At 43.7% G+C, this 70639-nt stretch overlaps 3 protein-coding genes across 22 annotated transcripts; 1 reads left to right on the top strand and 2 right to left on the bottom strand.

Annotated features, from left to right (window-relative positions):
* The first annotated feature begins 15129 nt into the window (after positions 1–15129).
* Positions 15130–54567, top strand: TARDBP (TAR DNA binding protein). Of its 20 annotated transcripts, XR_014567025.1 has the most exons (11): positions 15130–15673; positions 18170–18423; positions 19107–19270; positions 20982–21122; positions 22484–22654; positions 23677–24954; positions 26589–26688; positions 49838–49878; positions 50588–50650; positions 53448–53526; positions 54184–54567. XR_014567025.1 is itself a non-coding variant. In XM_083750277.1 (8 exons), the coding sequence occupies exons 2-8, from the start codon at positions 18186–18188 to the stop codon at positions 54347–54349; spliced, it is 1062 nt and encodes a 353-aa protein (XP_083606403.1). In that variant the 5' UTR covers positions 15130–15673; positions 18170–18185; the 3' UTR covers positions 54350–54567. The 20 variants fall into 20 exon arrangements, 9 of the variants coding, with proteins under 9 accessions (XP_083606403.1, XP_083606402.1, XP_083606398.1 ...); XR_014567018.1 differs by lacking the exons at positions 26589–26688; positions 49838–49878 and adding an exon at positions 49929–50044 and having other exon boundaries at positions 23677–23779; XR_014567021.1 differs by lacking the exons at positions 49838–49878; positions 50588–50650 and having other exon boundaries at positions 23677–23794; positions 24717–24954.
* Positions 28268–49929, bottom strand: MASP2 (MBL associated serine protease 2). The gene is made up of 11 exons (XM_083750215.1): positions 49664–49929; positions 48284–48506; positions 47359–47536; positions 46526–46657; positions 39869–40065; positions 38636–38783; positions 37229–37347; positions 35510–35588; positions 32835–32972; positions 31928–32002; positions 28268–29144 (listed from the first exon to the last, which is right to left on the bottom strand). The coding sequence occupies exons 1-11, from the start codon at positions 49666–49668 to the stop codon at positions 28369–28371; spliced, it is 2070 nt and encodes a 689-aa protein (XP_083606341.1). The 5' UTR covers positions 49669–49929; the 3' UTR covers positions 28268–28368.
* A 10927-nt stretch (positions 54568–65494) lies between the features above and the next one.
* On the bottom strand, positions 65495–69036 carry LOC310850998 (somatostatin-2-like). Its single transcript, XM_083753019.1, has 2 exons — positions 68574–69036; positions 65495–66089 (listed from the first exon to the last, which is right to left on the bottom strand). Exons 1-2 carry the CDS (start codon positions 68673–68675, stop codon positions 65865–65867), a joined length of 327 nt encoding a protein of 108 aa, XP_083609145.1. The 5' UTR covers positions 68676–69036; the 3' UTR covers positions 65495–65864.
* Positions 69037–70639: the final 1603 nt, after the last annotated feature.

Genomic DNA, 70639 nt, shown 5'->3' with positions numbered 1-70639 from the left:
CTGAACTATTCTCTAGTCCTTCTTGTGGGCTCTCCACAGGCATCTACTTGACCACTGTGAGAATAAAATGTGGAATAGATGGGTCTTTGGCTTGATCCAGAAGCCAGGTTCATATGTTCTTAGAACTACAGTACAGTAGTACCTCGGGTTAAGAACTTACTGTAATTCGTTCTGGAGGTCCGTTCTTAACCTGAGGTACCACTTTAGTTAATGGGGCCTCCTGCTGCTGCTGTGCCGCCACCACACGATTTCTGTTCTCATCCTGAAGCAAAGTTCTTAACCCGAGGTACTATTTCTGGGTTAGCAGAGTCTGTAACCTGAAGCATCTGTAACTTGAAGTTTCTGTAACCTGAGGTACCACTGTATGTCAAACTATGGATCCTTTTAGCTCCATGCTGTCGACGCTGCCTGGCAGTGGTTTTCCAGAGTTTCAGACAGGAGTCTTTCTCAGCCTTACTCGGGGATGCTAGAGCAGTGTTTCCCAACCTTGTGCCTCCAGATGTTTTTGGCCTACAACTCCCATCATCCCTAGCTAGCAAGACCAGTGGTCAGGGATGATGGGAGTTGTAGGCCAAAAACATCTGGAGGCACAAGGTTGGGAAACACTGTGCTAGAGATTGAACATTGCAGGCAAAACTTGTTCTCTATTATCAATGTGCTACAGCCCATATGGAGGGGCAATCAATTATGCAGGCCTCTGAATCTGAAATCTGGCTGTTATTGGCAGCTCCCCCCACCCCCAAATAAGTGTGCCTCCGATTGCAGCCCAAGAATGAACAGGGGACCTTTTGCAAAAACCTATGTTAGTTTCCCCTTTCCTATCTCGTCACTGAGGCAGGACCTGGACGCCACATTTTAGCTCATTCCCTTTCCACATGTCACATCTGGCGAATGTAAAAAAGGAGAGGGGGAACCCAGTCCCACATGTTTTGATTGAAGCCTTTTTTCTTCAAAAATGCCAACATTAAAGGAAGGTTTTTGCTTTGTAAAACTGAAACTGTAAAATGGCTCCGTAACCCAATCTGGGGGATTAAAGGAACCACATGAAAAAGGGGCTAAATAGCTGGACATTTACTTCCGACACAGAACTTTGAAAGGAACATGTGCCTCCCAGGAGCCTGCTCTTGAGAAAGGGGACCTTTCACGAACATCTCCATCTCTTGTTTTTTTTGTGGAACTAAGGAAATATATTTGGGATCCATCTATGTATTTCTATATATAGATGTATATGCCTTTGTTCATGCTTGTCCCAAGGAGACTTTCAGACAACCTAGGCCACAGACACCAGATGAAATGATCAAATTAGGCCTACGGCATTCTAGCTATATGAGAAGATGACTGCCTTGGGATATGTGTTTAGAAAAGTGCCACAGAAATATAACTGCTCATCATTATGACAGATAATGGGTGCTGGACAAAGGGCCTGTGTACTGCAAAGACCCAGGGGTCATAGAGCAACATGTCTGCCCACACCCCCACACTTATGTCCTGATACATCCCTGCCTGTATCTGGGACTAGTGCATGGCTTCCCTCAAAGAATTCTTGAACAGTGACTTACCCCTCAGAGCTACAGTTCCCAGAATTCTTCAAGGGGACCAATGTGCTTTCAACATATGGCATGGATGTAACCCAAGAGTTATGCTGGATCAGACCAAATGTCCATCTATGGCAGCACTGTTCCAGCACTGTTCCAGGGCAGCCCCAAGACATTTTGGTACCTGAGGTAAACCGCAAAATGATGCTCCCATCCCACCAGAGAAGAAGTGATGAGTGAAGATCTATGTTAGGAACAAGTGGGGAATAAAGATCTACCGGTACATTGAGATCTGATGCTCCTCTGGATCCTGCTGCCTGAGGCAGTCACCTCATCTTGCCTCATGGGTAGGCTGTCCCTGTTCTGATTTCAACAGTGCCCAGACAGATGGAAGCCCACAAGCAGGATATGAGTGACTGGCATGCTTGGAACAGCCTCACAGAACAGCTGTGTGATGTCACTCTCTTGCATCCTACAGGTCCCCCCTCAAAACCCACCTTTTCCATGAAATGAAGCAAAGTGAGCAAATGAAACCACCAGGTATCCTCTGCTTACTCCTCCCTTCACTTTTCTCTCCTGTTGTTTCTCATGAACCTAATGTTAAATTGTAAGCTTCTCAAGATAGGGCCCTGTCTTCTTGAATTCTGTAAATGCCATTGCACATAGATGGCACTGAGGCGGTCACATCCAAACAACATGTATCAAGCATTCTTATATGGAGAATCCTTGGAGGAACTGTAGTTTTTTAAGAATGCTGGGAATTGTAGCTCTGTGCGGTCAGACCCTTAACAAACTACAGTTCCCAGGCTTCTTTTAGAAGAAACCATAACTGATAAAGTGGTATGTGAGTGCATTATATGCATGGTGTGGATCTGTCCAGACTGTCACTATTCTGCAGGAGGGATTTAAGCAAAGTGAAGTGGATTCGAGTGCTTAAAAAACAACAACCAGCCACTAGGTTTTTTTACAATAGGGAAAGTGTTGGGGAGATGCACTTAAAAGTGTGGGATGAACGAATGATTAATGAACAAATGAAGATGTGTAAACATGGCACAAGCAAATCAAGATGATGAATGCTCTTTGTCATATAACTGCCCTGTAAACAAATCAGAATGAATGCTCAATAAAGCTCAGACATAATCTAACAACTGTGTAAGCTTTGTGCAAACAAATCAGGATGTATGCTGAATAAGCAGGCCCACTATATTCATAATATCTCAGGCAAAAGTAGGCTTAGCCATCCAGTATCAGGCAACAATATTCATTCATGCCAGCAGCCTATACAAGAGGAAAAGAAGTAGCAGTATCTAGTGACAGAAACAGTTGGAAGATAAACCAGTCATATTGGAACCAGTTTCCCAGTGTGAAATTAACTGGCTACAGTATAACAAGAAATTGCTTTGGAACAGTAGCTAATGTTAAGGAGCTATTAGCGGACCCAGTTGGGAAGCTGGCAGCTTTGGGGAAATCTATGTGCGGAGGCTCTCCAGCCCATGTATATGCTGCCCCCACACATAGGATTCAGCTCTCAGCATATGTTGGGAAGTGGCTAGCAAATGGTGCTTTCCAATGCAGGTTGAAAGCAGAATCCTATATGCTTGGTGGTAGATGCACGTACATTACCAGCTTGCTTGTGGGGTGGGGGGGAGACACTAAAGGGAGGCATTCCAGGTCCCCAGTCCCCTTGGCCAACAGATGCCAGCCTTCAAATAAATCCACAAATACTTTTGCTATCCTACCTGGGCATATGCAGTGATGCAACTTATTTGAAACTAAATTATGTTACCATGTTCTGGCACCCATCTGCCTGAAACAAACAAAGTCCCTTCCACTTTACAAAACTCTCCTGTTGTTCAGCTGCTGGAAAGAACTAACATTCTTAGTTGTTACTAGTGGCTATCTGCAAGCCTGGAATAAACCCTTAATGTCTTTCCATGCCGGAAAACGAGGCAATTCCAAATATGGGGGAAGGAAGCCATTTTCTGTGTTAGAGAGTGTCCATTTTCTGAGTCAGAGATGTGAGTTGGATTAGGTGTGTTAGTGCTTGAGTCAGCTCTTGGAGGAATACTTGGGTCTTGATCCAAGCTGCAAAGTATCACTATTGCATAAATAGTTTGGCACTGGGTTTTTTGCCACTAAAGCTTCATTACAGTGCTCTCTTTCTCACCCTCATAAATTTCAGTGTCCTCTAGTGTCTCCCAGCAATCACTTGATCTAATATTAGGACATAAAAGAAATGCAGAGTGATTTTAAGAGACTTATTAAAATACAATTAGCTGTGTGCATGACTTAAGCAGCAAAATCATTTTCGCTTTTGAAAAAGGAAAAAAAAAAGAATAAGTAAAAAAAACAAAAACAAAACCCACAAGCTGATTGTGCTGAAAGCCATGCACCTTTCAGAGATAATAAAACTGCCAATCAAGGACATTTTCAAATATGGAAATGTTCATCCTTATGTTTTATGGCCCCCTCAGTGAACATTAAAACTTATTATGAAGCTCTCAAAGCAGCAGCAGCAACCCCCTAAATCTGCATTCATAACTACCACAATAATATTCATTTTCTACGAGAGCCAACAGCGTCCCGGTTTCGACTGATATTACCCCATGATCCTTCCAAAGGACAGTCCTCTGAGATTTGACCCTGTTGGCATGAAAAGCATGTGTGGCGGGTGCTATTTTGGAAAAGAAAATGGCATTCTATGTTTTGCCATATAAAAACTTTGGATTAGTAAAAGATAACAAACTACTCCTTCCTCAATATCAGTATTAAAAGGAATTTCCTCCAGCAGTGGAGTCATACAACAGTTAACACTGCCCCCTCATGTCCAAAGTGAGAATCCCACAGATTTGTGAGGGGATCAAAGGACCAAGAGAGACTTGGAGCACAATCCTATGCATACATACTCAAAAGTAAGTCTCATTGAACTCAGTGAGGTTTACGTAGCTGTAGGCAGATAAAGCTATCAGTAGTTAGTAGTCATTATGGCTAAATGTCCTGCCTCTAAGAGCAGAGGCAGCTTGCCTCTGAATCAGAAGAGTCATTTTCTCTTTTTAAAATAATATTTTAATTAAATTTTCAACAGAAATAACAAAAACAAACAACCACAACCACAACAACCACAAACAAAGAAAAATATACACAAAAGCGATATCAAATCCATAAAATGGGATTCTCCGAATCCCTTGACTTCCCTCACTCCCCCTCCCCTGGTTCCTTAAATTTCTTTTTCAACTGCATATCATTTCTACTACAAATTATTTTTCTACCTCAACTTTCCTGTATTATTTCCAAAATCCTTAAAATTCTGCCAATTTATTAACCTGTTTACAATACTTTTGTAAATACATAATAAACATTTCCCATTCTTAAGAGGAGCCCTCTTCCCAAGATGATTGAGGGGGCCTGATTCAACGTCCCCACATTGTGCAGTGTCCTGATGCCACAAGGAGCCAAGAGGTGGAGCCGATCACCCTCTGAACATTGAGGGGCCCAGCCTCCTAAAAAAGGGGGATGTCAAGAGTGGCTTGGCCCCTAGGAGCTGGTGCGTATGCTCTAAATAACACAGATTGAGAAACAGCGAGAAAGGGCTATTGTCCTCATGTTGACTATGGGGTCAACTTGGTCGGTAGGCATGAGAGACAAGCTCTTTCCTGTGGTGGCCCCCACAATATACAATTCTTTCCCCTTGCAGTGCTCAAGAGCTCTATGTTGTGCATTTTTACATGGGTTTCAAAATCCCAACTATTTAGGACAGCTATTTCTAACTAAGGCTTAAAGGTAAAGGGACCCCTGACCGTTAGGTCCAGTCGCGGACGACTCTGGGGTTGCGGCGCTCATCTTGCTTTATTGGCCGAGGGAGCCGGTGTACAGCTTCCTGGTCATGTGGCTTTAAAAGAGGATTACACAAAACCATGGAGGACATGGCTATCAATGGCCACTAGTCACAATGGCTGCATTCCATCTCCACTGTCACAGGCATCATGCCTCTGAAGACCAGTTGCTGAGAAGTGTAGTTGGACAGAGTGCTGTTGCGCTCATGCCCAGCTTGCAGGCTTCGCATAGGTATCTGGTTGGCCACCATGGGAACAGGATGCTCAACTAGATGGGCCACTGGCCTGATCCTGCAGGTTCATCTTAAGTTCTTATGCCTCTTAGAGACCTCATCATTTACAGTTTGTGCAGAGAGGTGAGCTATCCAGGAACTACCAATAAATCTCCTCAGACAACTCAAGGACTGAAGCATGAAACAACGCAGTACAGGGTGATATCACCTGGTCCCTTTTTACAAGTATATCCCCCCCACCCCCCGCTCCATGCTGAGTCAAATGCCAGGAATTAGCAACTTTACTGGAATGCATTATAAACAAAACATGCATTGGGTAAAGCCAAAGACGATATGTTCATTTTTAATGAGGGATGGTATATCATAATGGCTAAGAAGTTGGGCTATGACTCCAGAAGTTATTGGTTCAAATGTTGTCTCTGCCGCCAACTTGCTAGGGAACCATGGGCAAGTCATTCCCATCTCAGCCTCAGCTTACCCTCCACTGTATGGGTTTTCACTGAGTAGGCTTTCCTCCTGTCCTACTCCCCAGGGCTTGCCATTTTGGGATGCAATAAGGCACCATTTTCTGTTCTGCCCTGTAATGATCACATGCAGCACTGTTTCCATTCTGCTGCAGTTCATCTTCCACCCAAAACGTCATTTGTTTCACTGTCTCCAACATCCTGATTGCCATGGGGCTATATCCAACGAAATCTTCCTCAGAGTAGACCGATTGTAATTAATGAACTTAAGTTAGACATACCCATTAATTTCAACGACTCTACTCTGAGTAGGTCTAACATTGGATACCACCCATTGGTCCTATACTTTTGCCCCTTTCACTTTTTTGCCTCCTATGCTTCTCCTCCACATCCAATTCAGGGGTGGTGATGGGATTGACCAAAATGCACTTGGTAGGCCCACCTCTTTGCCACTGTCACCACTGCCCATTCATTTGCCCTCTCCCTCTGGGCTGATTCTAAATCAGCACCACTGCCCTAAAAAGAGGCCAAAACAAGAACTGCTTTCTAGATGCTTTTGCTTGCATATTTGGAGAGGGCAGCAAACACAGAGAAAGGTAGATCGGGGGTCAGCAGTAGGGCCACTTGGTTGGGTATGGGCTTCAACAGGTACTCAACAATGTCAACCTCTGAGGCTAGTGCTGCCTGCTATGATAGCCAAATGAAACATCCATCTTCAGAGCCGGTATATCTCAGACCTACAAGCTGCAAAGAGATAGAAGGCCGCCAGCAGTTGCCTTGTGCTGACAGTCATCCTGAATGAAGTCCCCCAAATGCTGATTCCTCTTTCTGCATTGAGGAAACATTTCTCTTACTGTGTGAATAGCTTATCTGAAGTCCTGGCAAATCATATTATCGACAATTGCCCTGCAGGGGTCAGGCTTGCTCTTTGTATGCATGCTGTCTCCTTACAGCTCTTTTATGCTTGGCTTGGGGAGAGATGGGGGTTAGAAGCAACAACTCTGCTCCTCAAAGAGACTGTGGACCATCATCCCACATAAAAAAGAGAAGGTAATGGCTTCTGTAATTTGATTCTAAGGAAGAAGCTGAAATTACCTCCTCACAATAGGTGCATGGGGAATGGTGGGGAACATAACTGTTTACTATCCAGGACTATCTAACTTGGGAAGAATTATAGACAAGGTTCTCAGGCAAAATGACTTTATAGCAGCAATGAACACTCTCCATGGCTGTTGGGCATTTTTAAAAAGATGTAGCTCTCATGGCTATCGTGTACTTTGGTTTTATTTTTAAACTCAGTGGTCTTGAGTGTCTGCTAGGGATGAGGTGCACATGCTAACTCATTTCTAAAAAGAAGAGATGATAGGGGTCATTCTTTGGCTACCTGGTCACCTCCTCTGGAAGTTCTACCCTTGTAGCCCCCAGATGTGGAGCGCGCTGAGAGGAGAGTGAAAGATACTCTGTATGTGTTCAGAAGAACTCTATAACTTGTCATTTCAAAGGAGATGTTTAATTCTGGAAGTATCATACTGGGGCTATGTCAATCTTTATGAACACAATGAGTGTAAACATTTCTGTGTGACCCTTGTTTGATCTCCTGATGTTGAGCTGATGATGTTTCCAGACATTTCAGGGTTTGCATAGACTTGCCAGTGTGGGGCTTGTGTACTGACAGCTGTGTTGTGCTTGGTGACACAAAGACTCTTCACCCAAGCCAGATTTTGTCCATGGCCTGTACTATAGGACTGTTACGGGACAGTCTTCATCCATATACAATCACTCCCCACCTACTGACTATGCTCAGGGCCACTGTCATGAACTGACAGGACACTGAGGAAGGGGAAGAGGATCCTGGCGAAGGGTGTAGCCATGATTGGTACATCTTGAGACAAGCTAAAGATGTGGAAGGGCAGGTTGGGGACTTAGGAGGTACTCACAGGACATCAGAAGATGTTGCAGCAGCAACAACAACAACAACTGACAGTTCAGGGGAGAGAGGAACATCACCAGAAGCAGAGGTGCTCCCAACTCTGGAATCATAGGGGTCTCTGAGACATCAGGAACAGTGGAAATGCACTCCAGGAGATTGATGCAGGCAAGAGAACACAGTCCAGCTCACAAGTGGACCAAGTAGAGATCATGGGGCCTGTTAGGTCTGAAGAAGTTTTGTGGTCACTCAGCTGGATTAAGCTCAGGGCAGGTGAGGATCACATGCTTCATCAAGTGGCAAGGCAGAGTTGCTCAGCTGGAGCAAACTCATTTGCAGCAATCAAGATTGGAAGCAAGCCAGAGACTCTGTGTCTGCTCACCTTTCTCCGTTGATGTACCACAGCTTGGCTGTTTTGGGAACTCCACTGGACTTCAGGACTGACCCCAGGTGTTCTAACCCTGGATCTTCTGTAGAGGTGGAAATCTGACGCTGCGGATTGACTTTGAACCTTGCTCATTGTATTGGACCTGGACTGGTATTTTATCATTTGGACAGTCTGATTACTCTCTAGTGTTGCCCTTGGGACTGTGTGCACTATCAGGACTTACCATAACTCTGGATATGTTGGGGCTCAGGACATCCACCTGATGAACTGCTTCTGGGCATTTCTGGTTGGCAGTTGAAGTTGAAGGGAGAAAGAAGATGCTGCCACAAACCCTTGCTGTCTGGGTAACTTATGGAACTCACCCCACTGCAGATTCCAGCCAAGCCTTCACTGCAGGGTTGTTCTTGGATAGGTAGTGAGGATTAGGACTGAACACCCACAGTAATGTCTATAACAAAGTTGGGAAACTAGTATAACAGGGTGGGGAACATCTGGCTTGTGGGCTTAACTAGGTCCACAAGGTCTCCTCGTTTGACCCACCAAGGCCATTTTGGTCAAGCCACACCCACCTACCCTACACCTGATATCATACATGACATCTGGGGTGGGGCAGGTAAAGGTATGGATAGGTCAAAAGGGGGATTACAGGCATTGCCATTCACCTGCAAACATTTTACAATGTTGTGTGGACAAGGAACCAAGGTTCCTTGGTGGCTCATCAGTGTTCCTGCGCAAAGAACAGCCTCTTGTATGAGAAAAAAACCAACAACAACACAGGGCTCCATCCAGACCATTTAAAAAGTCTCTAATAATCATTGTTTACCACTTGGACATCGCTCACCCTTCCCCCTTTACAGGGAAAACTAAGAGACATTTATTCCTGGCCTCTTTGTTGATGGTGCTGCTGCTGTGAGTCCCTGAGTGCAAATGACTTTCTGCTTTTAATGAGAAAACAGCTGCGCTGGAGCAGCTCTGCTGTTGCTCTCCTGCTGTGGTAATTGCCAGCTCTTATATGTTATTTAGACTGGGATCTTTTAGCTGCTTATATCTTGCTGTGCTGTGGGAGCTAATGGCTGAAGAAGAGTGTGTGCTTGCAGCAGTTCTAGTGAGGACTGTTTTCTGCCTCCACACCTCATGTACACCGACCCCTGCACCGCCTGAGTCATTCACTTAGTCTGCAGTAGGTAATCTTAATGTTTACCTAAAATTTTAGGTAAACTGCTTTAACTAACTAACTAGAGAAAGGAGGAGGAACTTTGAATGTTGGTAGTTCCTTTTTGGATTTTGGGTAGGTCAGCCACAGAAAAGAGTGCAGCGCAGGAGAGGCTAGATGTTAAAAGTGAGCAGAGCTACATCCTAGAAGCCCCAAGGGTATGACCTTTTTCATCTCCACATTCCACAGGCTATAATCATTTTATTAGTGAACCCTTGGAAAGGTGTTATCTCTACTTCATATGTGAGAAAAACTAACAGTGAACTGAAGAGTCAAATATGCCACGCTAGGAAGTTACCTGTAGCTAACCTCTTTAGCGCAAAGCTATATTAAGATGCCCATTAGAGCTCCTTCGCCACTCCAATGTAACCTTTATGAGGGCTGGTGGCTAATCATTACACTGTGCTTGCTTGCCCACACGGGCACATTTACCCTGGGGCAACAAATCATTATTGAAGTGTGTTATGTACTGTGCTGACAGGTGTACTTAGCTGAGCACACTTGGCGGCTACAAGTGCTGCTTTTGTTTATACCCAGGGGACACTCTCTGAACTCTCTCCATGGCATGAGGGTAAGCTGGCAAAGCACATATTTGTGTGCCCAGCAGTGCTGTTAGGCCGAGAGAATTAGTTTGTCTTAATTGCTCAGCTTAAAATGGTAGGTTGAGGATATGGCGAAGAAGAAAGCAATGCTAATGCGTAACAATTGTTAAAAGAACTCAAAAGTCGAGCTCAGTGTGGACTTGTGAAAAAGTGCCAGTTTTAGATTGTAGCTTTTGCAGAAATTATTAAAATGACTTGACAGCAGCAATTGGAATCTCGAGGAATGCAGAAAACATTTCTCAAAAGAACAGTGGGGGTTTGCATTTCAAACCTTTAACAACTGATCCTCTTGAAGCTGCCCAGCTAGTTGTTGCTCAATATTGGAAGGACCTAAAGAGTGCTATGCTAGTTTTGCAAGTGGCTTTCGTGGAAAAATTAACATATAAACTATGCCTGGCTAAGGAACAAAATATAAAGATTCTTTCGTAGCAGACTGATACTCTTTTATTGTTTATGCAAGCAAGCAAACACGAAAACAACTAGCAATATGCACAACTTTCTGGCTGTGTTAAACATTGTGGACTTGAATATTGATACTTTCTGATGGGCTGTGCTGACAGATTCATGTTTTTGGTTTGTCTTTTATTTTACTTTAGACTCCCCCTTTGTCTCCTCTTTGAGATGAGGAGGGGATTGTTTTGTAGTATTAAAACTGTTAATAAAACCCCCCTCTAAAGTTTAAAATCAGTACAAAACATGAAATGCCATGCAGTGTGTGTGCACATTTGAAGCCAAACTATTGTTGAGCGCCCCCGCCGCTTTCTGTTGTTATTATTTAAGTACAGACTAGAAGAAGCTGAAATGCACAGAGTGCCTGCTACCTTTTGGCAAGAAGTGTGACCTGTGTGAAATCTTTTCTTCTGAAGTGTTGTTATTTGGCTCTCTCACTACCATCTTCCTTAGACTGAGGTTGCTTCTGTCACATGCTGTGGAAAAAGGGGAGAGGAAATCTTTTAAGAACAAGATTTGATGTGCATGTGTGAAACTCGCCCACAGTGGAAACAAAGTTTTGCAAAAATTTACAATTTGAGCTTCTACATGGACAGCTCACCCCCTCCCCTTCCCCCTTTTCAAAGCAAAGACTTCAGAGCTTTGGAACTCAATTATAAAGAAAGGGGCTCCTTTGAGCATATTATTATTGCTTTCCATTCACCTCTGAGTAACACCTCATATTTCAAAGAGGAAGAAGGGCTTTTGGGCACGCTGGGACCCTCGGGTCTCCTCTTCATAGGAATATAGTTAGAGAGGATCCCAATTTTGCTAGCACTGAAAACGCACATTTCATATGAGCAAACATCAATGAACTGAAGTGACTTTGTAAAGAAGAGTGGGCCAAAATACCTCCACACAACGAGGTGAAAGTCTGACAAAAGCCATACCATGTGTGAAGCACAAAGTTAATGTTACAGATAGGTAGCCGTGTTGGTCTGCCATAGTCAAAACAAAAAAATTTCCTTCCAGTAGCACATTAAAGACCAACTAAGTCAGTTCTTGGTATGAGCTTTCGTGTGCATGCACACTTCTTCAGGTATCTGAAGAAGTGTGCATGCACACGAAAGCTCATACCAAGAACTGACTTAGTTGGTCTTTAAGGTGCTACTGGAAGGAATTTTTTTTGCACAAAGTTAATGTTATAGGTAAAAAAAACCGCTCCTTTTCCCTTATGGGGTACCCAAGAGCCCATATGGAGTCGTTTTGTAGGTTCTCTATCAGTAGGAGAAAACAACCAGAGACCAACCAGATAATATTGAGAAGCAAAGCAGCTAGTAAGCCTGATCTTCATTAACTGTTGCAACAGGGTGCTCCCCCAGATGCAGGAGAGGAGGAGGACCAAACCATGAGACCAGGGCCCTGCAGGATTTAACCTCCTTCCGCAGGGCCTGTAAGACAGAGCTATTCCGCCTGGCTTTCAATTTGAATTTAGCCTGATCTTTTATTCCCCTTCCTTCCCTCTCCCTCTCCGTTTTATGAAGATTAACCGCTCTGGGATCCCACAGCTAATTCTCCCCTGGCCTCCTTGCTGGCCCAAATAGGACTAATTTAGCCAGCTAGCCCTAGTGATCATCTAATGTTTATTGGATGGATTTCGCCCTAAATTGATTTTTGAACTTTGAATTTATTTTATTCACGCTTTTATGCTGTATTTTATGCTGTTTTTTGTTGTATCACAATTAAGTGTTTTAAATTTGTTGTTAGCCGCACTGAGCCCGGTTTTCTGGAGATGGGGGGAATAAATAAAAAATTATTATTATTATGTGTGCTTGCCCTTAAATAGCCATTTTGAAATTCCCTGCCCTGGAGCTCTAGACCACTCCTCCATACATCATACATGTATCATGGAAGGGGTGTAGCCCAATACCACCCCCCAGACACATCATACCTACATCACAGCAAAGGCGGTCTACAACAGAAATCTGAGTGCATTGTTTTTACCCTGTCTGCCAGGTTATCTGTCACTTGACTGGATTACCTGGGGAGTCTGGCCATTCTTTTGTAATGATACTTAATTCCTGAGCCAGGTCACAGGCTCACCCTATTCACACCTTAAATGTGCCCTTAAGACAGAATTTGTGAAGACAGAGACAATGGGGGAGGTTTCTCATTTCCTTGCAGAGAAATATTTGAGGTCATTTTGGGAGAGAGAAAACGGTTTCAAGACTTTTCTGTGGGTTTCAGACATGTGGTTTACATATTTGTATGTGTTTGCTTGGTACATTTATGAACATTTATTATATATCTAAAAATTCTTATAACATTACATTCAGTAGCTTGTATAACCACCTTTAGCAGTGATAATTTGAAGTAATTGTTTTCTGTATGACTTTTTTAAAAAAAATTAAATATTTTCTTAAGTAAATAATATATATATATATATTTAAAGTCACACAGAAAACAGTTGCTTCGTTATTGCTGCTAAAGGCGGTTCTGCAAGCTACTGAATATAACTTAGTTCTTCACACATGACTTCTCCATTTTGGCTTTTTTTTGTTAAATACATCATGACCCAGTGTAATAGTGAGGCATCTAATCATAAGCCTGCATTTTTTATCAGAGCTTCTATATTTTATCAAGGCTTGTATTTAAAAATGAGCTTAAAAAAGGATTTTCAAATGTTTCATGCCAGGCAGAAAGAACCTTGGCAAGAGGTTTTTCTCCTAAGACAAGGGGGCCCCATTGATTTATAGTAGAAAAACAATTCTCAAAGTCATAAAAAAGGGAGAATTACATATGCTGCCCCAAGGCTGAAAAAACACAATTAAAGGCAAGGGTAAATAGTAAAATAATACCAATGTGCCTCTCAGTAAAATGAGCCAGATCTTCTTTCCAAGGTTGAAAGGCCAAGAGCAGTGAAAAAGGCAACTGGCTTGGCTAGAAGAAAAGAGAGCATTTTTGGGAAATTTTCTAAAGCTGTTGGGAAGAGCTAATGGGAGAAGCATCTAGCTGGCTGGGAAAGGAGGGGGAAAGGGGGGAGGTGTAAACTGAAGAGGCTTCTTTTTAAAAGCTGTTTTTTACTGAGTTCCTTTTTACTTTACAAAGGCTTTATTCTTTTAAAAGGCTACCTATGATAAGTGAATGAAATATATTAGCTTAAATATATTGGCTTAAATGTAATTATGCAAAGGATTTAAGGAATGCTAGATTCTTATTTCATATGGTTGTAAGAGTTGTATTTATCCTGAAATTAAGTCAGCCACCAGCCTAGCCCCCCTGCTAGACAGAAGACGCCATCCAAGCACTCTTGATATATATGGTTGTCAGGCATTTGTTTAGAAACTTTCAAATGAAGGAAATCTTTCAATATTGATGTGAAACTCAAGATCCTTGACATCTGTTGAACATAAAAATGTAAGATTAAACATTTGTTTTAGAAGGCAATAGGGCAAGGAGGGCAAGAGGTGAGCTGGTAATTAAGATTCCATGTAAGATATATTATTACTTATTTGTCATTTATATATAGCTCTTTGTCTCCCTTATAAGGGCAAGGAAGTGGGTGTATCTTTTGTGGGTGTATCTTTTGTGATTGGTTCTACCAAACAGCCAATAGGAATTTCAACCAGGCTGATTGGACAGAGGCAGCCACAGGAGGAGCAAAGGGGGCTGGATTAAGGGAATATAAGTGCTGGCCAGGATGGCAAGAGGCCAGGCCAGAGCTTGGTAACCATATACCACTGAGCCTCTCATTTATTTGTCTGACAAATAAATTATTATTTTAATTTCTCTATTGCTGCGTTGAATATTTCATTCCAGCTAAGCGTTAACCACAAGCAGGGTGCTACAATAGGTCATGTGGTGTTGTTTACTTGAGGTTGTATTTACCTATTTTAAGAGCTGCTAAGGAACAGGTGGTTGATATTATGTCCCAATATGTAAAACCATAGAATCCAGAGGGTGCACTCCCCCCCCAAAAAAAAATGTATAGCAGACAGGATGCATTAGAATCCATTGTTGTTGGGTGAAAAATGCTTTCTGGGATTTTTGTTCTGAAAGACTACCCAACAGTACCGTCCCTGCCAGATATAACTAAAGGAGCTGTTTTAATTGATGGATCACTGGAGAAGGAGGTTTATTATTTGCTGCTTTGGAAGAATAAAAAAATAAATGGAAATGCAGTTATTTTAAAGGTTGTATGTTATTGTATCAATTACGTCTGAATCTGTTAATTGCCTGTATCAAGTTTATGAGGCAACTAATATAAGCAACGTCTCCACATGTGTAAACTCCTCAAGGGTTTTGAAAGAGGTTTCCTGGCCTGTCTGGTGCTGAGGAGAAACAGAACAAAATACCTCAAAATCAAGTTTGGACAACAAAAATTAACATTTTTTTGTTAATTACCTCACAGAAACGCTTCGGCTATTGCGCATGCGCTTCAATGGAACTTTTCCCTCCACCCCCCCTCGTCCCCGCCATATTGTGCAACGGTTTTCTCTCACGCTTCACCAACAAATTGCTGCGCACGCACACTACCAACCACCGCTACCCAGCGAGCTTTGCTCGGGTCTCCTTTTTCCTCCTCCCCTTCCTTAGCTCACCATTTCTGCGAGCGCAAGCGCAGTACGCAGCCGAGTGGACCATACCATTCTCGGTTTATGGCTAGAGGAAGGGGAGTGCCATCAACTTTCCTCTCAAACAAATTATTTAAACGGGGCCACCCCCGATAAGCACGGGCTGGGAAAGCAACACCAAACCGGAAGCCCTATTTGCAGTCTACGGAGTTCTCTTCGGAGCGGATAACTCATCAGCGTCTCGAAAAGACCCCTGTCGCCTCCCCGCGCGGTCAGGATGGACTGTTCCGAGAACTCGCCTTCGAGCCTCTTGCTTTTGAGGGGAAAGAGGGCGCCGCCATTTTGTCGGCAGGGAGGGAAAAACCGCGGAGGCCCGAGAGTCCCCCTCCTCTTCCTCGCGCGGCACACGCAGGGGCTGGAACTCACCATCGTCGTCGTTCTTTGGTCGGTTGTTCCCACAGGCCTCGCGCCGACGGTAAGCGAGCGGGATCCGAGGCTGAGAGGAAACCTGGGCCCCGCTCCTGAGCTGGCTTGGGGGTGGGCCGAGGCGGCCTAGCGGAGGCCTCAGTGGCTTTCGGGCCTAGCGCGGGAAGGCCGGGAAAGTGAGCGGTGAAACGTGGAGGGCCGTCGTCGCACACGGTGTATCTTTTGTGGCATAAACTAGGCTCAGGACGTCCGATTCGAAGCACATATATAAGTATACTGTGTGTGTGTGTGTGTGTGTGTGTGTGTACGTACGTGTGTGTACACAGTATAAAGGCCGTTGGCCGCAGCGCAGCTTACCTCAGAGTAAACGAGCGCAGAGGGTTGACCCGTTAAACGCGCTGGGGCGGGGGGGAGGGGAGTCGATCCTTTATTACTTATTCTACAGTATTAATAATAGCAAACGTAATTTTTATTATTGGTAGTGGTAAGCATTAAAATTGTTGGTAAGATTTATATTTAGTATTAATAGAAAGCGTTATGTTTATTAATAATGGCAAGCACAGTCTTTATTATTAATTGTAAACATTGTGTTTGTTATTAATTCTAAGCATGGTCTTTCTTAATAAGGGCAAGTATTATATTTATCATGTCTTTACAGCTGAACGTTCTGTGTGTTTACTCCGAAGTAAATGTTAATATGTTGATGATTGTAATGATGATTTCTGATTTTTATTCATGCTACACAATGAGGTCTCAGGATGGGTTACAATAACTTAAAAATAAAATATAATTTTTTTAAAAAATACACTGCAATCAAGAGAATAGGGTGGGCCAGGTTAAAGAGGTGTATTGATGCATCAAATGTGTTCTTAAATATTTTAAATTTTGATGTAATTTTTTTTATTTGAATTAAAATTTTGTTAGGTGTGTTGATAATAATGTATTTCTAACTCCTACTATTTGTGGTGGTGGTTACTTATTACCTTAATTTATAGGTTACTATTTTATAATACTAATTTATAGGTTACTGTTTTACAACAACAACAAATTTTATATACCCTGCCCATCTGGCTGGATTTCTTTTACTTTTTAAAAGAGTAACCCACCCCATCTGTACATCCCAGGGTGGGATTCATAACATTATTGAGTCGGAAGGGACCACTAGGGTCAACTAGCCCCACCCCCTGCAGTGCAGAAATCTTTTGCCCAGTGTGAGGCTCGAACCCATGACCCTGAGATGAAGAGTCCTATTCTCTACTAACAGAGCTATTCTAGGCTTATAAGCAATAAAATATACAACAATTCAACACTAAAATGCACAACTTGAAACAAATAAAGGTGCATTTCCTCTAATGATCTCAAAGTATTCTACATGCTTTAGGTTACAAGAAAGAAGAACTTTCTAACAGTAAGAGCTATGGACTTCCTTGGAAGGTGGTAGACAACTTCATTGAGATTTTTAAGCAGAGGTTGGATGGCCATCTGTCATGGCTGCTGTAGTCAAGATTCCTGCATTGCAGGGGGTTGGACTAGATGACCCTTAGGATCCCTTCCAATTCGACAATTTTGTGATTCCAAAAATAACTTTTCTAGGGATATTCATCCTTGTTTTCTAACATTATTTGAAAGGGGAAGCACATTCTGAGTTCTACCATTAGACAGAGGAGTAAGGGCCAATGAAAGGTGGTGTATTCTGTACATATAAGGTCATTCTGGCTCCCAGCCATCGGCTGGAGACATAATAATTACAGAGAGCTCCCTCCTCCCTGGCAGGAGGAACTCTTCTCCAACTGCCACTTGCCTTGGGACTGCTGAAGTGAGAGAAAGTGCTGTCTGACTTAATGCTGCCAGCCAGAGCAGCAGAGGCCACTAGGTAGTTGAACCTCTTAAACCAGATATAAATGCTTGTACCACTTGCCATTTTCCTTTGGCTTTGCTTAGCTCATTTCCATATGTTTCTCTTGTTTGTTTTTAATTTTATTTACATTTGTAAGATGAGGTCAGGACCTGAAGATTACTGATTGATATTAACTGATTTTGGATACAATTTTCATCTGAAAAGCAGAATAAAATAAGAGCTGGCCGATTCACTCAGTGAACACAACCAACTCTCATCCATTAATTTCAGTGTGTCTACTCTGAGTAAGACTTTGGTAGCTATAACCCATAATATGTATAAGAACACGGGAAGCTCTCCAACACTAGTCCAGACTATTTGTAAATCTAGCTCAATATTATCTACTTTGAGTGATAGTGACTCTCTAGTCTTTCAGGTGGAAGTCTATTACATAACCTAATACCATGTTGTTTTGGCTGGAGATTCTACAGATTGACCTGAGACCTTCTGCTTGTGAAGCATGTGCTCTACCATAGAACTATGATAATTGTTTATCTGAACTACTTAATTAGGAAAACGGAGGGACAACTGTTTTTACTTCAGAGTGCCGTACATATAGTAAACCACTTCTACAGTAACTTGTTACTACCAGCGATTACAGTTTTTAAAAACTAGATATTATTCACTTTTCTCTTTTTTATTCTTTAGCAACACCACGGCAGAAATGTCAGAATACATTCGGGTTACTGAAGATGAAAATGAGGAACCCATTGAGATTCCTTCAGAGGATGATGGGACTGTCTTGCTCTCCACAGTTACTGCTCAGTTTCCAGGAGCATGTGGCCTGCGTTACAGGAACCCCGTGTCTCAGTGTATGAGAGGGGTCCGATTAGTGGAAGGAATTCTGCATGCACCAGATAATGGCTGGGGAAATCTGGTGTATGTTGTTAACTATCCCAAAGGTGTGTGCTTTGTTTGTATGTGCTATTTTTTGCTTTTAAAAAAGAAAGAATCATGGATAATTTTTGAAAATGAAAACCTATATATGGATAATTTATTTTCTTTTAGTTTGCCTTAGAATTCCAAATCCCTATAAGTTGCTCAAATTGTTAGGCAATTGAGCAACTTTTATTTTTTATACCCCACATTGATCAACTAGATTATTATTTTTTCTTGTGAACTGCCCTGAGATCTTTAGATGAATAATAATAATAATAATAATAATAATAATTAATAATAATTAAAAAAATAGTAGTATACTTTTTTTATTCTTTTAGATACAGGTTACCAGTGGCAGCAGTTTTAAAAGTGAAAAGGATTAAAATAAGACTTCCCCCAAAATACAAGTGGGAGCAATTGGTGTATTTATATCAAATACATTTTAAGGCTGGAATCCTAAACACGGTTACTAGGGAATTAGCCTCATTGAACACAGTAGGATTTCTGAGTACATGCATTTTAAGGGAAACCTTTTAAAAGCCCTACATTGAACATTAATAAGTTGGCTTCTGAGTAAATTTAGGATTGGGCTGCATGTAGCTCTAGAATGATCTGCTCCACTAAAATGTTTCATTGCAACTAATGGGATTATTTGTTTAGTTATTTTTAAAAGTGCTGACTGTTTGATGGACACATCTATCTTTAGACAACAAGAGGAAAATGGATGAGGCAGATGCCTCATCAGCTGTTAAGGTGAAAAGAGCAGTACAGAAAACATCAGATTTGATAGTTCTGGGTCTTCCGTGGAAAACAACTGAACAAGACCTGAAGGAGTACTTCAGCACATTCGGAGAAGTTCTTATGGTGCAGGTATCTAGCTTTCTTTTCGATAAACAGTTATGTCCCTGGACTTTAGGGTAACTGTTGTACTCCCTATCATGAATGCTGTGTTGTTCCTAAGTAAAACAACTGACCATTGCTTCTGGTTATGGAGAGGAGGAAGAGAACTCAGTCTGTTCCTTCTGTTTGCATTTAGGCTGGAAACAGGAGTAACTACCCTTTCATGAGCCACAATTAGTTAAACCATAGAAGTGCAACTACTAGATATTGCTTGACCCACTGCAAAAATTGTGAAGTTAGTGATTTCCTATTTTTTCCCCTTAAAACCTGCCACCCTGCCTAAGTTCTCTGAAGCGCTTCCCACTGGACTGCCTAATTCAAATATATTAAGCTGCTGTACATTTATTTACTTTTGAATACTTATATAAGGGACGTGGGTGGCGCTGTGGGTTAAACCACAGAGCCTAGGACTTGCTGACCAGAAAGTCGGCGGTTCGAATCCTCGCAATGGGGTGAGCTGCTCCTGCCAACCTAGCAGTTTGAAGGCATGTCAAAGTGCAAGTAGATAAATAGGTACCACTCCGGTGGGAAGGTAAACGGCTTTTCCATGCGCTGCTCTGGTTTGTCAGAAGCGGCTTAGTCATGCTGGAAGCTGTCTGCGAACAAACGCCGGCTCCCTCGGCCTATAGAGTGAGATGAGCGCCACAACCCTAGAGTCGGTCACGACTGGACCTAATGGTCAGGGGTCCCTTTACCTTTACCTTACTTATATTACCACTTTATAGTGCTGAGAGGTTCTCAAAATGATTTTCAAAAAAAAATTCACAATAAAAATTGTATCCCAACCTGGTATCGAGAACAGAAATTTCTTTTTGGTAACAGAGTTGTTGAGGTGCCATTTCCTATCCTCAGACATCTCATTTCCTTTGTGTTGTCCTCCGAGGCAAGCCAGTGGTACTGAGCAGCTATATGTGTTTCAGAATTTGGCTCAGTTCCTGGTTTTAGTCTGTTTTGGTATTGAGTTTTGTCAGTTGAATTTAATGTGGTAAAAATGAATAGTTGTGACATTTTTTCATGCTGGTAGCTGGACTTGTTCATCTAAATCTGAGTCATGTGTTTGTGTGTGAACCTTGAAAGTTAAATGGCATATGCCATGAAATTAACCTTTCTGCTTGAATTGAAACTTGCACACACTGATTTAACTTTTTGATTGTCAAAATAACATTATTTGAAGCTTTTTATACCCTGTTCTTCAGCCAGAGAAGCTCAGAGCAGCTTACATAAGATTTGTAACAAACAAGCCAGTTCTTTCCCTCAGGCTTACAATATAAAATGCATGACTCAAGCTAACAATGAATGAGGAAGGAAGAAGCAAACAAGCCAATTTGGACACCACTTCTTAAAGTTACAAAGCTCATATAATGATCAGCTTGAATGGAAACAGTCCAGAAAGAGCCAAGCTGAGCTGGTTTCTCAGTAGAGCTGATGGAATGGCCCCTCCTCCATTGTATGCCTTGGCTGCAGCCAGATAGAATGATGGTTGAGGAGGGACAGAGAAGCCTGGTTTCTATGCTATAGCTGTTAGCAAGGGAAGATGATTAAAGCAAGGTGAAATATTCTGAACTTTTTTTGCACTACATTTTGAAATTCAGTCTATAACATAGCTGAATAGAAGTAGTACATAAATGCCAGCACATTGTGATTGTTGTTCTAGCCATGTAATCTCTTCTCTTAACTCCAGGTTAAGAAGGACATCAAAACTGGCCACTCAAAAGGGTTTGGTTTTGTAAGATTCACTGACTATGAAACCCAGGTGAAAGTCATGTCTCAGCGCCACATGATAGATGGAAGATGGTGTGACTGCAAACTTCCAAATTCTAAGGTACTTAATGTAACTTGTTCTAGGCTTTGTAAGTATGTAAAGCCAAACTTGTCAAGAATGAGCCCCAAATAACATATAAAATGAGATGTTCTTTAGTTCTAAATACATTGGCTGGGGTTCAGAATACTGCATAAGCATCATCCCTCCATGCCACATAGCAGATCACTTTTGAAACTGATGGCACTTTTCAAAATCGGTTAAAGAGGAACAGCAAACAAGACCCTTTGATCACAACTGAAATAGTTCTTTGGGTTCTGGCTATTCACTCACTGTTCCATATAGAACAGGGCTTAGGAACCTTTTTCAGACCACCTGAGCAACCTTTCAGGGGCCGTATGCTTGTGGTAGGAGGGGTTAGTGGCAAATGCAGCCTGAGTATTGCGTTGTTGCCTTTATCAATGGGCTAGTTTCTACACATCCCACAGAGCCTCCTGTATTCCAGGCAAGCAAAAAGCATTATCAGACTTCAAGCGCACATTTCAGCCAGGTAAAAATGCTCAGTTTTGGGTGCAAAGCAAGGCTGATGAAGGATATGGGCTGCCAAGTACGGGTATGGCATGGTGAAATCTCCAGGACCAAGTAGAGGGGCTTGGAGGATCACATTTGATCCCCAAGCCTGAGGTTCCCCACTTCTGAAAAAGGAAGTGTTCTTACTATTGTAGCCAGCATGTCATGTTAATTTCTTGCAGCGTTTGTCTAGGAGTGCAGGTGAAACAAGAAATGGTTGTGCTGCTTCTCCCAGTTTCTCAAAAATGTTTACAGTATACAGTGGTGCCCCACAAGACGAACGCCTCGCAAGACGGAAAACCCGCTAGACGAAAGGGTTTTCTGTTTTGGAGGCGCTTCGCAAAACGAATTTCCCTATGGGGTTGCTTCGCAAGACGAAAAATCTTGCGTCCCCCTGCGGTTTTCCCCCGCTTTTTCCGCCCTTTTCCTAAGCCGCTTAACAGCTGATCGCTGAAAGGCGCTAGACCGCTGTAGCGCTAATCCGCTAAGCTGTCAATGGGCTTGCTTCGCAAGACGAAAAAACCGCTAGACGAAGAGAATCGCGGAACAGATTCTTTTCGTCTAGCGAGGCACCACTGTAATTAACTGCGTCTTCTAAGCTTGGCACAAGTTCTGTGTTTAGCTTGTAACATTCAATGTTTGCTAGTCTGTTTCTAATCCTATGTTACTATACATTTGAGCATCAAAAGATACAGTTACAGAATCTAGAATGGGTTTCATGGTTAGTTTCTATCTGTTTATCTGGAAAATCTGTCGGCTCTTGTGTGTACAACTGCGTCGGTATGTTGGTTATTACAATAGCTAGGCAAAAACATTTGTATTAATTGAAATCTTTTGTTCTGCATTGACACCAGCAAAGTCCAGATGAACCTTTGCGTAGCAGGAAGGTGTTTGTTGGGCGTTGCACAGACGACATGACTGCAGATGAGCTCCGTCAGTTTTTTTCCCAGTATGGAGAAGTGGTTGATGTCTTCATCCCCAAACCCTTCAGAGCTTTTGCTTTTGTTACGTTTGCTGATGATCAGGTATTCATTCAGGGCCCTGATTTTTTGCTGATGTGTGGGCAACTTATTCTTAATCATTGTTCATTAAGTTTCTGTTTACTTATTGTGTATAAAAACCTTGTGCAGCAGGCTTATGAGTGTTAAGACAGTCTAATTGTTGTCCTATTGAATGGCCATCTTTCATAAATACTTTAGCTGAGATTCCTGCATTGTGGGGGGTTGGACTAGATGATCCTTTCCAACTCTACAGTTCTATGATTCTATTAATAGCATTCCTATTGGGTGCATATCACGTTCACTCTTAAGGTGGAAATTTGGAAAGCTTGACCCTGGAGGTACCCCTGTTCACTGACTTGCTTAACAGATGTAGCTGAATACTTATCCAACTTGTCAGTGTTCAGTTGCAGAGCTAGACTAGGCAAGCCTTGTCCACTCGAATTAGTAGCCTCTAAACTTATTGCCTTAATTGTCTAAGCATACATATTGCGCATTTGTAGCACACCAACTGATTGAAAGGAGACTGAGGGATGAAGAGGGAAAAGCTCCTAGTTCTAGAATCTTTTCAGCTTGTTGCTGAGAAGCAGTATGTTCTTGCCACAGACCACTTGTTGAGTCACTGTTTACAAGTCTTTGCAAAGTAATCTTACTGAACAGTAAACTGTATAAATTGTCATTGATATAAAGATAGCATCTTTGTCTTAGAAATCTTAAATGAAGGTGATGTGAGCAAATGTGCTGCTTCTTCCCTTGGCTGTTCATATTGAGCAGAAACAGTAAAGAGGTTCAGTGCACTTAAAATGGAATGTTCTCATTCTACAGTGTCATTCTTTACAAGGACTGAATTTTCCATTGCAATGAGGGGACCAATATTACCTTTGAAGTAGTGCTGTGTACATATCCTAAGTACTTTTTTACTGTCATAGACCAGGATAAGCATAAAATTAAGCCCTATAGTTTTGTATGTTACTTTGGTTTAAAGTTGCTTGCTTGTGCCTGATTTTTGTTTTCAAAGTTACTCAGTCTGTGTACCTTATTTCTTATAGGTTGCCCAGTCCCTTTGTGGCGAGGACTTGATCATAAAAGGAATCAGCGTCCATATATCCAATGCTGAACCTAAGCATAATAGCAGTAGACAACTAGAAAGAGGTGGAAGATTTGGTGGTAATCCAGGAGGCTTTGGGAATCAGGGTGGATTTCCTAACCGGGGGGGAGGTGGTGGAGGTGGAGGGTTGGGAAACAACCAGGGCAGTAACATGGGTGGTGGGATGAACTTTGGAGCCTTTAGTATCAACCCAGCCATGATGGCAGCAGCTCAGGCAGCGCTCCAAAGCAGTTGGGGGATGATGGGCATGCTAGCTAGCCAGCAAAACCAGTCTGGGCCATCGGGGAACAACCAGCCACAAGGCAACATGCAGAGGGAGCAGAGCCAGGGCTTTAGTTCAGGGAGTAATTCTTACGGAGGCTCTAACTCGGGTGCAGCAATAGGGTGGGGCTCATCAAATACGGGCTCTAGCAGTGGTTTTAATGGCGGTTTTGGCTCAAGCATGGAATCCAAATCATCTGGCTGGGGAATGTAGGCAACCTAATAACTGACTCTGTGGTGGGAAATCAGATTTTTTTTCTAGAGCTCCTGGTAAGTATATTATAAGATGCATATACTGAAACAAAACTAAACAAAAAAAAATCCAAATTTGTTCAGCGTGTAGTATATTTCAACAATATTTTTGACAAATTTTTCTTTTCTAATGGGGAATAAAAGGAAGATTAAATGGAGTTTTATAGGTTTTGTTACAATGAGTTGGAATACATGAGTTGGGATATTGAGTGGTTTGAAAGTGAACTGCTGTTCGCCTGACTGGTAAACAGACGCTCTGCAATTTGATAGGAATTCGTAAAAATTTGATTCCTCATTTCCTAGTCAGCTGAGATCTTTGCATGTTTCAAAAATGGAAGCCATTTTTCAGAAACAGCATCCTTTCCTTGTTAGTTTTTTTTTTCTTTAAAAATTTAATTTGATCCCCCGCCATAAGAATTTTTCTCTCTCTTTCTCTCCCTCCCCCTCCCCCAAATGTCCTGTGTGGAGAATGCAATGTTGGTGTCGGCTTTTTTTCCTTTTAACACTGTCTCCCCTCCTCATACTAAAGTACGGTATGAAGACCTCATTTAATCCTTGCAGTTCATCTCATTTCAAATGTGTATGGAAGAAGCACTTCATTGAAAGCAGTGCAGTTAAAAAAAACCTGCCTTAGGAATACTCCTGTCTCCATGCTTTCCTCATCCAAGACTCCTTCATCACACTGCACATGCTACGTCTTAAGACGGTGGGTGTTCCATTTTTATCCGCTACTCTTTTTATTTCATGGAGTCGTATTCAACGCTATGAACGCAAGGCTGTGAGATGGAACCAGAAGGCTTGTTTGAACTTTTGAAAAACCTTGTGTGGGATTGGATTGGATTGGTGGTGCCGAGGCATGTGAGGGCTTGGTATGTGCGAGAAAAAGGAGGAGGCGCATGCAAGAGAGAGACCTGGTGGTGCATTTTGGGATTTTTTTAAAAATAAAAACAAAAATTCTTGGCACGATGTCCCTCGATCCTGTGGCTTTGGTGAGAGTGTGCGGAGAGAGCATTGGGAGCGGACGTACGAGTGTTTTTCTTGCATTCAGAAGGACATCGTGATCTGGAAGAACTTAAGTGGGGGGGCTTTTTACTTAGTTAACCGATTAGTTGGATGTGTTAAGTGAAATGAATATCTGTATATATATTTTTTCTCCTTTATGTCAACTCTGCTGTGAATGCTGTATGGTGTGTGTTCTTTTCTGTTTAATGATCCTGTAAGTGTGGTAACGTGAACTGAAGGTGGGGCTTTTGATGGGAACATCCAGCTTGTGGTGTGCTTTGTGGGTCTTTTTTTTGGTTTTTTTTTTGTAGCAGAGCTCACTTCCGAGCTTGGGGGTTCCCTTATGGGTGGAAGATTTTTTCTGTCTGTAAGATATCCATATGAATGCTGTTTGCTGCAGTTCTGTGTTTGGATGCTTTTTATAAGATTTGTCAATGTAGGACATTCTTAAATAAAACTGATTTAAGTAATATGTGTGTGTGTTTGACAGCCCCCAAATGCAAAGGGTTCATAGCAGTTAACTTTGTTTTTTTATATCTTATGTTGGGATAAAACTGTTGTAAAAATTTATTTGCTGTTTTAAGTTTGCTGTTCCATCAATGTAGTTGAACCCTGTAGCTCCACTCAAGTCCCATCTGCGTAGCATTTTGTGATGATACACATCTGAAATCCGGTTCTGCCAAATGAGGTATCCCATCCCTGATGAGCAGTTCCCTTTAGAAGACTGAGTGTTGGAGACAAGAGCCAAAACTCTCAGCATACCTGTGGTATTGAGGCTCCAGTGTATTCTGTTTTATGTGAATGAATTTGTGGGCTACAGTATTAAGTCCTCAGTTGGTTTCACCATAAAGGACATCCACTTAACCATGTGTTAGTAGAAGTGTTAGGTTTTCCTGTGTAAAGGAGCAGAATCGACAAGGTTGTCGACTCAGTAGTCCTAAAAACTTGTTAAATTTGTTAAATCACGAGGGTCATTCCATTACTTGATTTAAATTTTACAGCTTCCATTTTGCAGACTCTGGAAAACTGGTATAGTGCTGTTTCATTGTGAATTTTCCCCAGACCCTGAAAAGTTAGCTTCCATTTTCCCTTCAATCTGCAGTTTATATTCTTTCTTTTTAAAAGACTGATATGGACACTTAAAACGTGTTGTTGGGTGTTCATACTGGCATTGCTGTTTAATGCTAAAATCCACACATACTCCAGCACCTGCCTCTCATTGTAAAACAAATCTGACTATTCCAGAGAACAGATATTCTTGAATAAATTGCTTAACCTTTTCTGCACCTAAGTCACATCCATTGCCAAACTCTGTACCATCTGAATTTTGCATTTTAGCACTTGCACTAATACCAGCTACTGCTGCTGAGTAACACTTAATATGGTATTGTCGGAGCTCCAAAGGCTAAACTGTGTCATCTCGGGAAGGATCATAAGGGTAAGTTTAATACATCGCTGGCATGGTTTAAATTATTTTTAACTTGTCTTTTTTTTAAAAAAGTTTAGGGCCAAGGGGGAACACATGCTGTGATATTTTAATCCCAGTAGATCACTAAGGGTTCTTCTCTCCCCTCCCTCAGATACCTAAGTGTATTAAGAAATGTTTTCAAACATTATTCATATCTTTAATTTTTATTTCCACCAGTGTGTTAAAGCAACTTAATAAAAGGTATTCTCATAACTTGAGTGTCGAGTCTTGTTTTGCTTTAACTTTCAATAGACTTGCATCTATTATGCTAATGTGATTTAAAGTGTCAAATAAGGAGCACAGTCAGTTTAACACCGCTAGAAGGATTATCTTGCTAATGAGCTTCATTTAGTAATAAACAGCATAGTAATTTAACAAAGGCCCTATGTGAGCAAATGTGTTTGTGTATTTCGGTTACCTACTGAGCATCTCTTAATTACTGAGGCGATGCTACTCAAATAGATGTAGTGTTGACAATTTTCTCTTGCAGTCCAAATTTGTGTGGGTGTGAATTGAGTCTTGGAGTGCTTTGGTCTCAGCAGTTGCAAATGTAATGTTGCAGCTGATTAAACAGCACCTCTGGGGGTCTTGTCCTATTCCTCTGAGCTGTATGTATCTGTTTTGGCTGCTTATAAGAACAGAATAGTTTCAGAAATATTTTCTCAGTAGTAGCACACAGGGGAGTTCCATGGGTGCTACAGCTTTGTCAGAGTTTGCATAATTTTGGGGAGCTACTAGATGTAGATTGACAAAACAGAAAATGAAGCCCTTGAACTTAATCACCAGCTAGTTGAGATTGGGCTCTTTAATCTGTTCCAGAAGGAAGCTTAATACCATTAGGACCAATGCCTGCAGTTTGGACAGTGAGTGGAGGAATTTGTAGAAGGTAATATTGTCAGTGGCAATGGAAGTGGTAAAAAAGCAACAGCTTAGAATCTCGAAGCATGTCACTAAGAGATACTAAGTGACTTTAGGGACTGGATTCTTTTACCACCTCTATGAACCATCTGGTTGTGATGATCAACATATTACATTTCTTATAACTCTTTGTTGAGGATCATTAATAGGAAACTTTTCAGATGGTCATTAAGACCCACTCGTGTACCCTCAGAAGGAACAGAAATCCTGATGTACCTCTGCTGAGGAGAGCAATAGAGTGCACACATTTTTTTTTTATTAACATGTAAATTTGGAAGAAGAAACATGTTGCATTGAACTTATGAAACTGTTGTATGGCATGTGCTCCAGGGGAGTAGGGAAAAAAACAATTTTAAGGTCCAGCTGTTGGGGGGGGAACAGCTCCCCCCTATTCCCCAAAAGTAGAACAAGCACACAAGAGGCATGTGAAATGATACCTAATTTTACATGGAGTGTGCCTTATTTTTTTGGAAAACATGCTGCCTTCCCTGCTTCGGTAGCTCACAACACTGAATTCCCTCAGTAGCATATGATTTTGAGTAAACATGCACAGGGTTCTGCTGTACATTGAATAACCTGGAAGCATTTACTGCTTGATCTTCGGCATATTTACCTAAAATTGAAGTCCCAGTTAATGTACTATATTTTTTTATTTCTTGCGTAATTGTAATTCTGTGTAAAGCTTTTCTTTTCTTGGTAATGTGATACAAATGAAATGGTAAAAAATAATAATCAAGAATTTTGGGAAATGATGTCTTCAATCCAGGAAATGTAGTTGATCACTTTAGTGTATACACCATACAGCTCTGCAGAACCACACTCTGGAGGACCCCAGGACACAATGCCGCCTGCAAACCACCTCTTTGTTTCGGCATCAAAAAACACCAGTGACCCGCCACTATCGCCGCTACAGGAATCTCTTCCTCCTTGTTCATATCCAGCACAGAACATGTTTTCTGTCAACACTAGTTGCTTCCCCTCCAAAGTCTGGTTTGCATAAGCAGCTTTACACTTCATTGGATCAACCACATCTAGCTCAGTGTACATCAGGCTGTGTGACTGCATCCTTTTCTCTGTTCTCCCCCACCCAGCTACTACACCAGTGTTGGTTGTGTTTACGTGGAACCTGCTGCTTTGTCCTGGCAAGCAAATGGGAGTGATGTTTGCATTAATGGGGACTTTGTTCTTCAGTTTGATCAAAGCAATATCATTGTTAAAATTGATGCCATCGTTGGTAAACCCTTCATGCACAAAAACAGATTCTGCCCAGGCCTGGTGGTAGTGAGTGCTTCGCTTTCTTAGAAGCCCCAATTTCAGTGTCAAGGACGAAGCGTCTGCTTCTGGGAGGACGTGGGCAGCTGTTAAGATCCAGTTATCGTACAAAAGAGCTCCACCCCCAGTTGCTCCTTGTCCATTAGTGATCAGAACTTGCCAAGGGAACTGGCCAGGCAGTGCCTTCTTTCCACCAAAAATGCGCTTCAGAGTATTTGAAGTTTGGATTCCACAAACTTTGGGGGGTGGGCGTGTGGAGAGAGAGAGAGAGAACGAATAGTGTTAGGGTTCCATTAGAGAAGCAAGACTTTTAACTGTCATGAATATTGCTTATAGTTCAAAATGAATGTTTCTGAAAGAAGTCCTGGATTTTAAGTGAGAACAGCTGTAGAATGGTAGCCTGATCCAAAGAGGGGAGTAGCTTGGGTGGGTGAGGGACAGCCTGTACTCTGTCCTTTTCAAATTCTCTGCCCAGAAAAAGCTGGCATGGCAGGCCAATTTCTTAACAGGGTAGTTTACCCTATGCTGGGAGCTTCTGAGTTGGAGTACCCTACCTGTGTTCAACACAATTGTGGGAGGGTTGCATCATGTATGGGTTGGGGGTATTTTCATAGGAATAATATGCATACCTGGTGCGCAGCTGGACGTTTGGTTCATTTAACTCAATATTGCCTGGAGCAGGGATGAGGAGTATCAAGGCCAGGGGTCAAAATGAGAGTGCACTCACCCAAAGGCTACATGGTCATTAGCCTAAAACAGTTTCCCTACATCTGGTGTCTAGTATAGACTTTCATTGTCTGATAGTGAGTCCAGGGTTTCTGTCAGGAGGTTTCTCATATCTACTTGGATATGTTGGGGCTTGAATCTCGGAACCTCTGTAGGCAAAGAAGTCAGTCGTCTGGAATATATAGAAATGAGCTAAACCTGGTGTGTAGGTGTTATGTAAATTGCCTTATATGCTCAAATTTACACAGTTCCTCTTTATTTAGGGTCCTGGCATTTTTCCTCTGGCCCTTTTGACCTTCATTTTTGTTTCTGTTCTGCTTTTAATTTGTGTTTGTTCTAGTTAGTGTATGGAGGTTTTCTTCTCAAAGCTATGGCCAAGATGGGACGGGGGAATAGGTTCCCTTTTCCTGAGGGCCTCAGTAAATACTCTTTTGTGTTGTTGACTCTGTCTTTTAGAAGAGGTTTTAATCATTTCTTGCATGTTCTGCTCTCCCTGCTGACCAGAAGAACACTTCATGGTAATCCCATGTTTCCATTTTGAATTTACAACTCCCACAATCCCTGACCCTTGTCCAGATTGACTGGGGCTGATGGGAGCTGTAGTCAAAACATCTGGAGGGCAGCAAGTTGTGGAAGGATGATCTCATTTGAAAGATGCAGTATGCCTGAAAACAAAAAAACCCAGCCTCAAGCTGGCAATTTTACAGTACAGTGGTACCTCTGGTTACAAACTTAATTCGTTCCGGAGGTCCGTTCTTAAGCTGAAACTTCTTATCATGAGGTGCGCTTTCACTAATGGGGCCTCCCGCTGTTGCGCGTGATTTCCGTTTGCATCCTGGGGCAAAGTTCAAAACCAGGAGCAGCTACTTCAAGGTTAGCAAAGCTCATAACCTGAAGCGTTCATAACCAGAAGCGTTCCTAAACAGAGGTACCACTGTAGTATGGAGAATAAATGGCTAATTCCATTGTGGCATCTACTTTGTAGAATAATCTCTTGAAGATAAGGGAGATACTGATTTTTGTGTGTTCCTGTTGGTAGTAACATCCTTATGGTGTTAATGTCAGTTCCTGGCATTTTTGGCTACTTTAACTGATTGCAATGGGGGTTTTACTGCAGTTTTGGTGAAGACTTTTTCATTATGTTTTTGATATATGCTACTCATTTTGCTGTAGATCTCCTTGCCATTGCTTTGAAATGAAAGGTGGCACACAAACAATTTAAGATAGGCCATTCTCCCTTCCTTTTTGCAGGGAAAAAATTGTATTACCTAGAACTGTTTGGTAACTGGATACTTTTTAGCCTGGACAACAGAAGGCTATGGAGGCAGCTATACAGCTGCAAATATAATGTTTTAAGTGTGTTGTAAAGTGCATTATACAAATGTGACACTAGATGGTGATGGCGAGCTATGGCAAATTCAATATATTTTTCAAAACTTTTTTTAAAAAGCATTTTCTGTGTTTTTTATATGGTCTAGATTCCACCTGAGTGGAACATGATAGCTTTCTTCAGATACCTTGAAGGGTTGTATAGAAGAGGGGATTTGTTCTTGGTTACCCTAGGGGGCAAGGCTAGATCCAATGGTTTTATGTTATACTGGAGGGTAGAGTTTAAGTGAACATTAAGCAACTGCTCTTGATGGTGGAAGCAATTTAAAAATGGAACAAATTCCCTGGAGGGGTGTGGGTTCTCCCTTGCTGGAAGTCTTTCATATAGAGGCCAGGCAGCCATCTGTTAAAGGTGCTGTACCTTTTGATTTTCTGCAGTGAGCAGAAGTTGGGCTAGATGGCCTGCAACATCTCCCTCTAACTCAATGGCTGTAACTGTCTCTTTTGGGACATGGCATTGTCTTTGGTCAGGAATGGGGAAGATGCAGCCCTCCAGATGTTGGACCTCTAGCTCTGGATGAGTTAAGAGAAAGGGGGCTGATGGGTAGGATAAGGTATAAAGGCTGCTTTGCACCATTTTAAAGTCTGTGAAGACAAAAGTCGGGAATGGGGAACCTGAGGTCCTCTAGCTGCTGTAACTTCCACTGTCCCTGGCTGTTGGCTGTGGTGGATGGGGCTGAAGAGAACCACAGGTTCTCCATTCCTGGTCAAAACTGAGATGGGAGTGAGGGTGACAAAATGGGATACAGTACTTCATACATTCAACATCAGTCAAAAATATTTCAACTTCTGAAGTGAATTTGGAGAGGGGGGAGAAAACAAGATGTTTCCAGGCCATTTATCTTGTGAAGTGTTGCCTGGCTATGTATGGCAGGAGTGGGGAACCTGTGGTTTCATACATTACCTGGCTCACATATAGGAGGTGCTTTGTTTCCCATGGAATCTCTCCAGTAGCCATCAGGGGCGCACAGGTACCTGCCTACATTAAAAAGTTAAGCAGTTTAGATGTCTGCACAGAGCAAAGCACTCTACAATAAAACTGCTTGGAGGTTTTACTACAATCAAGAGGTATATAAATGTTGTTAAATGTGCCCCCAATATACAGCTGGCTTCTTCAAATCGCTGAAAAATCCAGCTCTTTCAGACTTTTTGCTGTTCCTAAGTATTTAAATCTATTTCCTACCAGTTTTGCATTTTTATCTTCCCTAAACCCCGTGAGGTGTCTTGGCTGGATAATCATGAGTTGCTTGGTTGAGGAATACTCGGGTATGCTGCAGTGACTCTGGTTTATGTGTGTGAACATGCTGTGACATCACAGCAGCACAACCACTTGCTGGGTGGAGGATATGCATGCAAATGTCAACCACTGTTGAGCCCATTACAGAGACATTTATGGCCCTTTGCTTTTCAGTCAAGAGGCATGACTAAACACTGATGCGATATCATAAAAGGCCAATAGAGAACTCTGCCCTCAAGTGTTGATTCACTGGTAGCCAAAATGACACCATACAAGCCCAAGAAAGGAGGTAGCTGCAGGCTTGTTAGGACTAAACGTTTGGAGAAGTAGGCAGAACATTTTGGAAGCCGGGGAGAAACCTCTAAATGGAGAAGCACCGTAAAACAGGCCATTGAAGAAGGCTCAGTGGCCATGGAATGCTGGCTGACTGCAGGGGGAGATAGAATGGAGTATCCTGAAAGAGGTCATGGCTGGCTAAAAAAGAATACTGCAAAGTAGGTCCTAGTGCGATTGTCCCATTTGGGACAATGATGTGTGTATCAAGCCCATGCTCCCTTAAACTCATTTCTCTTACCAGAATTTCCGGCTTTCAGAGCATAGTAGGGGCTCTTGCATTTGTATTTGATCTCAGTCTGGTATGTAGTTCTATCAGGCCCTGTGACGTACACAAGTGCACCGTTTGCTGTGTCCTCGGCTGGACCACAGTCAACAACTGAAAAGAATGGAGCAACAACAGTTTTAAAATGCTTTGTAAGACTGGGTGAGGGAAACCTAGGACTAGATAGACTGGAAAAGAACCAAAGCTTTCAGTAACAGATTACCTGTTTTGTATGTAGAAAGTGCTATATTCAGTCCCTGGTATCTGGAACAACCTTCTGCATCTTAGCTACCTTATGGATGTTTTGGACTACAGCTCCCATATTGTGCGCCTCAGGGCTGATGGGAATTGTAGTTCAGAACCTCTGGAGGATGCTATATTGAGACAAGCTGTCCTAGTGCAAAGAATCAGATAGGAGTTGGCAAAAAATATCCTTGCTTGAATCTTCAGCTACATGGATAAACAGAAGTACTATTGGGTAGCTTCCTATGTTCTTAACTCAACCTGTATCTTACCAGTACAGTATGAACTGGTGCTAGTGAAAATGCTATTTCGCACACACATTTTATGTGGGCATTCACTCCATGTACTTGCGGTGGGTTCACAGATGGGCTTACCATTTTATCAGGTCAGCCTTTGAATTTAAAAGTAGACCTGTGGAAAGTAGGGGATCAGCGTGTGGGAGCGAGTATCGCTTGTGGGACCATTGTATTATCGCAAGCACATCCTTGACCATTGCAGACTGTTCTCTGCAGTGTGAGCTACATCACTGTAGGCTGCACATCCAAGTTAAATAGATTAAAAGTCTGCTGAAGAAAATGGTACAGATAGATACTACCCCTAGAGTGCATCATCTAAAGTTGCCTAACATCATAGTTCTGTTAAAGGTAAAGGGACCTCTGATCATTAGGTCCAGTCGTGGCTGACTCTGGGGTTGCGGTGCTCATCTCGCTTTATTGGCCGAGGGAGCCGGCGTACAGCTTCCAGGTCATGTGGCCAGCATGACTAAGCTGCTTCTGGCAAACCAGAGCAGCGCACGGAAATGCCGTTTGCCTTCCTGCCAGAGCGGTACCTATTTATCTACTTGCACTTTGACGTACTTTTGAACTGTTAGGTTGGCAGGAGCAGGGACCAAGCAACGGGAGCTCACCCTGTCGCGGGGATTCCAACCGACCTTCTGATCAGCAAGTCCTAGGCTCTGGTTTAACCCACAGCGCCACCCGTGTCCCTATATAGTTCTGTTAACCGCTAACTAATGGAACTCCTTCATTGCTTACTGCCCAATGATCTTACAAGACTCTTTGTTGAAGGGCCATGTCGTGAAGCACACACTTAACATTTCTCCCCTTAACTGCCATTTCATGCTTTGCAACAAACATTTCTGATTATAAGTTTGATTTTTTAAAAAAGTTTTCCAAACCTAATGAAAAACAGCATGTGTAGTTTAAACATGCTCCAGTGAGCACCATCATGACTACAGGAATAAAATGGAGGAGCTGGCTTCTGCTGCTCTCATGCTAATCACATTCGACTTTTGAATAAACAACCATTTTGTTGATGGGAGGGCTAAAACATATTTTAAAGTAATAAAAACAATCTATACTCATCCATAAACATGCCCAGTGAGCTGCCCCAACTATAAAACATTTTTTGGGGGAAATATATGGCAATCAGTGTCAGCCTTGGTGGTTCTTAGTGTGCCCATGTTGACCCAGGTGCTGGTGGTGGGGCCTGTTTGCCTCAATTCTCCTTGTTGATCATGCTCTGGATGGCAATTCAAGAGACCTCTGTTCACTCCTGCTCATTTTGCTGAATTGTGCTCAGAGCCCTGTCCTTACAGAACAACTGAACCAGTAGAATCCAAATTCAAAGGAGAATCAGCAGATATATTATAAAGACCCCAAAGCTTTGGGTTTATTCATTGTGAAGGCTGCAGTCCACAAAATAGAGTTGCCATATTTCAAAAAATAAAATTCCTGCCACCCACAAATTTGAGGTTTTGGTTTTTTTTGGAAACCTAACCCAAAAATAGTGATTTTAAACTTTTTGAGCTGTTTCTGCTGCTTTTTCTATCATGTTACTGATTCGGCAAAATTGCCCCCGATGCCATTTTTACACCCCAAAACAGGACTTGTCAGGAATTTTCCTGACATGGTAAGCCTATGTAAAGTATTTAAAATATAAAACATTTTGGAGCTGCAATGATAACTCTTGTTCCTGCGCAGCCTATAAATATTGTCAATAAAATAAGTTTACAGCTTCCTACTTTTTCCCATCTCCAAGGTGGCTTTTGGATATTAAAATCAAATTAAAGAAGAAAAACAAGTGGAAAAATCCAGGTTTTTCCATTAAAAGCGTAGGAGCCCTGCCAGAAGAAAATGATGGAAACTTTTAAAACCCTGATAGCAACTCTGCAGCTGAATTTTGGGTGCCTGTTGATCTGTACTCCCACTGAGACTATTCCAATTAAAACAAATTTTATTATGCTCTGATTCAAGCATGCTTTGCCTCCTACGCTTTTTTTGTGTGCAAGACTGCTTCATTCTGTCAAAAACAATATGGATTCCCACAAGAAATAATTAAACCAGTAATCCATCTGAATATTACAAATCCAAAGACCTCCCTCCACCCACTCCTTCGCATTGACTTACTGATGCACTGAGCCATTGGCTTGTTCCAGGAGCCGTCCTTTTGACATATCGCCATGAAAGTTTCCACAATCATCTCATTCTGTGGGAGGGAAAGAGGAAAACAGAAATCCTATTTATTTTCTTGAAAACAATCATAGCTTTGACAGCCCAAATGGATTTTCCCCGGTGGGGAAATATGTCTAGTTCAGCCTGCGAGAACGTGTTTGCTGTTAGTTTTCAATAATGGGTGATATTCAGTGTTAGTTATGTCCAAGATAGGGTTCAGAGAGAATTTTGATTCACTTTTCATTTAATGGCAGACTTACTTGATTCGCACTTTCTGAAATAATATGTGAACTGAAACATGGCTCTCCTTTAAAATCTGCACTTCTCTGAATTATGGAATGTAGTTCTCCAGCCAAGTAAAATGCATAGACTAATGTAATGTGTGCTTATAAATAAATTACAAAAAATAATGCAAAGGAACACATTGCATTAGGAAAATAGCTTTTCAAAATGCGCATTAGGTTTAATTGCATATAAAAAAAATGTGTATTTGGAAATTCACACTTAAATGCTGGTGAATATTCCAATGGCCTTTAAATTAATCACAAACTGATATGGTAGTGAGGAAAATGAAACTTAAGACTGAAAAAACAAGAAACAAAATATTTGCCCATCCCTAATGCAGAGTAGACCTATTAGAACCAGTGGTCCCCCCCAAAATGTTTAGGGGTACTCTCATTTTCCTACTCATATTGAAATACTGCCCCTCAATGAGGCCAAACGTAGATTCACAAAATGTTTAGAGGTATGCATACCCCTGTATACCCCCCGAAAGCACTGATTAGAACCAATGGGTCTACTCTAAATATGCTTTGGTTGGATCAATATGACAAAAACTTAGAGGGGTTTTGTCAAGTGCCTTATGTTCAGCAGGGGAGAGCCAGTCTAAACTCAGCCACAGTGGGAGTTGCATAGGTTTGGGCCCACAATACTAAATGTGTGACTTCCGATAGTTACCTCTGAGCCACACAGAGCCGTAGCTAGGTGATCTTGCGCCACTGGCAGAACTGTCCAGATTGTGCCCTCTAGCCACTGACAAATTAGCTCTTCTTTCCACCTCTCCTCCAACCCCCCCTTCAATTCACCCTCTTTTTAAAACCTTTTCTTATGAGGCAATAATCAATATTTTTATTTATAGACATATTAATGGACATATTTTTAGCTGATTTTGTGCCCCCCCTCGCCTGTGCCCGTGATGGGGCCCCACCTTGCCACCCTCTAGATACGGCCCTGGAGCCACAGGGAGACCAGCTAACAGCGATTTACCCAAAATATCTGTGATCCAGGAGGGCTATAAGAGATCAGGCAGTCCTTGAGGTATCCTGGATCTAAGTTGCTAAGAGCCTTGCAAATTAGTGCAAGAAACTTGAACCTTGCCTGATAACGTGCAGCCAGTTCAAGCCTTTATGCCTCAGTCTTAGGTGCAGATATGCTATCTAGCCAGCCATGCTCTCTTCCAGGATACTCCATTCCATAGCCCCTGATTTTCCACCCCCAGCTGCCCACTAAGTATTCTCCCCCTTTCTCTCCCAAGGCTGGCGTTCCCTCAAGTTGTTTTGGCCATGGCACTCGGAAAGTCATATTTGCTGTGAGAACATAAAACTGCTTTGGTTCCTTAGTTAAATAGTATACCCATATGCTCATGTGTGCACTGCAAGGGATGGTTTTACCTACTTCCAAGAGTGTGTAGCCGATATCGCAGGAGAGATTGTAGGACTCTTTCATAATATATTTTTCTTGCACTGGATAGATGTGGCCATTGGGTGGCGCTTCAGGGTTGGGGCATGGCAGTGCTGCAGAAAGTTGAACAACAACAAAAAAACACCTCGTTGCCATTTCCTGACAAAGCAGATTCAAATCTTGCATCCATACTAATATGTGGGGGAGGTGGTGCTCTCACACTACATCCTGCTTAATCCCACAGTTGAAATGATGGCTAATTTGTTCCTTCTGCAGTTGCTTGTGTTGTGAATAGGAAGGTGCCTTAGAAGAGCATTAGTCCATCTAGCTCTGGATTGCGGCTCCCCTGTGGCCCTTGAGCTGTTGTTGGGCTCCATCAACCACACCAGCATGACTCAATAGTCAGAGATGATGGGAGCTGTAATTCAAGAAATGCAGGAGCATATATAAATAATAAGAGCCCTGCTGGAGCTTGCCCACTACTCCAATTAGACAACAGTGAGCTAGATGGACTTTGGCCTGTATAGGGAAGGACCTAGCTCAGTTATGTAACACGTGCTTTGTATTCAGAAGGTTCCAGGTTCATTCCTGGGCATGCCCTGGAGAACTATTGCCACCCAAAGTAGTCATTACTAATCTTGATAGACTTTGGGTATAAGCAGGTGGGTTTTAAGCCAGAACCTGGGGGAACTCAGTTCCGGCACGTCTTAGGTGGGTTCTGGCAACTCTCGGATGGGTGCCATTGCCCATTTTAAGAGAACAAGGAAGGCATTGATGGTGAGTTCCGGGACCTCTTTTAAAGAAAAATAACACTGGATATAGGACAACATCTTTAGGTCCTATACCAGTTGATAGTTAAAGAACTAGGGAGGAAAATGAGCATCCTTAGAAGGTGCAGACATGGGACAAGTCTCCAGCTGGCATTATTTCTTAAAACATCCATGATGGGGAAAGAAATCTCCTGCCTGAGAGCCTGGAGGGCTGATAACAGATAGAGTAGTAGAAGGTGGAAGCTGATCTATTAGGGGAATTGGGGCCCAGCCTCAACATCCTGGCTCTGCTCTCAGTCAGCCCACACCTCCCTCCCTTCTTACGTACAGCTAGTCAGCAGGTGGCTCTGCCTGTCATTGGCACTTACTGCTGGTATCCCTACCTCATGCCTTACCTGTCACAACGGTAGACAGTACTGAACCAGTTGACCAACAGCTAATAAGAAGCGGCTTCCTCAGGATCCTGTGGCTTCCTGCAGCTTGGCATCCTTGTGCCCCAGAGCTGGAGGACCATAACTCGGCCCCCTCACAGAGCTACCATTCCCAGGGCTCCCTAGGAGCCAGGAAATTATATGTGTACTCAGCAGAACTTCACTGCTGTCTGCTCTTTGGTTAGAAGTGATAATCTTACCTGTTGTGGTATATCTGATTTTCCATCCTGTGTGATCTCCAGAGAGGTCTGTGGTGAACTGGATGTTGACGGTGTTGCTACGGGTTTCAATTTTCATAGGGAGGGTGTCCCCACAGAACGGGCCAAATTCTTGCTTGGGTGTTTTGATCTGAAACAGTGAAGGGAAACATCCCAACCTTTCTTCCATCATGGGCTGATCGAGTATCAGCTGTTTGGCTCTTAAGTTGCTTGCCTCAAGAGGTCCACAGCTGTTGTCAGGCAACCAGGGGCGACCCAGTAGCACTTTGCTGCCTAAGGCAAAGGACAGTATCCCCCTCTCCCCGTTTCGATCTACTGTTTATTTTGGAAAATGGCTAGTTCGCTTTGCATTTGGGCACCCCTTAAGATATCGTAACCAAGTTTTAAACGATGGTTCCTGAGATTAATGAGCAGGGTTTAACCTTGGATAAAATTGGATGCCTGTTTTGAATCAAGATGGCAGACTGAGCCCTTCAAACATGCACTGATTTTATTGTGTTTTTTTCTTTTTGCTTGTTAAAGTTTCCTTAGCAACTCCGGGGATGAGGGCTACTGGTTCCAAATACAGAAGCTTCCCGGTTTGGCACCCAAATATTGAAACACTGGCAGTGGGACAGTATCCCCACCCCTACTGCGAGGGGACAACAGACTAGCTTAGGGGGTCCAGGATATATACTTTATGGTAGACATAACTTGGGCTTCCAAGAGGGGAATGCCTGGGGGCTGCTACCATGGAGAGCCACTACCAGCTAGAGTAGATAATTGGGCTGGATGCACCAGTTTAGCCATCTGCCCCAAGTCAATTTTGTAGCTACCTGGTCCATAAATACATGCAACCAACTTCAACATTCTCAGTACATTAGTGTGGATCTAAGAGTATCTGAAGTCTTTGTAATGGGAGACGGATGTGAAAACTGATAACAGCTCAAGCATTCCAGTTAGGTGTCCCCAGAAGTAACTGCAATTTGCTGCCATGCATTGGGGCATTGCAGTGTCCTCAGCTCTTCATTGGTGTAGGATTGTATCCAACCAAGTCCTACTCAGAGTAGACCCATTGAAACTGATTGGGCCTAAGTTAGCCATGCCTATTACGGTAATTTCATTGGGCCTGTTCTGAATAGGACTACTAGCATTGGATACAACTTAACTGGTGCCGACTGTACAGGAAACAAGTTTCTTTAGTAGTAGAAGACCTAGTGAACAGGCCCAACTGACCTTAAGGATGTCATAGGGGCATTCCACTTCTGGGTGGGTCTCTACATCAAAGCTTTCCACAAATTCCAAGACAACCATGTATCCATCTTCCACCTGGATCCCATAATTGCACTGGGAGAGTTTGGGATATGGTTTGGGATAACGTGGACTGGAAATCTCTCCAGATCTTGCAGTCAGCACCTTATCTACGCAATTGGCTGAAAAGTGGAGAGAGAGAAAATAAATAAATCCCAAATTCTTCTCAGGAAAGCAAATAAATTTATAAAGTTATTTGTCAAAAGAGCAGTTATGTTAATGAGGCCATTTTTACCCTGCTTTTCTGTTGCCTGCACATCCCTCATGGTGTCTTCCATCAGTTCAAATGCATTTGTACAAATGTATTCAAGGATTCCGAATGTGTTTTGAACACAAGGAATCTAATGCCCACCAGATTTTATCAGACTACGACTCTCATTGTCCCTTACTCTTGATGGTTTGCCCAAGCACTGATTTTTAGTGCTAGTTCTTTGGGGAGTTCCTGGATATTTGGCATTCCTTTTAAAAAAAATCTGATTGCTACATTGTTTTGATTTCATTTGGTAAGCCGCCTTGCTATTTTATGATGAAAGGCAGTAAATAATAATAAATCCCTAAGTATTGGCCATGCTGACTGGGTTTAATGAGAGCTGTAGTCTAACAACATCTGAAGACCCCACAATAAGCAAATAGTTGTCCGATGTAAGGAAAAGGGGAGAAAGCTATGACTTGTTAATTCAATTCTGAAGAATTTGGCTAGGCCTCGGTATCATAGCAGGTCTGATGAATTTCTGAAATTTAGTTCTTGTACTGCTTTTCAAACAATTTCATCTGTTTTTATGGTATGTTTGGAAATCACCTTGAGATGCATGTTAATGATTATTAATAAATCCTTTAATAATGGTGACTAGATCATCTCGCTCAGTATTGTCAACTCTGACTGGCAGTGATTCTCCAGGGTCTCAGGCAGAAAAGTCTTTCCCATCATCTATTTGCTGATCTTTTTAATTGCCAATGCTGTAGATTGAATTTGGGACCTCCTGCATAGAAAGCAGATCCTTTTATCACTGAGCTAGGGACCCTCTCCCTAATTAAAATTTAGTCTCTCCCTATTTTCCTACCCCCCCCAACAAAACCTGCAACAAATACATAAAACCCCCAATGCCAAACAGTCAGTAGCAATAAGATAACTAAGTGTTTGCTGAGATAGCTGTGCTGTGTGGCATATCAAGCAGTACTCCTCCATTTGGCCCTCACACAGGGTAAGAATATACTGCATCTCAATGGGGTTTCAATTAGTTCTTACCTAAACCTTTTTAAAAAATCAATTTAATCAATGGCCATTTCTGCAACATCTTTTGGTAGCGAGTTCCATAAGTTGTGCGAAGGATGTCACTTTCCCTACCGCCAGTTTATTGCCCATCAGTTGCTTGAGCGCACCCCAATTCAAATCTGAAAATGGGAGGGGAGGAAAAAAGTTTCATAATTCTAAAAACACAGTAGCCTCCGCCAAACTGGTGCCCTCCAACTGGCTTGGAGCACGACTGCCAGGTGGGAGTTGTGAGCTACACCATCAGCTCCAACAATGGTGGACCTTGGCTATCCAGCTTTGCTCAAAGTTTCCCTGAACTAAAATGTTCCATATGCTTTTAGCATCTCCATGCAGGGAAGGTGCTTTAATGCCTTGACCAATTTAATTGACCTCTGGTACACCTTTTCCAGCTGGGCACCAGCTACCAGTACCGATAGCTGCAAACCCTATCCTACCTATGTGGCTGTCATCTTTGAATCGGCTTCCATTTGTTTAAAGGGGAAGGGTTGTAGCTCAGTAGCAGAGCACCTGCTCTGGCTGCAGAAGGCCCCAGGTTCAATCCCTGGCATCTCCAGGTAGAGAGAGAGCCCCTGTCTGAAACTCCACAGTGCCATTGTCATTCAGTGTAGACAGCACTGAGAGAGACCAGTGATCCTACTCTATAATGAAGGCCCTAAAGCCTTCTCTTTACATCAGGGGTGGGGAATCTTTGGTCTGACTACAACTTGCATCATCGCTGATCCATTGGCCATGCTGGCGGGTGGGCAGGTGGGGGGGTGTTGATGGGAGTTGGAGTCCAGCCACATTTGGAAGGCCAAAGGTTCCCCAACTCTGGTTTACATGTGCAATTCTGATGGCAGCTGCCCTCCCTGTTTCCTTCCCAATGCTTTCAAAAATACAACCCACCCCTCAGCGGCTCTCTTGGTCGCCAGGCGTGTGTAGGAGTGGAAATCATCCTTGCTCTGCAAAATCCAGCTGTAACTCTGACTGGCATGCTCGGAGTCATGGCATCTCCCGCTGGACACAGCAGGCAGGATTGATCGGTTACCGAGTGCCTGAAGGAACTCTTGCTTGTTGACAGCGCCTGGTACTTGGCTAGGGCCAGGCAGCTGCGGGTTCTGAATCTGAACTGCAGCAACTTCCTTGCTGATTTATGGAGGAGGATGGAGCGAGGGGTTGACAGACGTAGGCCAGGAATATTTTCTGCCTTCGCAGTGGTGCAGCTCGAGATGACTCAAAATCAGAAAGGCATTCAAGTACTAAGCCTCTTCTCCCCCACTCCCTCTATTTTGCTTCTTTCCCCCTTGACCACATATAACCTTGGAAAGAAAAAGTTTTATTTTCTTGTTGGCAGGGGTGTAGCTAGCTCCTCCAACAACTTGGCTCAATGCAGATATGCACTGAAATATTTAAGTGCAAACACTGGCCTTCATAACAACTCATTAATACTGCTTTAAATTAGTTTCAGTGAATTGTAGCAGTTGATATGTAATCCATATCTATTCATCATAGTGTTTGTAAATAAGACCCAATAGTCCTTCAGACTTTCTGAGATTCCCCTCCTATTGCATAACTGAATGTATTCTGCAACTTGTGCCATTTCAACAAGCTTTACCCAACCACATTTTAAATGCTGGTGTTAGCTTCTGTTTTGTCTCTGACTTTCTGACAGTCGACAGTCATGCAGTTCTTTCTTTACTGTGACTTTCAAATATCCTGCCAACATCACAAGAGGATTTAGTGCAGTGTTTGGGAATCTTTTTTTTTCACCCTGAGGGCCGCATTCTGTTCTGAGCAACTTTCCGGGGGCCTCAGGTTCAATGCCTAGCATCTTCAGGTAGGGTTGAAAATCTCTCCAGCCAGACCTTAAAGAGCTACTGGTCCGTCAGTGTAGACAATACTGATAAGTAGAGCCCTGAAGCCTGCAAGCAGGTCCTGAGTTCAACATCGCAGCCTGCAAGCAGGCAGGTGGCTCTCACCACTTGGGATTCCCACCATCTGGTATTCAGAGGCTATTCTACCCCTGACAGTGGCGTTTAGAACATAGCCATCATAGTTTGTAGCAATTGTGCAATACATGCCTGTTCCATCACAGTCATTCTTGAACCGGCACTAATGAGGCAGGGACATCACATATGCTACCCAGTTGGCACAAGTGGTGTCACAGCATTCCCCGATATGTGCCTGTGATGCTCATGCTGCCGTGCTCTGTAGAGCACTCCTTGTCACAATTGATGGGACAAAGTGGGACCAGCTCTTCCTGGCTGTTACACAGTGAGAACAGACAGCTTCTTGTGGTCACGACAATGGAACGGCTTGAACTGGCTCTCCTGTGTTTTATAGCTCTTTGGATATGGCCACAGGGAGCTGCCTTTATTATGGGCTGTATTTTTATTTCACAGATCTGCAGGCAAGAAAAATCTATAAAGCAGTTTTAAAAAAGAAGAAAAAGAAAAAATGGCTTGCGCAAGAGGAATGGGACAATTTTTCACGTCGTCCTCGGCTGTAAACTCTAGCTGGGCTTTAGGGGCGCCGGGAGAGTGTTCAATTACACTTAGGGCTATATTTTTATTAGAGTAACACTATACTGCCCACGAGAGACTTGAACTCTGAGGAAGGAGCCTGCCTCAACTGGTGAACTCATGATGGCTGGATCATTAGGTCCAAAATTAACAGTAGGCTGTGAATTACATTAGTGAGTAACTGGGAAGTTGCTGTGAGTTTGAAGAGTGGAAGCAAAGTGGGAGTGGGTGGGTGACGTGCATGGCTTTTGCCGTTTCATTGCAGGCAGGGAGAACTTCCATGTTTAAATTATCTGCCTGATATAGATAGCTGGTGCATATAAAAGGCTTCTCCTTGACATGCTACTTTTCTATGTGTGTGTGTTTCTGTTTAAAGACATGATTCTCAGCCTGTTGCCCTGAAAACCAATTTGTGAAAGCGAGCAAAGTTTTAAAATGAACCCATTTTATGTTTTTAAAAGTGTCACTGCTGCTCAGAAGCTTCCTTAGATCAGACTCTTGGTTCACACAACCTAGCATTATCTTACTCCAGCTTGCACTGGACCCTCCAGGACATCAGAATAGTGTTTCCGTTAATCTGATCCTTTTAACACAGATAGGGGACTACATCATCCCTAACTGCTGAACCCAACAAGGCCACAGGTTCAACATCCCTGTTTTAGCTGGACATACCAGAGGTTGAACTTGGGACCACCTGCATGCAAAAGAGGATGTTGGAAAAATGACGCCCTTTCCCACTTCCTTTTTATGGCTCCTTGTGCTTTTCAAGGCTTAGATTAATTCTACTGGATACAACTTTTACCCAGATCTCTTGGGGAAATGAAGTTGTACTTGTACACTTCTTGTCTCTTTGTAGGGTGACTTATCCAGGGGAGGGGAAGGGGGGAGAAAAGTGGTGCCCTAGGCAGTCAAAAATTCCAGTGTGCTTATGGACTTTAAAAGTTAGGCAAACAATGTCTACTAAACATGATGGCTACATTCCACCTCCACTGTTGGAGGCAGTCTGCCTCTAAATCATAGCTCCTGGAAGAGAGTGCCAGGTAGGCTTGGGAGACACTCTCTGCCTGAGACCGTGGAGAACAGCAGCCAGTCAGTGTAAGCCAGGCTTCCTCAACCTCAGCCCTCCAGATGTTTTTTGGCCTACAACTCCCATGATCCCTAGCTAGCAGGGCCAGTGGTCAGGGATGATGGGAACTGTAGTCTCAAAACATCTGGAGGGCTGAGGTTGAGGAAGCCTGGTGTAAGCCGTACTATGGACCAATGGGTTGGGCTCAATAGATTACAACTTCCTATGTTCTTCCGGAGGCTGCAGAGGAAAGGTTTGCAGAAAGCTTGGGAGAAACAGAGAAAGCCATTTTATTTGCTGCAGGAGACAGTGCTAGGCAGGAGGAAGAGGAAGAAGACACAAGCTAGTCACGGATCAAGCATAGCGCTCTGTATGATTGTGCACGATGCTACAGGCAGTTCAGGAGGGAATGTTGACACGTCTAGCTCCATCTCTCCCTAAGCCGCGAAGCAGCGAATTTATTTATTTCATGCTGGAAAATAAAGAAGGGAGGAGAGAGGGAGAAGAAAGGAAAGAGAAAAAAGAGCTGGTGAATAATAAGCCTTCCTGAGTGGGTGGCAGAAAAATCAAAGACTGCACCTAGCATACTGCAGACTTAAAACAAAGGGCTGCCGTTGAATGCAACCTATTGGCTGCTGATTCGTTTCCCGACACAATTCAAAGCTTCTTTTCTGGACCTCAGGTATTCCAAATATCCCTACAGTCTTAAGGCCTAGAAACTTAATTTATAAAACAAAAATGAAACCGGTAATCAATCTGGGGGTTTTAGTGTAGTTTAATGTATTTTCTTTCTAAATGCTGAGATATTTGTGTTAGTTTATCTGAATTTTGTGGAGTGCCTTGGAAGCTCTGCTGGGGAGCGCCATATAACAGTTTTGAAACTGGAGTGGAAAACCGTTTTTCAGCCTGAGAGCCACATTTCCTTCTAGGCAACTCTCCAGGGTCCACATGTCCCTGGTGGGCAGGGCTGGAGCCAAAAGTGGGTGGAGCAACAACTGTATGTTTGACTTTAATACAGTAGGCCAGCTTATACACATATTCACACACCCCAGTCTCTGTCCATCCAGTCAAGCAAGAGGCATTATCAGAATCCAACAATACATCACAGCCAGGAAAATATACTTGCTGTGCAAGGCAGGGCCAGTGAGAGGTGTAGGGAGAGTCTGAAGGGCGAGACAGAACAGCCAAGAGGCCCATATTTAGCCCCCAGGTCTAAAGTTCCTCACCTTAATTTTAAACAAAACATGTAAACAATCAGCAAATACCTAAATAAACCACAGCTCTAACTTAAGCTGGTCAAGGAAACAGGTTTTTTGTTTGTTTGTTTTAAAAACCCACTTGTAAGCAGCTCTCTTGGGATGCGAGTGGCGCTGTGGGTTAAACCACAGAGCCTAGGACTTGCCGATCAGAAGGTTGGCAGTTCGAATCCCCGTGATGGGGTGAGCTCCCATTGCTCGGTCCCTGCTCCTGCCAACCTAGCAGTTCGAAAGCATGTCAAAGTGCAAGTAGATAAATAGGTACTGCTCCAGCGGGAAGGTAAACGGTGTTTCCGTGAGCTGCTCTGGTTCTCCAGAAGTGGCTTAGTGATGCTGGCCACATGACCAGGAAGCTGTACGCCGGCTCCCTTGGTCAATAAAGTGAGATAAGTGCCGCAACCCCAGAGTCTGTCACGACTGGACCTAATGGTCAGGGGTCCCTTTACCTTTACCTAAGCAGCTCTCACCAGCTCCCAAGAGACTCACCTGTACAGGTCCTTTTGTCTTTGTGTAGACGGTAGCCAATTTTACAGCTGCAGTAGTAGCCGCCCAGGTAATTGTGGCAACGATGATCACAAAGTGGCTCGCTGTCAGGGAGCTGTTCACACTCATCAATGTCTAGAGGAAAGGGAGAAGAAACAGGAGCTTGGATGTAGCTCTCCCAAAGCAAGCTGCAACCTTTTGGCGAGGGGTTTATGGGAGTGGGTGTGGACACATATGTGATGCAGGGGCTGAGATGGTGCCGCAGGTGGAAAAACCGAGGGCTGCACCTAATGCCAGCCCTACTAAGGGCTGACATGGCTAATGGCCTTTAATTTCAATGGGTCTACTCTGTAAAACGTAGTTGGGACATTTTTTGCACGTTTAGATCTGCATTAGCCCTGGAAAACATGGTGCATGTATCTTTTCATCTTAGACCACATGAGAATAGTGACTCTGGTCCCTTTGGAAATGGGGTAATGGCAGAATCAGGCCTCTTCTGGGCAAAGAAAAACATGCGAACACCCAAAGCTGGTTCTGAGTACTGAATACTGAGTCATGCCATTGGTCCGTCTAGCTCAATATTTTCTACGCTGATGCACAGCAGCTCTCTGAGATTTCATACGAGTGTCTCTTCCAGCCCTACCTAAAGATGCCAGTGAAACTCCAGGGTTTCAAGAAGAAAATTTTAGTTCTTCCTGAAGGTGCTGAGGACTGAACATGGGACCTCCTAAATGCACTGCATGTGCTCTACCACTCTGCTATGACGACCACTTGCCACTGAGATGCCCGTTATGCCTTGCTTGCATGGAAGAGGAACGTCACCTCCAACCTCTCACCTTCAGCAGCATAAAAGGCCTCAAATCCAGTGAATTCTTTCTCGTTGGAATAGTCTGATCGGAAAGTCACAGCTAGGTTGTTGTTGATGGAGTGGTACGTCCTATCCCCTGGGACTTCCTCAGTGTCTGTGCTCTGATGTCCACACAGGGTGGCCAAGACTGTCCCTCCTGAACGCAACTGGAAAGCAGGGAGATGAATGAGATACATATCTATATATAAATGCAATGATATCTCCTTTTTGCTGATTCTTTTCCTGCCCTTAAGTGGACCTGCCAGTGGTTATCCCAGGAAAATGGGAAGCTGCCTTATACTATAAGAACATAAGAAGAGCCTACTGGATCAAACCAATGGCCCATCTAGTTCAGCATCCTGTTCTCAGTAGCCAACCATATGCCTGTGGGAAACCAAGGAGGACCTGAGCATGAGAGCACTCTCCTGTAGTTTCCAGCAGCTCGTATTCAGAAGCATTGCTCCCACTGACCATGGAGACAGAGCAGAAACAACATAGCTAGTAGCCATTGATGACCACCTCCATGAATTTGCCCAGTCCTCTTTTAAAGCCATCCAGGTTGGTTACTGCTTCCTGTGGGAGCGAGTTCCACAGTTTAAATACGTGCTGCATGAAGAAGTTGAGTTAGATTATTCGACCACACAGCACAATATAATCTACACTGACAGACAGCAAGATATATTCTGCCTGGACATGTTGCTTGGGATTGAACCTGGGACCTCTGCACACAAAGAGGGGAATGAACTTGCAAGAATTCAAAGAGATCAGAGAAAGCAAGAGTCCTTTGGAAATTAACCAGGCATGAAGGATATCACTTTGGTTGGTTTCTTGGGTCTGAATTGAATGAGCTTCCTGAACAGCAATCCTGACACTACCTGTTAAAAGCATGCTCACATATCTGTGACGTCACATACCTTCACATAGTCATATTCGCACAGGTGGGAAAGCTCTAGATTGAAGTGGGTAAAGTAGAGGCGGATACCATAGCCAGGGGGCACAGTAATGTTCCATGTCCTCTCCTTGCCATTGGGGTATATGTTTGGGAAGTCGGGGGATGCAATCCTTCCATACATTTTCTCCAGTTGGACGAGGTCACTGAGCACCCCATGGGAAAAGGCGAAGAGGAAGAGGCAAAGTCTGCAGGGGAGACAATGAAGAAAGAGTGGTGAGTCCAAGCTGACTCAACCCAAGATGCACATCCAAGTAGGCTGACCTATTAACACCGTATAATTGCACCCAGACTTAGGCAGAGTTGGCAACAGACTTCAGGGGCTCCCGGGCATAGTGCTGCTGCAGGGCCCCTTCATGGGCATACGGCCATGCAGTATTTTCTTGCAATGGCAGCAACAACCCCCCACTCACCCTCCCTGCTGCCCCCCCGGGCAGCCTTTTAGCAGTGGGGTGGGCACCAGCGCTGCTTTAAATGGAAACCGAACTAAGCTCTCGCCCATGGTGGCTGCCCAAAATGCAGTGCCCCGACTTACAGATCTGTGAAATCTATCGAACAATTAAAATGTGAACCAAATGGATTTGCTCCTCATTCCTGATATGCACGTGCATTTTCTTTGGAAAACTGTTTACACCAGGAGCAGCCAACATGTTGGACTACAACTACCATCAGACCTATTGTTTTTGCCAAATATTGCCCTTCTGTCAGTTGAAACATTGTTGTGTTGTTTTGTGACTATGATTAAAAATAAAATAAAATAGCAGAAGGGCCCAACTTGGTGAGCAATAAGAATATTAAAAGAACCTAACTGCTGGATCAGCCCCCAAAGCAGGGCCTAAGCACAACAGCAACAGTCTCCCAGCTGTTGGGATGCATACACCATAATTATCATGACTAGTGGTAGCTATTAATAAGCTTATACTTCACAAAAAAGGAGGTATGTCAGTTATTTCTTAAGTAAACATCTGATCAGTGGGTTCTGATGAACTATAATGATAACAAAAAGAGATTTGAACTACCAGTTCCGTTTTGCAAACTGCATGCTGAGCTGCGAAATTGGATCGATCTTTAGTGTGCTACTTACAGCAGAGGTACAGTCTATCCCTTCACTTCAAGAAACAGACCACTGCTCTGCAGGATTCTCAGATTAAGGGATTGCCCAAGAAATCTGAGTGAATTTAATCTATGCAACCCATACTTCAATTTGCCACAGAGCAGACTGCAAAGTCTTGATTGTCTCATAATTTTGCAGCGATCCTACAAGGATCAATTCTACTTTGCTGTAAAAATTACATCGAGTAGTGTTCCAGATCCCTTTCAGAAAGACAACTTGGATAGAACTTACCTCATTCTTGCAATGCCCCTCTTTATGTCCTTTTGTGTTCTGGGATCAACAGCTGTCTCTTGTATGTTTGCACTGTTTTGGGGGGAAAACACACACCAAACCACCCTTCTGTTTGTTCAGCAGTTATTTATCTTTCTCTTGAACTCCAACCTTTATCTCTTCCTTTCCCATCAGACTGGTCAATAGCTTCCATGAAACATGACTGATAGGTGGAAGTAAGCATGTGCACTCCTCAATCTGCTTTCTCTCTGTCTCTCTCTCTTAGAAAATGAAAAGTTCAGGTGGGACACAGACAAAGGGCAAGTGCCGGGTTTAAAAGCTTTTCAGAGAAAAAGTTGAGCTGAGCCGTGTAGTGGAAAGCAGAGTCGGAAGGGTAAAAAGGTGGGGAGAGATGTAGAGAAGCGCGTGATTTGTTCTGGTAGTTGGCTGGGAGAGGACAAAGCAGAGGCATATGAGGCAATAGCAGCTCTGTTTCGCCAGCCGGGTCTTCCCCATTCTTGTGCAAGATGGGTAAACACAGGGAGAAATATAGCCAATGTTCTGCAACCAACAGGAAAAGGAAAAGAAAAAAATATTAAGGAAAAGAGACAAATATACCTGACATCAGATTATGTGTGCACTCACACTTAAGAAGTTGACTCCCTTCACAAAGCCTGGGAATTAAGCCCTGATCTTTTCAGCCATCATGACTTTTCTGTTTTAATGGGTAATAGGGGAGGAGAAGCTGATTGTGTAGCCTCAGCTGTGTTATTCACAACCGGAAGGCAGACTTTGCATGTTTAGCTATTTTAAACACAGTACTTTCAGTCCCTCAGTTGAGAAAAAGGAAGAAAGGGATTATATCCAGCTGTGAGTTAGTTAGTTAGTTAGTTAGTTAGTTAGTTAGTTAGTTATCACATTTGTATCTTCTCTTTTTCTCCACAGAGCCCAAGTGTGGTGTATGTGGTTCCCCCCCTCCTCAAGCAATCCCCTCAACAGCCCTGTGAGGTAGGTTAGGCTGAGAAGGAGTGACCGGGCCAAGGACACCCCAGTGAGCTTTTTGGCCAAGTGAGGATTTGAACCCTGGACTCCCAGGTCCTAGTCCAGCACCCTAACCACTACACCACACCGGTTCAGAGCAGATCCTTTGATATGAACGGAACTAAGTCATGCCCATTACTTTCAACTGGCCTGCTCTGCGTAAGACCCAATATTGGAGGCAAACCATGGCTAATTTCTCCTACACAGGGCAAACCTGCCTGAAAATTAACCTCAGGCCATGCTCCTCACTGCCTCAGCTTCACACCCTCCATGGGTGGAAATGTGTCCCTGAACTTTGATAATGCCTCCTGATTGCTTGGAGGGGGATTTGTGTGCATGTGTGTATAGGGACTAGCCTGTTGTATGAAGGTAACATTTACATTTGTTGCTCCACCTCCTTTTGTCTCTAGCCCCACCCACCACTGACATGTGGTCCCCCCCAGAGCATTGCCCAGAACAGAATGTGGCCCTCAGCCTGAAAAAAAGGTTCCCCCAATTCATGGCAAAAGATACAGAGCGCATTCAGTTACAAGGTGGCAGGGAGCCCCCTTCCCAATACTTTAAGGGTGATTGGGTCTGATTTATAAACTTTTTGACCATCAGATATGGAATAGATATTAACTGCCAAATTTTCTTCAATCTAACTAAAACAGTATTAATGGGTTGTATAAGATTGCATTTATAATATTGGCCTATATGACACTTTACTACATTATGCTTGTAGTGTACGTGGTAGTATTTGGTGCTATCAGTTGGTATTAAGCTAGAATTAATAAAGGAACTATGCAGTGATACTGGCAATGTATAGCTATGATCTGAGTTTTGAAAATTGAGTAGACAGTGTAAATATTAACAATTCCTTTTTACATGTAATGCAATGTACTGACTAACTACTTTATTCACCATTGATCACAAATCTAGCTGGAAATTAAGCATAATTACATGTTTATATGCGTACATACCTACAAAAGAAAAAGTAAAGTGAAAATATTAGTTCTGCCTTATACCCAGTAGGGATGGGTATGTTAGTCTATTTCTCTTGCATGTCAGAGGCTCCACATCCCTGTGGCAGTCCTCTCCAGCTTGGTACATTCCAGATGTTGATGTACTACAACTCCCATCATCCCCAGCCACTGTGGCCAATAGTCAAGGATGATGGGAGTTGTAGTCCAACCTCAAGAGCACCAGGTTAGGCAAAGCTGATATAAACTAACTGAAAGCAGCTGCCCAAGGTTTCAGGTAGGCTTCTTTACCCACCTGGTTTGGAGATGCTGGAGGTTGAATCTGGGGCCTTCTGCCTGCAATGGAGATGCTCTTCCAGTGAGCTGTGGATACATCCAATAAACACTGGAATCTGTCTTATACCAAGTCAGACTATTGATCCATTTAGCTCAGCATTGCCTGCAATGACTGCCAGTGGCTCCATTACATGGAGATGCTGGTGATCGAACCGCAGACCTTTTGTGTGCAAAGTGTGATCTGCAGGACACCTATGATCCTTCCCCTGAGACGCCATGCATTGAGTAGATCCGTCTAGCTCCGTATTGCCTTTCCTGACTTGTAGCAATGGTTCTCCAGGGTTTAAGGCAGGAGACTTCCCCACTCCTACTTGGATATGCTGTGGATTGAACCTGGGACCTTCTGCATGCAAAGCAGGTGCTCTGCCACTGCGCCCACACCCCTTCTTATTTACAGAGGCCACATTTCTAATTACTTGAACATAATCTCCTGCGCATTATCGCCTGTTTCCTCTCTACGCCCACATGCTCAGAAGGTCCGATGGAGAGAGATTCTGACTTACAGTGACAGCTACCGCCTTGCTCCAGAGATGAATTGCACCGAGATATCCTGTAATTACACTTCCAGCTTATCACAGTCAGCCCTTGTTATCTGAGGTGTCTGTTTTGTGAGGCAGCAAACACTGCCTGTCACCTGCAGATTTGTGCCAGCCTCCTCTGCCCTTCAGCTCGGAGAAGCAAGTTGATATTTTTCACCAGAGGGAAAATATTTGAGAACTGATCGCTAATAATGATGCCGATGATAAGCAGAAGATTCCGTTCCAAGCATACAGAGGAATAAGTTTCCAGATAATTTTCATGCCTAAAGCAACCGTTTGCAACCCAGTGCCCTCCAGATGTTCTGAACTACAACTCCCATTGGCCCTTGACAGTACAATCATCTGTGAATTTGAAACATTTGCATTGAGATATGTGGGCATTTTAAGTTATTCTGTTGTTGAAGCAATAAAGACATTTCCTTAAAAAAGAAAGTGTTTCAAATGTTCCCCCCCCCCAAAGTGTACATTTCTAAGCACATTTTAAATTTTATTTTGCGTGTCTTGCTATATTGGGTTATGATTCATTTATTTGCTTTTGCTGTTTGTAGCATTGCATTACTTTAAAAAGGCAACTAGTGATTGGGGGGGGGGGGAGCTAAAAGAGCCTATATACAAGATTTTTGTAAAAGGATGCAGTTTTCACTTGTGGGTTTTGGGGCAGATACTGGGTTGTATCCAAGTTTTACTCAGATAGACACATTGAAATTAATAGTGATGCCCATTAATTTCAATGGGTCTACATTAACTACAGAACATAGTTAACTTTTTTTGGGGGGGGGGAGAGGAGGATGTTTTTATCTGAATTGTAACATTTACAGCAACAACAACACATTATGAGGGAGGGACTTACAATGTAACATTGGCATGACCTTGTTGGGTCACAAGTTCAGTTTAGAAATTCATGTGCATCTCTTTGTGTTTTTACAGGAACCGCCCCTGATCTCCCAGCCAAAGTTGTCCATGAGCTGCCAGTGGCTGCCAACTATTTTTTTCCCTATTTGCACAAGTAATAAAGCAATAACAAGTCTTCTGAAATATGCTTGCCTCTGTTCATTTTATTATTGCTTTTGGTTTATGTGTTAGTGCTGATGTCCATACCTCTTGGTACCAGCTTTGTTTTATTGATTGCTTGCATTTATATTCCACTTTTCCTCCAAGGAGCTCAAAAAGGCATATATGTTTTTCCTCTTCCCATTTTATCTTCACAATAACCCTGTAAGTTTAGGTTGACAGACAGAGGCTGGGCTAAGGTCACCCATTGAGCTTCATGGCTGAGTAGGGGACTTAGAACCACAGTCTCCCAACATTGCAAGCACTATACCACTCTAGTGCAATGCGGAACTTTGTCTCTTTTGCATTCCATCATCGCTCACAGTTGGTCTCTGCTCATACATGCAAACCGCACACAAAGTGAGGGGTGGTGATGGTAGAGGAAACTAATATGGAAGGTCCAATGTAGATAATGACATTTCCAAAGTTAGGAGACCGGGAATAGTGTGTTCGGTTCAAGGACTTTCCCATTTGGGGCCATAAAAAGTCTTACAGCAGTTAACAGACAGATTACCAAGTCTTTGTGTATTGCTGATTTAGATTACAAGCAAAACTAGTTGTGGATATAGCTGCAGTGACTGACGGGCGATTTTGTTGATTTCTTCACATACAGCATTCCGGAATGGAAGAATGCCATTGTATGGCTACTATATATGGAAAAAGGTACCTCACTCCCCACCTTGCTCCCCACACCTCTTTCCAACGCTGGGGGAAAAAAGCATATTGTTTATTCTGCTCAGAGTGTGGGGAATGAGGTCCCAGAAGAACACTGTTTTTAAAGCATTCTCTCTCAACTGGCAGAGACAGATTTAAACGGCGCCTTTTCGCTTCTACACCTCTATAAAGTTTCATCAGTGTTCAGTTGTAAGTCCTGTCCCCAGATGACTTAAAATCCATTGTGAATGCTTATACTTTCACCCAACAAAATGTTATAGATTGCTGAAACTATACACTTTCCATTCTTTGTGGTCTGAGCAATAAATGTCTTGCAAGTTGAGAGGACATCTAGTGGCTTGGCTTATGATACTGGGTATTGTTATAAAATGTTTGACTTGATGTAATTGAAACCTGGTAATTGTATTATTCCTTAATGAGGTTTCTAACAGCTTGTTAGCTTTAGGGTTAAGTCCTGTATACAAGTACATTGAGTGGTATCGACAACCAGCTTCTTCCCAATGCACAAACTGCAGAAACGTATCACTTATTATTTTTACTCCAGATTTTCCAAACTGTGAGTTGTTATTGATGTAGGGGTTTGCTATTGATTCTGTTTCTAACCCCTCCCTCCCAATGCAGTTTAAATCCTCTATATTTCTTTACTGAAGTCTCTGCCCTTTCTAGGCGCAACCAAGATAGCAGAGCATGACAGACTCTGGAAACTGAGCCTGTCCTTTCTCTCCTTTGGGTTCTGAGTTCATGGGGACTCAAATTAAGCCTTGTACTCTTATGATCTGCTACTGTAAGTCAGAATCCAGCTCTGCAAGCTTTCATCCCAATCGTTAAATCATCATAAAGCGGAGCGGAGGAGCAAACATCACACTTGCATTTGATCTGTTGACTTGGCTCCCACACCAGACTTGGCATCCAGGCTTTAAACAGATGGATGCTTTTGATGGCAAGTCGTAACATTGAAGCATGTGGAAGAGGTGCCTTGGAGTGCCAAGTGTCTGATGGTCACATAAATACTTCATACACAAACTCTATAGATCACCGCCCGAGAAGCCAGGCTATGTAGTGCAAAATTTCAAAGGGGGTGGGATCCAGACCAACACTTGTGCCTGATTTCATATACCTCCCTCCCTCCCTTCCGCCTGCCCCCCGCTTGGTTGTATCCAACTAAGTCCTTCTCTGAGTAGACCTACTGAGATTAATTGAACTAAATTAACCATGTCTATTAGCTTGGATGGGCCTGCTTGGAGAGCCAGTGTGGTGTAGTGGTTTAGAGCGGTAGATTCGTAATCTGGGGAACCGGGTTCGTGTCTCGGCTCCTCCACATGCAGCTGCTGGGTGACCTTGGGCTAGTCACACTTCTCTGAAGTCTCTCAGCCCCACTCACCTCACAGAATGTTTGTTGTGGGGGAGGAAGGGAAAGGAGAATGTTAGCTGCTTTGAGACTCCTTTGGGTAGTGATAAAGCGGGATATCAAATCCAAACTCCTCCTCTTCCTCCTCCTCTTCCTCCTCCTCCTCCTCCTCCTCCTCCTCTTCTTCTTCTTCTTCTTCTTCTTCTTCTTCTTCTTCTTCTTCTGCTTTAGCAAGGCTAGCATTAGATACATTCCATTGTTCCACCTGCTATTTCTGGGAGCTGTAGTCTGTTAAGGGTTCTGAGGGTTGTTAGGAGGCCTCTATTCCCCTGCCAGAGCTACAGTCCCCAGAGTGATTTAAGAATCGAACCTTCTTCACAGGGAACTCTAGGAATTGTAGCTCTGGGAGGGGAATAGGTGTGCAGAGAAAAGACCGAGGAGGAGTTAGAACAAAGCTTTGCTCCAACGCTAAGCAATTAAGGACACTGAAAACACAGGATCCTTCAGTTTCAAGAAAATGATGTGTGAGTTCTGCTATGCACAATGGAATTTCATGGAAAACACAAGTTAATTCACAACAGAAGAAGATATTGGGCCACTCGGAATCATTTGCCCATGTGCACAGAAAAATACAAGCTGTAGCTGAAAGGCAACACATGGCGATCTGCTTGATTGTTGCAATGCATCCCTAGTTATTGTAGAATTCTAAGAATATTGTATAATTTCAGATGGTTGTATAATCTTAGAATGGGGTGCAGTTATGAAAGGGTGCAGTCAAGACCAGCCCAATGCATTTTGCTGCCTGAGGCAAAGGAAAGAATGACACCCCCACCTGTAGCTATAGTTCTGTATCCTACTTCAGTACTAGCAGCATGGCACTGCACTGCCCCTGAGGGAGATCAGCAAGGTGGAGGTGGAGGGCAAGATGCAAGATCCATGAATGTGCAGGGCTATATGCAAGGCACAGCTCTCTTTTCCAACAGAAAGGTATGGTTAATGAGCTCAGAAGGAAGAGTTGAGGAGCACCACCATCTCCCAGCATATGCCGCCTGAGGCAATCATCTCACTAGTGGTAGGACTGGTCCTGCCTTCGCCTGCGAGGGTGTGTGGCTGTGGCAATCCAGTCAGATGGGCGGCATATAAATAATAAAATCATCATCAAGGGACTCTGCGCTTCTGAAAGTTCCACTACCCTACCACTCACCACCTTCGTTTGGCAGGTCAAGGAGATCCAGACTGGCTGAGAGAGAGGCTGTTTCTTTCAACTTTTCTTAATCACTTTTCTCAGCCTTGAAATGGAGGTTCTGTGGGTGAGTGGCATCCCTCTAATGGGAGTCGATGTGTTTTCACAGAAGGACCGTAATGGAATCTGAAAGATCTGAGAGCCATCGTTCCCCCCACCCCGCCCAACACACACACTTTGCTGCTCCTCAAAACAACTTCTGAAGTGTATAATTGCAATTTCGCACCTTCGAGGCAGAAGTTTTCCTGGGGAAAATAGATAATGTGATGAAAATGAAGTGTCACAGGCAGGAGGAAAAAGATGGGCTTCAACTTCGTAGCTAATGGGGATTCTGTGTTGCAAAATGACTGATGATCCTGTTGCAGCTGAAAAGGAGTCTTAGGATCAGGCATGTGCTAGGTGCTGCATGCTGGACTGGGAGCTGAGCAATCTAGGGACGCATTCACCCCATGCTTTTAAAGCACTATGATACTGCTTTGAACAACCATGGCTTCCCCCAAAAGCATTCTGGGAGCTGTAGTTTGTTACAGTTGCTGAGAGTTATCCCCTTATCCTTATCTCCCCACCCCAGCTTCAATTCCTATTCCCCCCCATTTTTTTATTGGTTTTCACAATATTATAAACAAACAAACAAACAAACAAACAAACAAACACACAAGACAAACAATCAAAATAAACATAAATCATAGCCTTATTAAAAATTACAGTTGTTAACTTTGTTAAGTGACTTCCTCGCATCCCCTTGGTTGAATTTCATTGCATGTCCTTTTAGCGGTTTTCCAAATCCCAATTTTTATGAAATTTAACTTAAACATGAACATCCTTAAATCTTCACCTTATAGAATTAAACATATTAATTCATCACTTAACATATATAAAATCCTAAACCCATTAAGTATCTGCAAGCTATTTCCAGTTAGTTTAACTTAACAAATTTAACTAAATAATCATTAAATTTCTTCCTGATACTCCTCCTTCTGGTCGCGGACTCTTCCAGTCAGGCTTCAATTCCTAGAGTAGCTTAATAGTCAATCCCTTTCCCCAAAGAATTGTAACGCTGTAAGGGGAATAGGAGTCTCCTCAACTCTCAGCACCTGTGATAAACCACAGCTCCCAGAATACTTTGTTTTGTTTTGTGGGAGCAGGGAACCATGGCTGTTTAACATGGTATAGTGCCTTAAATGTATGGGGTGAATGTGTCCTCACTTAGTTCCTTTTATTTCAGTGACTCTATGCTGAGTAAAACTTCATTGTTGATGACCTAGTCATATTAATAGAAATCCATAGGTGAGGGTGTGTGCTTTTCTTAGGAGACCTTCATGGAGCTACAGTCCCCAGAGTTCCCCATGAAGAAGAGGTAATTGTTAAACCACTATGGGAATTGTAACTCTGGGGTGGCAGACCCTCCAAGCATCCCTATTTTACCAGGGACAGTCCCGGATTTACAGAAGCTGTCCCAGTTTCTGATTTGATCCCAGAATGTCCTGCTTTTCCTTAGGCCGTCCCTGTTTTCAGCAGAGAAATGTTGGAGAGTACGGTGGGGGAATAGGGGGCCTCTGAACAACTCTCAGCACCTTTACAAACTGCAGCTCCCAGAATTCGGGGGGCGGACGGGAGGCCATTACTGGTTAAAGTGGTATCTGAGTGCCTCCAATATATGGTGTGAATAGTTTTGCCTCCCTCCCCCTTCCACCCTCTCCCGGTTTTAAAGTGGCCAAGAGAAAAAGCCATTTTGAGCCACCTGCGTCCCATTTGCTGTGAAAGGGCTTTCCATTCATTCTCATTAGGCCGTTCTCCAGGGTGTGGGTGGAGGGGATCAGCCTTGGGCAGTTGCCCTGCAAGCCAGGCTAAGGAGCGCCATACGGGGAGCCCGAAAGGCATGCTAAGAGGCATCAGGGGGCTAAATTGAAAGAATAATGACTCGTCCATCGGCATGGCAGCTGCGACTAGGCAAACTTCACCACTGATTTGTCAGAGGCAATTTCTGGTCATTACGGTGCTGTTAAGTAGAGCCCAGATGAGAAGCGGGGAGAGATTAATCTGGTGTCAACAAGAATGATGGTCTAGCTGCTGCTGCTTCTCTTTTTTTCCAAAATCACCCTTTGTCCCTTCCATGGTAGAAAATGGCACCCTCTTTCCACTATCCAAAGGAGCAAACGTGCATACATAGGGAGGAATAAGTTTTTTGCTCCTTGAGAGGCAAAAAGGTGTGTGTGTTCACTACGGAAGACCTAATATGGTTACCCTCTGGAATGAGTCTCTCTGGGGTACGGATGGGGGTATCTGCGACCCTCCACTCAGGTCTTGCTTGAGGGCTTCCTTTAGGGGCATTTGGCTGGCTGCTCTGAGAACAGGATACTGGATTAGATGGGCCAACTGGGCTCTTCTTATGGGTATCTGTGGGAGAGGGGCTCTTGCCTTCATGATCTGCCTCTGGGCTTTCAGGAGGTATTCAGTGGGCCACTGTGGGAACAGGAAGCTGGACTCCAATGTTCCCTTGACCTGATCCAACAGCCTCTTCTTAGGTTCTTATGACTTTTAAGGAGCATCAAACAGCAGGCAGGGGCACAGCAGTTGCACTCTGCTTCTGGGCTTCCTGTTAGTGCCCATCCCATGATTGGCCACTTTGAGACCAGGATGCTGGACCAGGAGGGCCTCCAAGCTGATCCAGCAGGGCTCCTCATCTGGTCTTATAACATGCCTGGAGCTCGCTCTGCGTGCAGCCTTTCAGATCAGCAGGATGACTTCAGTAATAACCCAAGTCTCTTGCTTTCTCCTGCTCCTGCAAAACAAAGACTCCTGAGTCATCTAGAAAGCCTTTTGCTATTCAGATCCGACTCTCCAGCCATACTGGGGGAAAATAATGCGAAGGGGCGCCCTTCGACCCTCCATCCTGCTGTGTTCACAAGCTGCAGAAGTTTATGTCTTTGTTGTGCACTTCCCTTTGGATCCCTCGCCTGTGATTCAAGCTGCATTCCTGGGGACGCTACACGGCTTTCCCCAGCTCCGTCCTTCCTGGATTTCACCAACCCACATCCTTGCCAGCTGATCCCCGGCTCAGTGTTGGCCTGGATTTTCTGCTCTGCAAGAGGGATCAGGCAGCTTTTTCCACTCTGCTAGCTCCCAGTGGTGGGTGGGTTAGGCAGCCTGCCTTCTCGCAGGCCTTGTGCTGAAGCGCAGGTTCGAGATCAGATTCTTGGCCCCCTCCCCTATCATTTTGGTGATTCGTTTGCTCACCTGGGACTATGACTGGAATTTGGAAATGGATACAGTGATGGGCAGAGAGGAAGTCTTTTCTTGGGGAAGGGTCACAGCTCAGTGGCAGAGCATCTGCTTTGCATGGAAAAAGTCCCGGGTTCAATAATCAGCATCTCTAGGTAGGGCTAAGAGAGACTCCTGTGTCTGAAACTCTTGGGAGCTGCTGCCAGTCAATATTGACGGTATTGAGTTAGATGGAGCCAATGGTCTGACTCAGGATAAGGCAGCTTCCTATATTTCTGTGTTTAGTCCCCTTACCTATTTAAATGCTTCTAAAAACATTTAACCTGATACTAGCTGAGTTTTCTTAGACTAATAGAATTGCAGAGTGGGAAGGGACCATGAGGGTCATCTAGTCCAACCCCCTGTAATGCATGAATCTTTTGCCCAATGTGATGCTCAAACCCACAACTGAGATGAAGAGAATCATGCTCTACCAACGGGAGCTATAACCGTTCGATGATTTGGAGAAATTCGCTTTGAAAATGAAAGCAACTAGAATCAGAGACAATGACAATGAAGACTTTAAAAAAGACTGGGAACCTTGTACTTATGGAAATACTGCAAAGAAATGGACTCACTAGCAGGGTTTGACTAAACACTTACAAACAAGAAAATAAGTTCAAAGGTCAAGAAATAATAATGTGGAATGTAACTGAGTGCAAGATGTAATTATGAAAGAAAATTTGGGATGAAGATGATTAGAATATAGAGCATTTAGGTGTAAGATCATAAAGGTAAGATAACAAGCAGAAGTAGTAAATATTTAAAGAATCAGAAGGGGAAGCTGAGGGGAGCCATGGGGAGGAGTTTCCTTCTCCTTTATAAGATAATTGTCACATGTTGTTTGGTTGATTGTTAAATTGTAAAACTCAATAAAAAATTATATAAAAAAAGAAAGAAAATGAAAGTAACTTGGAAGTGCACATAAAAAAAAAAAAAAACTCCGGCATTTTCTCTTCACATGAAACTGACTATGCAAAAGCCCTATGACCCAGCGCTGGGCAGAGGGAGGCGTGGATCGGTACAAGCTTTCCGTCACCTTCAGTGTCATCTGCGTTGGCTGAAAGGCTCCTGACTTCACCCCTAGGGTGATGAGCAATTCCTACTAATGTGACCACCTCCCCTCACACACACCACCTGTCTTCCTTTGCAAAGGGCACATTTCTCATTGGCACTTTGCTGGTTGTCAGGCTGCTTTTTTGATGCCTCGTTGATTCTGGCTGTGCGGTTCTTCTGCCTCTCGGGAGGAGGCTGCGGGAGAGCGTTTCCATCCTGGCACTGGTTTCTGTGTAGGTTTTTAGGCAAACATGAGAGGGACAAGGCAAAAGTGGTGGGGATGCTGCTGTTGCTGCTGCTGGTGTGTGTGTGTGTAATGTCCTTTGTCTGTAGCTGCTGGTTCATTGTCCATGGTGAATTAACATTCAGTGTGTTTCCTTTGTTGGCATCAGTATCGTTCACAAGGATTGCAAACTCAGGTGGGAGCTGAATGGCAATGGGATACAGAAATTACAGTCAGTGATAATTGGAGCTGAAATGCTTGAGAAATAAGCACACCCTTTACAGTTCCCATTAACCCCAGCCAGCATGGTCAGGAATGGTGGGTTTTGCAACATCAGGAGGGCCAGAAACTAACCCAGCCATTGCTGTAATGAAACGGATGAAAATGTGTTCTTCCATCCCTCCCTCTTCCTAGTCCTCGGGATATGCATTGAAAGTCCCCACACTATGTATTTTTGCAGCTCTTTGCAGCTGCAACCCAGATGTTGGAAAAGATGAACCTTTGTCACAATAACACTATACTTGTGATTCCCAACAACTGGAATTTGGAGGTGGGCTGCCTATGGCTAAGGAGGGTCCATTTATTTCTGGTAGTTACCTGGGAAGGCCCTTCTCCCAAGCATGGGGGAGGATGAGCAATCTCTTTTAGCCTTCTGTCTGGAGAGGCTTGGGAAAGCCAGCCAACTTAAGAACATAAGAAGAGCTTGGCTGCCGGTTCCAGTAGTCTATTTTCACAGTGGACTGAAAGCAGCACATAAGTGCAACAGCTCCCTAGGACTGGTATTCAGAGGCTATGGGCAGTATGGGATGGATAGTACCTCTGGGGGGGGGACACATTGTGCTCCTTCTAGGGTAGTTTGTCCACTTTAGGTTCTCACCCTGCACTCAGCTCTCACTCACCTATGGCTCCAAGAAGCTGTCAGCATGTGGCAGTGGCCACACCCTGGGAATGGCTTTGAATGACCAGCTAAACCAGGTGAGGGGTATCTGATGGGTCTCAAACACTCACTGAGTTAGGGACTTCACCTGCATGTGAAGACAGTCTCTGGTGTCATAAACAAAAATCTGCCCTTTTCCCCCTTATGGGGTATCCAAGAGCCCATATAGAGTTCTTACATAGGTTCCCTATTGGTAGGAGAAAATAACAGAGGCCAACCAGAGAATATTGAGAAGCAAAGCAGCTAGTAAGCTTGATCTTTATTGATCTGTTGCAACAGGGTGCTCCCCTCACCCGCAGGAAAGGAGGAGGAACCCAGAACAATGGCGCGCAAGGCCTTCTATGGACTTTTGAAATTGCCACCCTGTAGATCAAGACCACCTCCAGAAACATCATACATACATCACAGAAAAGGCGGTCTAAAACAGAAATTTGAATGTTGTTTTTCTCCTGTTGTTGTTTATCTCCTGTCTTGCAGGTTACTTGGTTGGATACTCTGCTTACTAGACTGGATTTCCTGGGGAGCCTGGCCAGTCTTTTGTAATGATAAATACTTAGTTCCTGGGCCATGTCACAGGCTCACACCCTATTCAAACACAGACATACCCTTAAGACAGGATTTGTGAAGGAAAAGACAAGGGGGAGGCTTTTCCATTTTCCTTTGACCTTGCAGAGAAAACATTTGATCAGTTTGGGACAGTTTGGGAATCAAAAATGGTTCCAGGTCGGTCTTCCTGTGCTGATCTATGTACTTGCTTAGTTGGTACACTTATGAACATTACCATATATCTAAGACCTCAAAATTCCTATCACACTGGAGAATTGAGTGGACACGGCCAATAGTGGGTCCAACAGTCAAGTAGGTGGTTTCTGCGCATGGTATAAAGAGAAGTGGGGGGCAGATGGGGCTCATCAACCTGGGAAGAAAGCCCTAATAGGAGAAGGAAAACTCTGGTCCTAAACCTCTGCTGCCTTGAGGGATGTCTTTGGGAGAAGAAAAGACTAACGCATAAACCTTCACGAATCTGGAGTAGAGTCCCTAAGATGATTGTATGACTCCTCCCAGCAAATCCTGCAGCCAAGCTGGTGCCAAATATACTTCTCTGCTTTCCTTTGGACCACATCAGTGGGGCCGAGAGTTGTTGTCTGGGCAGCCTAGGACCTTCATACACACTGCCCAGGCTTGCACCCCAGGAAGGTCACTTTGGTGCTGCTAACCCAGAAGCATACTCCATTGTCTGGTGAGACAAATGGAGGCCAACTGCCTTGGGCAGTAGAGCATAGCCTTTCCCTCCTCCATGAATTGGTCACATCTTTTAAAGCCATCCGAGGTGGTGGCCATTGCTCCCTCTCATGTTATCATTTTACTCTGTGCATTTTGATCTGTCCGGAATCCAAACCGGGAAGCAGGCTTTCGAAGGACGTGCCGTGGTAGTAAGGAAAAATAAGAAAAAACAAATATCAGGTCGTATTCCCAAGGCGCCCATAGGTCATGCTTTATTTGTGGATGGAACCATCATTAAACCAAAAGTTTGAAACATTGGATGAAGATTTTTTATTTCTTAAAAAAAAGTGAGAGAGCAAAAGAAACCCCACAAGATGGACAGATGCTTTTTAAAACAAAGGCTGGTTGAGTGTTGTTGTTTTTTTTGTACAGTAATTTAGTGAGGCCAGAGATGATGCACAATATGGGGCACAGCCATTGTCTCAACTGCTCCCTTGTTTCCATGTCCCTTTCAACAGCCCTGTTTGATCTGCAGAGACTGACATGTGATCAGTTATTTTCTGCTCTGTGTTGCAAAGGCCCCCAGCAACAACCCTCAGTCTGCGCCACGCCAGCTAAAAGAAATCCATTTTAGTCTCTGTCACAAAAGTACACACACTCACCTATGGATTTCTATTAAAAATAGTGGGACGTCTTTAAGTTTTGTTTGGTGTACACTTACTGAAATGCGTGGACCTAAGTTAGGCCACCTTCATATCATAACAGTATCATACCACTTTAAACAGTCATTGCCTTCCCCAAAAGAATCATGGCTTCCCGCAAAGAATTCCGGGAGCTGTAGTTTGTTAAGGGTACTGAAAGTTGTTAGGAGACCCCTATTCCCGTCTCGGATCTACAATTCCTAGAGTGGTTTAACAATCAAGAGGGAACTCTGCAAATTGCAGCTCTGGGAGGGGAACAGGGGTCTCCTAACAACCCTCAATTTCCTTAACAAACTACATTTCCTGGAATTCTTTGCTGGAAGCCATGACTCCTTAAAGTGGTATCATAGTGCTTCAAATATGTGAATGTGGCTTTAGTCGTGCTTTTACATTCCAGTGGGTCTACTGTAAGTAAAAGTTGACTGCAACCCACAAATCCTGAATACCCCTAGTCCAGTGATTTATCCCAGATGTGGGAATTGAGGAGCCGTGTAGAGGATAATGTTGCCAACTCATGGGGGGAAATAATCTGGAATGCTCCTATGCCTTTAACAGCACCTGTTGATTTGCAGAAAGCAGCGGGTGAAAGCTTTTTGCAGCATGGAGATAAGCAGTGCTGTATACCAATGCCTGCACATCAAACAACGGTTAAAGGCAGAAGAGCATAGTTTGGTAACAAAGTTGGCAGCTCTGATGGGACATCAGCAGCCAGAAAGGTTTCTTTCTTCGTTCAGTGGAGGGAAACAATTTCTGCAAATGCATTACTTTCCCTTATGTTTCCATGGCTAGGGGCCTACAGTCCATGGGTTGCATGATTAACTTAATTACAACCAAATAATAATTTTAGCCTGAGGAACGAGTGAAAGTGTCAATTTCAGTTTCTCACTGCTTCTCATTTTTCTTGTGTTCCATTCGCCACATTAGTTTATGGTAAGCATGCCACAAGTCTCCGTGAACATTCAGTAGCATTTGGGTGCAAATTTCTTCTGATATACACATTTTTTGTACATGGTTTTGTCTGATACAAGCATTTTGCAAAGGAATTGTTCCTAATATTTTTATAGTGTTTTTATATGCTTTTTTCAGTAACATAATACATTTTTTAAAATGCACACTTTGCCCCGATATAACGTATTTGCAAGAATTCTTGGCTGGAGAACTGCCTTTCCAAAATTCAGGGAAGTGCGAATTTTGAAAGACGACTGTGTTTCTGGTCACACATTGTTTTGGAAAGTGCAAATCAGATCTACTGTGGGTGGAGTTAATGTTGGACGCAATTTATTATCATTGTTATTTTTTTAGAGCGTTTGTACCCCATTGTCCAGCCAAGAAGGCTTCCAAGAACAGCTTTCATAGAACTAATTGAAACAAGACAATCCCTGCCCTCAGGCTTACAGTTTTAAATACATAGCACAAAAGGAAAGAGGGACTAGGGGGGAGGAGGAAGAGCTGCAGATCAAACTTCTGTTAAAGAGACGGGAGCAGGCCAGGCCTATTAATCCCCACCCACCCCTGCCACCAAGTTGGCAACCCTACACAGCGAGAGAAGAGTCGGAGCCCCCCCCCCCCGATCCAAGAGCAAAGACAAGGGGAAGGCTGGCGAATGAGGGCTTGGTGCTGGTGGTGTTAGCAGGCAGTGAACGTTTTCCAGAAGAAGTTTTTACAGGGGGCTTTGCGATCCCTCTGGGTGAGCTGGGGTAACCTCCCCAACACAGAGGGCTCTTCCTCCAGGTTGCTTTCCAGCAGGTCTTCCGCGTCGGAGGAAGCCGTCCCATCACGGCTCACGTCCACCCCGTCCAGTAGATCTGCCAGCATTTTCAGGATCAGACCTTTTCGGGCTTTGGTTTGCTCCTGCAATCACAAAGCAAGCAGTAGGGCAGAGGGCAAAGAGAAAGCAGGAAAGTGAGTCTCTCCCCCCTTGCTGGAGAGTGTAAAGGGGTTTTAAAAACAGAGAGTCACTGTGGGAAATAAAATACATGGAGAACGTAAGAAGCGTCTGGCTGCTGGATCAGACCAAAGATCCATCCCGGTCTAGCACCCAGCTCTCAGAAAGGTCAGCCAGGTCATACAAAGGCTGAGAGCCAGTGTGGTGTAGTGGTTTGAGTGCTGGACTAGGACCTGAGCGACCTGGGCTCGAATCTCCACTTTCCCATGAAGCTCACTAGGTTACCTGTCTTCTCTCAGCCTAACCCACCTCACAGGGTTGTTGTGAGGATGAAATGGGGTGGGGAGACGAACCAGGTATGGCTACTTGGAAGGACGGTGGGATTGAAATATATTATCATAATTGGCATCAGCCGGATGCTCACTTCTCCTACCTGATATTTTAAAACTGGAGATGCCAGGATAGAATCTGAAACCTTCTTAATGCAAGGCAGGTGCTCTGCCATTGAACTGCAGCCTTTTGCAATACTGCATCAGGTTGTTGGTCCATCTATCTCAGTACTGCCTGCACTGACTGGCAGCATCTCTCCAGGCAGAGGGTATACCTGGAGATGCCACAGGTTTAACCTAGGACCTTCTGCATGCAAAGCATGAGCTATGGCCCTTCCCTGAAGACACAGAAACATAGGGTGCCGCCTTGTACCAAGCGAGATCCTTGGCCTGCCTAGCTCAGTATTGTCTGCACTGACTGGCAGCAGCTCTCAAGCAATTTCAGGCATGGGCCAGTTCTACCTGGTGATGCCAGGGATCAGTGCTGGGGCCCTTCTTCATGTAAAGCAGATGCTCTAGTTTGAAAAGTTCTGCTCTAACCACTGAGCTACAGCCCTTCCTCAAGACTTCCTCCCCCCCTCACTTTTAGCTTCCTTTGAAGTTTGTGCCTGATATCCATGCTTTGCTTGTTTTATCCTGTTCCTGGTTTTATCCTATAGAATATATCCACCCACCTCCCTCACTTGAGCCACTTTGGTGGGGGCTGCTTTTTTGGACTGAGAAGAAACATGCAAATGGTTTTTTTTTATAAACATAAATAAAATTTCAGAACAGCACAGCAGACAGGGATTCGACACAGGCAATGCCCCCAGGAAGCTACATAGATGGGGTTTCTGCATTTCACCCTGCTGTTAAGGATTCATAGACTTAATGCTTAGCAAAGAATGCATGTGTGGTGGAAGGGAAATGGAATGCAGGCTTCATTGCCTAGTAGTTTAATCTCCCTGATCAAATAAAGATGCTAGTTCATAAGAGACAGAGCTAATTTGCGCAGCGTGACAGCGAAAAAAGGCATTTAAAATTGGAAATAGTAATAGCTTAGCTCATTCCCTGGCACACAACAGTAAGCTAATATCACTAATTACCCTTAGTATACGGGAGTCAATTTTTATTTTAGCCCTTTGTGCCTTTGTAAATAATGGTTGCAATCTCAAACACCTGAGAGCAAACTCTATTGATTTCAATAGGACATTCGAGTCGACATGTTTAGGACTGTACTGCATACCTCCTCCTGCCCACATACTTCCCAGTGGTGCATTTAACCACAGGGAGAAATGTAACAGGTGTAGTCCCCACCTCTCTAATAAATTTTTTTTGGGAACCACACCTGTTGGATTTCGATCAGGAAAAGGAGAAAACAAACGGTAGTCATTAGAAGAACACTGCCTTATCTTGAATCAGACCTTTGGTCTGTCTAGCTCAGTATTGTCTACACTGACTGGCAGAAGTTATCCAGGGTTTCAGGCAGGGGATATTCCCAGCCCTTCCTGGAGATGCCAGAGATTCCACCTGGGAACCCCGGCATGCGAAGAAGATGCTGTACCACTCAGCTGCAGCGTCCCCCCAGAGGACTGTTTTGCCACTGCTGACATCCTTTCAAACGAGAGGCATGCATTTAACTAAAAGCCCTTCTCACCTCTCTCTTGCTTTGATGGACCCACTCTCCTTCCCTCTCCTTCTTTCTGTTTCTTCTCCTCTCCTTCCTCCCCTTAGCCTGCAATCCAGCCTCCACTTACCTGGGAATAAGTCCTGCTAATTGAGCCAGGCAGGACTCCGGGGTTGCACTGCAAAATATCTCGATCTCTCTGCATTCCGATGCTAGTCCTTAGTTTGAGTTTGGTATTATTTACTCAAGAAAAGAAGACAGCAACCTTGGAAAAAACCCTTCTTCGGTATTTAACTTACTCCCCTTTCACTTTCTTTATTCCTCAGATCTCCCCATTATTTGCATCTGTTTGTACTCCCATTCCCTTTCCACCCCCTCCAAAAGCCTCCCTCTTGTGCACAGTCTCTTCTCCTCCACCAGGCAGCTTTGCCCATCTTTTAAAGCACCAGAAACCTTAAAAGCCTTCTGCACAAAACCCTAGAATGTTTAAGGAACGCTGTCCCTTTTCAACTCACCCTGCTGCTCTGTACAGAAAACTTATCCTCCCCGGGCAAGGCGGATGCTCTCATGCTCCACACCAGCAACAGAACAGCGATCAGCCTGGCCACCAGCTGCATGGCGGAGGTTCCTCTGGAAGCTCCTTGGTTCTAAGGCTGAGAGGGACAGAGCTGTTCCCTAGTCCAGTCTTGTCCTCAAGAGCGGCATGCGGCACCTGCTTTTTATAAAGCCCTCCCTGAGCTGTGCCTGAATGACGCAGGCAGTCAAATCCACCCAGCAAGCCAATGGCACTTTGGTGGATAGTCAGCACGGAGCCTCTCCGTGGGTGAAGACTAGTGATCCGGAGGAAAGACAAGTCCAGGGGCACATTTTGAATTGAAAGAAGGGAAAACAACAACAGAGGGAGACGTGTAATCGTTTTATTTTACTTAGCCTCTCCTAAAATACATCGGAAGTTGGAAAGAGGTCGCATAGCCGTGCCCTCCAACACTGCTCAGATGAAAACAGGGACATTTCTCACTCACCCCCAACTGACCACCCTAAAACCCAATTTCTTTGCCCACCCCCCTGCACAGCATTTCCTGCCAGAAGAAGGGCAAGTGCCACCGCTACTACACCAATGGGACACAGCACACACACCCTCCATCGTCCTGAGAAAAACCCCTTACCCTCATTTCATTGTATTCTTCGGTAGGTTTACAAAAAAGGAAAACACACACCGACAGATAAATTTTAGAAGAGGGCAAGATCAGACGTGGCTGCACAAAGCATTTTTTAAAATAAATACAAATCAAGACTCCTTCTGCTCTGCTCCACTCCCCCTTTCTTCCCACCCCAGAGTGGCACTGCCCTCTGTCTGCTTCTCAGAGCTGGCCCTCACACGGGGCTGGGCCTCAGTGGCCTCAGCCTCATCCTCTTCACCTCTCCAGCAGCTGCTACAAGCTGCCCAAGGGAGGAGGCTGGCAGCAGTAGCCATGGAGAGGCAACAGGGTGCTCTCTCACAGTCGTCAGCACCTCCCCCCCCCCCCCGAGTTCAGCAGAGGCATCACTGGTGAGAGAAATAGGGATATTCCGGGATAAAATCAGAAGCTGGGATGGCTTTTGTAAGTCTGCGATGGTCCCTGGAAAACCGGGACGCTTTGAGGGTATGCATATCTTGCTGAGTTGCGAGAAGCAAACTCATGAGAAGAACCAGCATCAGGTCAAAAGCCTCTCTGGTCCAGCATCCTGATCTCTCAGTAGCCAACCAGATGCCATAGCAGGAAGTTTGCAAGCAGGACCTGAGCATGAGAGCTCTCTGCCCACCTGTGATGCCCAGACACTGGCATGCAGAGGCATACTGCCTCTTAGAGTGATAGCAGAACATAGCCATCATGGTTAGCTGATAGCCTCACCTTCCATTAATTTGCCTAACACTCTTTTAAAGCCATTCAAGCTGGTGGTCTTCATTGCATCTTGTGGGAGGGAGTTCCAGAGTTTAGCTATGCACCATGTGAAGAAATACTTACTTTTTCCTGCCCTGAACCTTCCAACATTCAGCTTCTTTGGATGGTTCCTCCACAGTATTATGAGAAAGTCCTACCTTCTTTTCTATGTAAGAACATAATAAGTCTGGCTGCTGGATCAGACCAATAGCCCATCTAGGTTACACATACAGGTTAGTACAGAGCAAGACTGGTCCAAAGTAAGTCCCCTTGTGCTCATTGAGGGTTGCTCCCAGGTAAGCCTGCGATGGATCATAGCCTTTCTTGTGCAATCACTTGCAGAACTAGCTGCCGCCTCCTGCCAGGTCTCAGCTGGGGAGTGGGAGTCCAGGAGGCTCTGCCCTGACCTTGCTTCAGGCTCCATCTGCAAGTGAGAAGCTGGGATCCTGCAACGAGGCTAAGTAGGGGCCAACTGCACCCAGGGGTGAGTTCAGCCTCAGACATCGAAGCAGAATCAAAGCAACATAAAACAATGCACATCTAAAAGCTCAGCAAGATTCCAAAGTGAGAAAGGAAACTCTTAGATGTTCGCTTAAATCTTCTAAAAACAATTTCATAGCTGTTTTCTCAAATGCAGCTCCAATAACCAGTACAGGTTG

This window comes from Podarcis gaigeae, assembly GCF_964106915.1.
Source record: "Podarcis gaigeae genome assembly, chromosome: 8".
Lineage (NCBI taxonomy): Eukaryota > Metazoa > Chordata > Lepidosauria > Squamata > Lacertidae > Podarcis > Podarcis gaigeae.
The sequence above is the reverse complement of the archived record's forward strand: the minus strand, read 5'-3'. Positions and strand labels throughout refer to the sequence as shown.

Excerpts from the sequence above, each read along its gene's own strand:
- TARDBP (XM_083750269.1), top strand. The coding sequence starts at position 18,186 with ATGTCAGAATACATTCGGGTTACTGAAGATGAAAATGAGGAACCCATT. Across the intron at positions 18,424-19,106 it reads TGTTGTTAACTATCCCAAAG|ACAACAAGAGGAAAATGGAT; the intron begins GTGTGTGCTTTG and ends ATCTATCTTTAG. Across the intron at positions 19,271-20,981 it reads GAGAAGTTCTTATGGTGCAG|GTTAAGAAGGACATCAAAAC; the intron begins GTATCTAGCTTT and ends TCTTAACTCCAG.
- MASP2 (XM_083750215.1), bottom strand. Across the intron at positions 46,658-47,358 it reads GGCCTTTTATGCTGCTGAAG|ACATTGATGAGTGTGAACAG; the intron begins GTGAGAGGTTGG and ends CCTTTCCTCTAG. Across the intron at positions 29,145-31,927 it reads ACCTCCTATATGTGAGCCAG|TTTGTGGAATCCAAACTTCA; the intron begins GTAATGTATGAA and ends CACCCCCCAAAG.
- LOC310850998 (XM_083753019.1), bottom strand. The coding sequence starts at position 68,675 with ATGCAGCTGGTGGCCAGGCTGATCGCTGTTCTGTTGCTGGTGTGGAGC. Across the intron at positions 66,090-68,573 it reads TTTCTGTACAGAGCAGCAGG|GAGCAAACCAAAGCCCGAAA; the intron begins GTGAGTTGAAAA and ends TTGTGATTGCAG.